The sequence below is a fragment of the Arachis ipaensis genome, chromosome B5 (genome assembly GCF_059453495.1).
Source record: "Arachis ipaensis isolate K30076 ecotype BB chromosome B5, ASM5945349v1, whole genome shotgun sequence".
In the NCBI taxonomy this organism is placed as follows: Eukaryota; Viridiplantae; Streptophyta; class Magnoliopsida; order Fabales; family Fabaceae; genus Arachis; species Arachis ipaensis.
Genome location: NC_142440.1, coordinates 119,229,018 through 119,301,106, shown reverse-complemented (window position 1 = coordinate 119,301,106; position 72,089 = coordinate 119,229,018). Strand labels below are relative to the sequence as shown.

The window sequence follows — 72,089 nt, the reverse complement described above, 5'->3', positions numbered from 1 at the left end:
GACAACTAAGGGTGGAACATCAAGAGCACTCCATCATGCTTCATGAAATAAGAGAAGATCAAAAAGCAATGAGGGAGGAGCAACAAAGACAAGGAAGAGACATAGAAGAGCTCAAGGACATCATTGGTTCCTCAAGAAGGAAACGCCACCATCACTAAGGTGGATTCATTCCTTGTTCTTCTTTCTTCTGTTTTTCGTTTTCTATGTTATGTGCTTATCTATGTTTGTGTCTTCATTACATGATCATTAGTAGTTAGTAACTTTGTCTTAAAGTTATGAATGTCCTATGAATCCATCACCTCTCTTAAATGAAAAATATTTTAAATCAAAAGAACAAGAAGTACATGAGTTTCGAATTTATCCTTGAACTTAGCTTAATTATATTGATGTGGTGACAATGCTTCTTGTTTTCTGAATGTATGCTTGAACAGTGCATATATCTTTTGAAGTTGTTGTTTAAGAATGTTAAATATGTTGGCTCTTGAAAGAATGATGACTAGGAGACATGTTATTTGATAATCTGAAAAATCATAAAAATGATTCTTAAAGCAAGAAAAAGCAGCAAAGAACAAAGCTTGCAGAAAAAGAAAAAAAAAGGGGCGAAAAAAAAATAAAAAAAAATAGAAAGAAAAAGAAAAAGCAAGCAGAAAAAGCCAATAACCCTTAAAACCAAAAGGCAAGGGCAAATAAAAAGGATCCCAAGGCTTTGAGCATCAGTGGATAGGAGGGCCTAAAGGAATAAAATCCTGGTCTAAGCGGCTAAACCAAGCTGTCCCTAACCATGTGCTTGTGGCGTGTAGGTGTCAAGTGAAAACTTGAGACTGAGCGGTTAAAGTCAAGGTCCAAAGCAAAAGAAGAGTGTGCTTAAGAACCCTGGACACCTCTAATTGGGGACTTTAGCAAAGCTGAGTCACAATCTGAAAAGGTTCACCCAATTATGTGTCTGTGGCATTTATGTATCCGGTGGTAATACTGGAAAACAAAGTGCTTAGGGCCACGGCCAAGACTCATAAAGAAGCTGTGTTCAAGAATCATCATACTGAACTAGGAGAGTCAATAACACTATTCGAAATCTGAAGTTCCTATAGATGCCAATCATTCTGAACCTTAATGGATAAAGTGAGATGCCAAAACTATTCAAGAGGCAAAAAGCTATAAGTCCCGCTCATATGATTGAAACTATGTTTCATTGATAGTTTGGAATTTATAGTATATTCTCTTCTTTTTATCCTATTTGATTTTTAGTTGCTTGGGGACAAGCAACAATTTAAGTTTGGTGTTGTGATGAGCGGATAATTTATACGCTTTTTGGCATTGTTTTTAGTATGTTTTTAGTAGGATCTAGTTACTTTTAGGGATGTTTTCATAAGTTTTTATGTTAAATTCACATTTCTGGACTTTACTATGAGTTTGTAATTTCAGGTATTTTCTGGCTGAAATTGAGGGACTTGAGCAGAAATCAGATTCAGAGGTTGAAAAAGGACTGCTGATGCTGTTGGATTCTGACCTCCCTGCACTCAAAGTGGATTTTCTGGAGCTACAGAACTCTAAATGGCGCGCTTCCAATTGCGTTGGAAAGTAGACATCCAGGGCTTTCCAGCAATATATAATAGTTCATACTTTGGCCAAGAATTGACGACGTAAACTGGCGTTCAACGCCAGCCTTCTACCCAAATCTGGCGTCCAGCGCCAGAAAAGGATCCAAAACCAGAGTTGAACGCCCAAACTGGCACAGAAACTGGCGTTCAACTCCACAAATGGCCTCTGCACGTGCAACATTCAGGCTCAGCCCAAACACACACCAAGTGGGCCCAGGAAGTGGATTTATGCATCAATTACTTACTCATGTAAACCCTAGTAGCTAGTTTATTATAAATAGGACCTTTTACTAGTCTTTTTGACCATCTTTGGTCTCAGCTTTTCATCTTAGGAGACTATTGATCTCGTTTAGGGGGCTGGCCATCTCGGCCATGCCTGGACCTTTCACTTATGTATTTTCAACGGTAGAGTTTCTACACTCCATAGATTAAGGTGTGGAGCTCTGCTGTTCCTCAAAGATTAATGCAAGTACTACTGTTTTCTATTCAATTCATCTTATTTCGCTTCTAAGAAATCCATTCGCACCCAAGAACGTGATGAAGGTGATGATTATGTGTGACGCTCATCACCATCTCCCCTATGAACACGTGCCTGACAAACACTTCCGTTCTACATGAAATAAGCTAGAAGGAATATCTCTTAGATCTCCTAACCAGAATCTTCGTGGCGTAAGCTAGAATGATGGCGGCATTCAAGAGAATCCGGAAGGTCTAAACCTTGTCTGTGGTATTCTGAGTAGGATTCAATGGTTGAATGACTGTGACGAGCTTCAAACTCGCGAGTGCTGGGCGTTAGTGACAGACGCAAAAGGAGGGTGAATCCTATTCCAACATGATCGAGAACCGACAGATGAATAGCCGTGCCGTGACAGGGTGCGTGAGCATATTATTCACTGAGAGGAGGGGATGTAGCCACTGACAACGGTGATGCCCTTGCATACAGCCAGCCATGGAAAGGAGTAAGACCGAGTGGATGAAGATAGCAGGAAAGCAGAGGTTCAGAGGAACGAAAGGCATCTCCATTCGCTTATCTGAAATTCCTACCAATGAATTACATAAGTATTTCTATCCCTATTTTATTATATTAAATTCGAAAACACCATTATCACTTTATATCTGCCTGACTGAGATTTACAAGGTGACCATAGCTTGCTTCATACCAACAATCTCCGTGGGATTCGACCCTTACTCACGTAAGGTATTACTTGGACGACCCAGTGCACTTGCTGGTTAGTTGTATCGAAGTTGTGACAATTATGAATTAAGATCAGAGCACCAAGCTTTGGAGCCATTACCAGGATTTGTACGAGCCTGGAGATCACAATTTTGTGCACCACTTTTCTTACTAACTATTTTAATCATGCAAAATTTAATTCATGGCAAACCATATGTGACTAAACCCTAATTCCTTAGACCTTTTTAGTCTTCTCTAACTCTCATCAACTGCCAATTCCTTGGTCAATTAATTCCAATTAGAGGTGAAGTTCAATTCTAGTTATATGCCACAGAAATCCTAATTACCCAAATATAAGAGGATTATATGTCATGTATCCCGTTAAATGCAGATAATTAGAAATTTAGGAGAATATGTTTTCAAGTTGTTGTTCAAGTAAAGAGCTTTTCCAAGTTATACAAGAACTCAATTAGAAAGAGGGTCATACTTCCGTTCCACCCAATTTCATAAAATAAAGAACGAAAACAATTCTTGAATTATATGAATCAATACATGAATTAAAATAGAAAAATAATACAATCAATCCATACAATAGACAGAGCTCCTAACCTTAACAGTGGAAGTTTAGTTGCTCATGGTTCAGAGTGGAAACTAGGATTCTCTCTTAAACTGTAAATTTGGAATGAGGTAGAATAATCCCTAGAAGAGAAGTTTCTTTTCTCTTTTATATCTAATCCTAATTAATGTAAATTATATTTTCTAAAACTAAAATAATATCTTTTCCTATTTTTAAATAAAAAATAAAGTTTAAATCAAAATTAATTAACAATCCATGCGAACCTTGTAAGCGTGGGGACTACTTGGCTTCACTAGGATCCACGCCTAACTTGGGGAATAGCTGTGCCTTACTTGAGGGATACAGGGAGTTTTGGCGTGTTGAACTCACATGGTGCGCCTTACTTGAAGATTATTGCGCCCTACTTGAGGAGTCAAGGCAATTGTTGCATGTTGTTGTTAATGTCTTGCGCCTAACTTGAGAAATCTCAAGTTAGGCGCAGCCTTGGCAGCCTCCAGGGAGTGTTGTTAGTGAAACTGGTGCCTAACTTGACAATTTGGGCGCCTAACTTGGAATGTGGCCTCTCCTTGTGCGTGCTTGTTAATGTCTTGTGCCTAACTTGAGAAATCTCAAGTTAGGCGCAGCCTTGGAAGAATTGATGGAGGAGAAGTATGAACTATTATATATCGTTGGAAAGCTATAGAAGTTGGCTTTTCAACGCCACTAGAATCACATCAATTGGACCTCTGTAGCTCGAGTTATTTAGGTTTAAGTGCAGAGAGGTCAGGGTTGACAGCATCATTTGCTTTCTTCTCTTTTTCTACAGAAACTCCATCAAATCCATCCGAATGCTACCTAAAATAAATAGAATTGCACACGACTCAAAGTAGCATCTATAGTAGCTAAAAGATAATTAATTCTTGATTAAACTCAATAAATTAAATGAAAATTCACTAAGAAAAGATAGGAAAGATGCTCACGCATCACAACACCAAACTTGAATTGTTGCTTGTCCTCAAGCAACCAAAACTAACATAAACTTAGGATGTGAATTTGCATGAGAGTGAGAGTTCAATTAAGCTCATGTCTCTTCTTGAAGTGGGGTTTACAACTGCAATCCTGAATAGTTTTGGCATCTCATTCTCCTTTGAATTAGAAGGATGTCATTGTCATTCAGAATTAGAATCTGGATAATATTATGAATTCTCTAATCTTTTGTACTTCAATTTAATCCTTGAACACAGCAAATTTCCTTTGATTCTCTTTTCTTTGGTGCTTTGCACCTTGAGCCTAGCCGTGACTTTAAATGGTTTGTCTCAAACTTCACTTGACACAAAAACACCACAAGCACTTAACTGGGAAACTCTCTGTAAGTTCTGAAAATTTTTTTTCTAGTTACTCCCAGACAGTGGTGCTCAAAGCCTTTGGCATACTCTATTAAATGCATTTGATCTCGACTCTTAGTGTTCTGTCTCAAGGATTACTTGACACAATCACACCACAAGCATATGACCAGGGAAACAACTCTTTGAGCTTTTAATCATGTCTGACCTCCCTAGTCATTGATGCTTAGAGCCTTAGACCTTGCTTTTATTTTTCTTTTGCTGTTTCTTCTGCTTCAAGGATTAAACTTTCACTTATTGCAGAGAATTCATAATAGTTCTCTAAATTCTTGTTCCTTGTACATCAACATTCTTTGATTCAAATTTAAATATGCACTGTTCATGTCATGCATTCAGAGTCACAGAAAATACCACCATATTTGGATAAATGATACTACTCTTAAAATTAAACTCAATTTCTCATGTATGTACTACATCTTTTCTTCTTTCTTTTTGATTTTAAGCTTAGTGGGCAATACATGAGACACCCTTCAAGAATTAAAAGCAAATAACATAATAAAAATAGCAAAATAAATTAGAACATAGGAATCGAAATAATAAAGGATCATGCAGAAACCAAGTAAAATAGCAGAAAATAAGAATATAACATAATAAGAACGGGAGGAAATATAGAATGAAAGGAAGCGAAGCGATTAAAATAAACAAAAAAGTCACAAGCGAAGCGACAACACCAAACTTAAAAGTTTGCTTGTCCTCAAGCAAAGAAAATCTGAAAAAGAGGAGAGACATAAAGAGTGTACAGAGGAGTAAGCAAAAATTATTATAGAAAAAGAAGAAAATAATAAAAGGACGAGAGAGGTTAAAATTAATTAAAAATAGATATAATTTTATATTTTTATATTTTATTTATTTTTTTTGTATTTTATATATATAGTTATTTATATGTATATATTGGGGGGAGGGGGATTGATTACGGTGAGGATAGGGGCATATATATATATATATATATATATATATATATATATATATATATAGGGAAAGGGGGTGGGTTCACGGTGGGGTCTTGATTAGGAGAATTATAGGATTGGAATCATATATATAGGCTGGGAATAAGATATGGGCAAAGGAAAGATATGTTTCTGGAATAGGGGGATTTGGTTTGGAAGTATAGAAAGCAATGAAGTTGGCGCCTAACTTGGTGCCAATGGCGCCTAACTTTGCTTGGAAATCTGTTCTGGCGCTTAACTTTATTGCTGGGAAGTTAGGCGTGAGCTGTCCCGAAATGGCATGCTCCTTCTGGCGCCTAACTTCAACTTTTGGTGCGCCTAACTTCAAGGCTTCCGAAAGGAATGCATTCTCAATGCCTCATGTGGCGCCTCAAGTTAGGCGTCACCTCTCCAAAAAAATTTCACTTTATATGCATCACTGGCTCCTAACTTTAAGGGTAAAGTTAGGCGCCACCCAATCCAAGCTCAGCTTCTCCAGGGTGTTCAAAACTCTGTCTTCAGGTACCTGTTTCTATTCCAATTACTCTGCATGATTAAAGCACACATAAAACAAAGGAAAAACAGTAAAACTCAACAAAAATCAAATAAATAATAAAACCGCTACTACGAAAAATAGACTAGGGATACGAAACCATCGGGTTGCCTCCCGACAAGTGCTTCTTTACCGTCACTAGCTTGACGGTCATCTCTTCTAAGGAGAAGGATCATAGGGACTTATCTCTTCGCCCTTCACAGTGAATCTTCTCCCTGTGTCCCCATAAAGTAGCTCAATATGCTCCAGAAAGAGGATTCTGTTTACTGTATAAGTGAACACTGGATTGCTAGTCAACACCACCTTCATTCCTAGGGAGAAGTCTTCAGTGGGAATCTTTTTGTTTCTCCATCTCCTGGCTACTTTTTTCTTTTTGGGAACCTTCGCCTTGGTGGATGATGCATTCCCGACACCAAACTTAGGTTTGATGTCAGGAAGAATTTTATTGGTTGTCACCAAAGGGGGTTTGAGCTGCAATTTCTGCTGTGCATCATCAGGAGGTTCTTGAAGGTTTGGATTAATAAGCTCAGTCTGCATGCACCTCTCTTCTTCACCAGCTGAATGTATATCTTTGAAGACATGAAAGACTAGTTGCTCATTATGAACTATAAGCACTAATTCACCTTCTTCCACATCAATTAGAGCTCTTCCAATGGCTAGGAATGGTCTTCCTAGACTTATAGAGGCATTCTCATCCTCTCCTGTGTCAAGAATCACAAAATCTGCTGGGAGGAAGAACTTACCCACTTTGACCAAGACATTGTCCACTAATCCGTATGCAGGCTTTATAGATTTATCTGCCATCTGTAATGCTATCCTTGTGGGTTGTGCTTCTTAGATTTTCAACTTCTTCATCACAGACAAGGGCATTAAATTTATGCTTGCCCCCAGATCACATAGGGCTTTCTCAAAGGTTGTGTTCCCAATGGTACATGGAATTTGAAAGCTCCCTGGATCCGGCATCTTCTTTGGTAAGTTATTCTGAATGATGGCACTACATTCCTTAGTCAGGACCACTATCTCATCTCCCTTTAAAGGCTTCTTCTTTGATAACAACTCCTTCATGAACTTGACATAGAGAGGCATTTGCTCCAAAACTTCAGCAAAAGGAATATTGATTTGCAACTTTCTGAAGACTTCCAAGAACTTTGAAAACTGCTTGTTCTTAGTCTCCTTTTGAAGTCTTTGAGGATATGACATTTTAGGTTTGTACTCAGGAGCCTTTGGCAATGTAGGATAAGTGTCAAGAGAGTCTGGGAATGGGTTGTCCGCACGCTTTGGAGGGACGTGCTCTACTTCTTCCTTCTTCTGGAGCATTTTTTCAACTGGCTCCTCATTAACTTGTGCTTCCGTACTTGCCACTTGTCCACTTATCAAGGTGATAGCCTTGCATTTCTCTCTTGAATTTGGAATTGTGTTACCAGGAAGGCTATTAGTGGTCCTCTGATCAATTTCATTAACTTTTGTGGCTAATTGACCCATCTGAATCTCTAAGTTCTAAAATGTACTTGCAGACCTTTCAGGTATTTGCTTGTTCAGCTGGCCCATTTGCACCTCCAAATTTCTAATGGAGGCTCTGGTTTCCTGCATAAAACTCCTCATCATCTCCCAATTAGAATCTAGTTGGGATTGAGAATTTGCTTGTGGAGGTGGTTGTTGTTGATGAGACTGAAATTGGCAGTTATTATGATTGTTCTGTTGGAAATCGTCCTGAGAATTATTGTTGAAATTCTGAGATCTCTGAGGTTGGTCCCTCCACCCAAGATTGTATGTCTTAGAGTATGGATCATTATTGGGGTTTCTAGGACTACTCCCCATATAATTTACATGTTCAGAAGAAGATTGAGTATAATCATAATTCTCATTTTGTATAAAATTACCTGTCATGTCATAAGGGACTTCTTGAAGTGGATTTTGGGTGTTGATAACTGAGACTTGCATTCCACCCATCTGTTGAGTGAGTAGATTTATTTGCTGAGACATAAGCTTGTTCTGAGTAAGAATAGCATTAAGAGCTTCTACTTCCATAACACCCTTCTTCTGAGGAGCCTTAGAGTTCACAGGATTTCTGTTAGATGAGTATAAATATTGGTTGCTAGCAACCAATTCAATCATCTCAATAGTCTCCTCCGGTGTCTTCTTCTTGTGCAATAAATCACCTGCAGAATTATCTAAGCACATCTTGGACATTTCATCTAAGCCTTCATAAAAGATATCTAGTTGGGTCCATTTGGAGAACATGTCCGGAGGGTATTGCCTAGTCAGTAGCTTGTATCTGTCCCAAGCTTCATAAAGAGTTTCACCATCCTTCTGCCTGAAAGTCTGAACCTCCACCCTAAGCTTAGTCAGCTCCTTTTGTGGGAAAAATTTAGTAAGAAACTCAGTAACAACCTTGTCCCAAGTATCCAAACTCTCCTTGGGTTGGGAATCTAGCCATAACTTTGCTCTATTCCTCAGAGCAAACGGGAAGAGCATGAGTTTGTACACCTCAGGGTTCACTCCATTTGTCTTCACAGTATCACAAATCTGCAGAAAATTAGAAATAAATTGATTTGGGTCTTCTTGGGGAAGACCATGATGCTGGTAGTTTTGTTGCACCAGGGTGACCAATTGTGGCTTTAACTCAAAGTTGTTCGCAGCTATAGGAGGCACCACAATGCTTTTTCCATAAAGATTTGTAGTAGGAGCAGAGTAAGATCCAAGCACTCTCCTAGGTTGCTCATTCCCATTCGGATTTGCCATGTTGGCATCAACAACATTATTATGATCCATAGTGGATTCTGTAGCCTTGTAAAGTCTTGCTTGTTGCAAACGCCGCTTGAAAGTCTTTTCAGGTTCAGGATCAAAGTCTAAAAGAGGTTCCTTGTCTCTGTTCCTGCACATAAATAGATAGAAGATAAGAAAAGATGGAACTCTCTACGTCAGAGTGCAGAGAATTCCCAGTGAGGAAACCTGTGTAAAGAGATAAAATAAAAAATACTGAATAAAATAAACACTAAAATTTGAAAATTACTATTAAAATTAAAAAAATTTCAAAATTATTGGTCAAATTAAATAAGAAAAATTAAAATAAGACTAACTAGGGAACACCAAACTTAATTTCGAAAATTAAGAAAAATATTAGCGCTATTTATTTATTTATTTATTTTATTTTTTTCGAAAATACTAAAGCAGAATTTAAATAAAATTAAAACTAAAACGCCTAATCTAATCAATCAAACAACTAATAGTTATTAACCACTATCAATCCCCGGCAACGGCGCCAAAAACTTGGTGCGGAATTTATAACCACAAACTAACCGGCAAGTGCACCGGGTCGTACCAAGTAATACCTTAGGTGAGTGAGGATCGATCCCACGAGAATTGATGGATCAAGCAACAATGATTGAGTGATTGGCTTAGTTAGACAAACAGAAAATTGTGTTTGAGAGTTCAAAAGCATTAAACAGTAGATTCAGAATATCAGAAGGCAGGCAATAAATAAGTTGAGAATAATATATGGAGAAACAGTTAAGGCTTCAAAGTTATCTATTTTCCTGATTGACTTTTCTTACTAACTATTTTAATCATGCAAGATTTAATTCATGGCAAACCATATGTGACTAAACTCTAATTCCTTATACCTTTTTAGTCTCCTCTAACTCTCATCAACTGCCAATTCCTTGGTCAATTAATTCCAATTAGAGGGTGAAGTTCAATTCTAGTTATATGCCACAGAAATCCTAATTACCCAAATATAAGAGGATTATATATCACGTATCCCGTTAAATATAGATAATTAGAAATTTAGGAGAATATGTTTTCAAGCTGTTGTTCAAGTAAAGAGCTTTTCCAAGTTATACAAGAACTCAATTAGAAAGAGGGTCATACTTTCGTTCCACCCAATTTCATAAAATAAAGAACGAAAACAATTCTTGAATTATATGAATCAATACATGAATTAAAATAGAAAAATAATAGAATCAATCCATACAATAGACAGAGCTCCTAATATTAACAGTGGAGGTTTAGTTGCTCATGGTTCAGAGTGGAAACTAGGATTCTCTCTTAAACTGTAAATTTGGAATGAGGTGGAATAATCCCCAGAAGAGAAGTTTCTTTTCTCTTTTATATCTAATCCTAATTAATGTAAATTATATTTTCTAAAACTAAAATAATATCTTTTCCTATTTTTAAATAAAAAATAAAGTTTAAATCAAAATTAATTAACAATCCATGCGAGCCTTGTAAGCATGGGGACCACTTGGCTTCACTAGGATCCACGTCTAACTTGGGGAATAGTTGTGCCTTACTTGAGGGATGCAGGGAGTTTTGGCGTGTTGAACTCACATGGTGCGCCTTACTTCAAGATTATTGCGCCTTACTTGAGGAGTCAAGGCAATTGTTGCATGTTGTTGTTAATGTCTTGCTCCTAACTTGAGAAATCTCAAGTTAGGCACAGCCTTGGCAGCCTCCAGGGAGTTTTGTTAGTGAAATTGGCGCCTAACTTGACAATTTGGGGGCCTAACTTGGAATGTGGCCTCTCCTTGTGCGTGCTTGTTAATGTCTTGCGCCTAACTTGAGAAATCTCAAGTTTGGCGCAGCCTTGGTAGAATTGATAGAAAAGAAGTATGGACTATTATATATCGTTGGAAAGTTCTGGAAGTTAGCTTTCCAACGCCACTAAAATCACGTCAATTAGACCTCTGTAGCTCGAGTTATTTAGGTTTAAGTGCAGAGAGGTCAGGGTTGATAGCATCATTCGCTTTCTTCTCTTTTTCTGCAGAAACTCCGTCAAATCCATCCGAATGCTACCTAAAATAAATAGAATTACATATGACTCAAAGTAGCATCCATAGTGGCTAAAAGATAATTAATTCTTGGTTAAACTCAACAAATTAAATAAAAATTCACTAAGAAAAGATAGGAAAGATGCTCACGCATCAACCATATGCATTGGCACCATTGTATATAATTCATCAAAAGAAAAAAAGAAAAATAAAAGAAAAAAATTTAGAGAAAGAAATAGAAAAATAAAAGAAACAAAATATATAGAAAAAAAAAGTAATAAAAAGGGGACAAAATGCCCCAAGGCGAAGCCACTAATAACCAATGCATATGAGTTGTGAATTAAAAGAGAATGAATGAGTGTGTGAAAAGTGAATAAATGGGTAGTTAGGTTGTGTATTAGAATTGTATAGGTTGTTATATGTGTTTGGTGAGAGCTTAGGTTAATCAAAGATGCAAATTTCAAGCTCACCCATCCATATATGCATCCTTACCCTTACCGTAGCCCCATTACAACCTAAAGATAATCCCTCATGATGAATGTATGCATGAACCAAGTAACTGTTGATTGTTAGATGAAAAATAAATCTTGGAAAGCATGATTAGAAGAGAATTGAGCGAATCAACCCTATACACTTGAGCAAATAGAGCGGATACACTTTCGGTGAGGGTTCGATGCTCAACTCATTGTTCCCTGCTTTCACAAGCTTTCTTCTTGCAAGTTGTTTACACTCCATTCTGATATTTGAATTAGTATAGTTCATGAATCATCTTATCACCTTAGCCCTACTCGTTCATGTGTATTCTTGGAAGTTGATTCACTTTTGACCAAGTAGATAGAAGTATTTGCATTAGATGCAACTATGTAGGTAAATTGCATTTCATAAACCTCATTCTCCTATGTTCTTTGGTCTTTTAATTTTTAGCATGAGGACATGCTTGGTTTAAGTGTGGGGAGGTCTGATAAACCCCAATTTTATGGTTTATCTTGTGTAGAATTTGGGGGATTTTATCAATATTTTTCACAGTTATTCATATAAATTGCATGGTTTTGTGTTTCCTTCCTAATTTTGCTTCATGGTTTAAAACATGCTTCTTTAACCTTAGAAATTCTATATTTTAATCCTCTTTTATTACTATTGGATGCCGTGATGTGTTTGTTAAGTGGATTCAGGATCTATAGGGCAGGAATGGGTTAGAAGATGGAAAGGAAGCATACAAAAGAGGAAGGAACATGAAGAATAAAGCTTTGGAGAAGTTGGCACCGACGCGCATGCATGGCTGACGCGTACGCGTGGATTGGTGCAGCAATGACCGACGCGCACGCATGCCTGACGCGTACGCGTGGCTTGTAGAATTCAGATGACACGCACACTGGCCGACGCGCAGGCATGACGCCCAGCACATGACATCATTAGTGAAATCGTGGCTGGCGATTTTTGAGAGGCTCCAGGCCCAAATCCAACTTGATTCTGCATGGAAAATACCTAAGGGACTAAGGGGGAAAGGAGGACTCACTCATTTTACACCATACACATAATTTTAGCTAGTTTTAGGTTCTTGTTTTCTAGAGAGAGAAACTCTTACTTCTCTCTAGATTTAGTTTGTTTTGATTTCCCTTTGTTAAATTTCTGAATTGGGTCTTGTTAATTTCTAGTTTCAATTACTTAATTTTAGTTCTCTAGTTCTAATTTTGTTTATATCTTGTGTTCGAATTGTGTTTTCTTGTCATTTTCCCCTTTTCTTCTCATTTTATGAACTTTGTTGATTTTGAATTTCTATTAGTGCATTGATGTTTTCTATGATTGATAGTGTTATTTAAGTTGTTTTCTATTGATAATTGTTAGTGGGTACTTGTAATTTTCAATTAATGTGCAATTTAAATATGTCTTTAGTTAGTGCATACCATGTGTTTGATGAAATGTTTCCTTTGATTATGGAGTAGTTTTCTTTACGCTTGGCCCAGGCTAAGGGAATTGGGTGAACTTGAGTCATTGGGTCTAACTGATTTGGTGATTTGAGAATTCTAGTGGTCAAATTGATACCTATTGACACCAATCTACTACTAAGCCAATTAGTAGTTGGATTGGGACTTATGAGTTGAAATTGATCAAGCCATTTGACGTACTTCACTTGTAGAAGTAGACTTAATGAGCTTGGTTCCTCATAATTGTCAATATATGGTTATTAGACAAGGATGGTGATCTCAATTCCTATGCCTAGCCAAGAGTTCCTTTTTATAATTCATATTTCAACCCAAAAATCCAAATTGCTTGATTCTTGTTATAGTTAGTTTTGTTGTTCACTTAGTCTTAGAATAGAAATAGCTTTACATGTTCTCTTGCTAGATTACATTTAATTGTTTTGATTTATTTTCTTGCACTTTAAGATTTCTTGCATGATAAATTTAGTAGTTTAAATTCTTGTTTATGACTCCCAACTCCGGAATTCTAACCAATATTGATGCACATATTTTTCCATTCTCTTGAGGATGATCCGAGACCAATACTCCCGATTACTTTTTATTGTGGTTGAACTTTGTGACAACCATATCAAAATTTGATCGATAGGGTTACACGTCGGTCTAGGACTATACTATGACAAGGACATTGATTTTCTATTGATGAAAATTCTAGACCGACCATAATCTTCTCATCACTTATGAATTTGAATTATTTGAGACACGAGTTCCCCTGGGTAGACGCAGTGGCTTGCCACCACTTGTCCTAGAGTTGAGACTTGATACTCTGTTGACCCTCTATCGCAAGATGTGACTGGGCACTTTAACTCCCCGGGTTTCCCCATAGGCATGCGTAAATATATGGAATATTATATTATTGAGCTTGGAGTTTGACTCCATGGAATATTATATTTAGACTTGGAGTTTGACTCCATAGAATATTATATTTGAGCTTGGAGTTTGACTCAATGGATATTATTTTTGAGCTTGGGGATGCGCGTATAGAGGGACTGTCCAATGGTTAACTACCAGGCCATGTCGGGTTGGCTATATAGCTGACAGATAAGACTCATCAACCATAGGACATGCATACATCATATGCATTTGTATATTTTGACTAAGTGTGCATTTGTTTTGGTTTGCCTAATTGCTTAGCCATGTTTATTTGCTATTTATTTTACTTGCTGTACCTGAATCCTACCTGTGATTTCTTTGTTTGCCTTGTATGTGTATGTATATTTGAGAGACCCTCTTAGAGGGAGGTCTGATGAGGTTAGTTTCTAATACGTGATGATGAAAGTTGAGGCAGGATGGAATAGGTGTTGCTTTATTATTCTAATTTATGAATTGGTTGGATAGGAGTGAGCGATTTAACTTGAGTAGGAAGCCCTTAGGCACGTCATTGGTCCTTTTTCATTTCTTTAACCTAGTCCTTAGACCCTAGTGAGAGTAATGACCCAATGGGGAGGAACTTGGGGGGGGGGATCATCCATCGCTCGCAACAGCCGTCAGTTTGCCATAGACAACGCCAATGTTAAGTCGTTACCTGAGAAAAGTCAATAAAGAGGGAAATCCAATAACTGCAAGTACGGAGGTGAAATGAGGTTGAAAACTTGAGCGAAAGAGGTGCTACCTGCAAAACCACTCTGATACTTAAGGCAATAGTATTCGTTGAGACTAAAAGAAATTAGCATAAATTTATACCTTTTGGAGAGGTTAGTTATCTCCCTTATATACCTGAGGTCTATATCAAGGGTCGGTCATGTCGTCAACCTAATGGGGATGATCCACTTACCCCTAGATTCGAAAAAAAATCTCGTAACTTTTTTCTTCCAGAAGCATCCATACCAGATGCTCAATAACTTTGCCATGTGATTTTGTGACTGGTGTGCTGGTGGCCTAACTTGTTCAAGTTTAAGGGCTAGCTCAAAATATATTATAATATAAAAATCAAATTCTAAATTTGATTTGAATATTTTATTAATCTTCACGTGATAATATTCCATTATAAATTTATTTGAGTTTCTTCACTTCTTTTATTAAGAAAAACCTTCATTTAACAAAAAAGAAAAAAATAAAAATACTTTTAGATTTAGATTATCTAAATGTAAGAAAAAAATAGACTCTCTTTTATTATTAATCTAATTTTTTATTAATATTTCTTTTAATATGTGAATAGTAATTAATATTGTTAAAATGACAGATTTTTTTTTAATTCAGTAAATAACCTTAAATTCAAAATTATAATGCCAGTACCTTTTCATTATATGTTTATTCGTATACCTTTTGATTATTTTAAGTTGAGTGAAAATTTAATTTCTAAAAGTTTTGACTTTAAATGAATTGAGTTTCTAGAGGCTTGGCACTGGCTTGAAAGGAGGATAGAGGAATTTCAATGCGATCCAGTGATGACTTTTTCATCCATTTTGATTGGTTAGACATTGCCAATTAAAAACGATGGGAAGTAATGGCAGTTCATTTACACTGTGACGAGAGCATTCGCTCATATCAGTATTAAAGAATCTTGGATATTAACAGGTTAGCAAGCCTTACTTTCTCGTGATAAGAGATTTTAATGCCATATTTGCTTATCATGAAAAGGAAGGGGGACACAGGAAATCAACTGTATCAATTGAAACTTTTAATAATTTTATTAATGATGGGGAGTTAGTGGATTTGGGATATGAAGGAAGGAAGTTCACCTGGAGTAATCGACAATTCGGGAAGAATCTGATTCTGGAAAGGATAGATAGATGCCTCTCTTCTCTCCAATTTCTATTAGATTACTTGAGAGCAGCAATTCTTCACCTAGAAGACTCTGGATCAACCATTGTCTGCTATTATTAATGGTAGATAGGGAGGTACATAAAACTAAGAGAAGGTTTCAATTCCAAGTAAGGTGGTGTGATAGTGAGAAGGTACGACATATCGTGGAAGAAGCATGACACTCATAATTTGAAGGCTCTCTAATGTTCAAATTCTTTTCAAAGTTGAAGAAATGTAGACATGAACTAGTGGAATGGTAAAAATCCATTTCTGGCAACTCTCAAAAGGAAATTTCAGAATTGAGAAGACAAGTAGAACAAGAGAAACTCAAAGGTATAGGAGCAGACAGAACAAAGATTCTTCAGTTAGAGGAGGAGTTATCCGAGGCCTATTTAAAAGAGGAGAGATATTGGAGAGAAAAATCCAGAATTCAATGGTTGAAATGGGGTGACCAAAATACCAAATTTTTCCATGCCAAGACTCAAACTCAGAACCAGAAAAATAAAATTTACAAGCTGCAAGATGGTGATGGAAATTTCAGATAAGATACCTGATGACAAGTCATCTTAGCCTAGTTTCACTAGCCTTTTTCTTTTGTTTTTAAGTGATTTATGCACTTTCTTGAGCCACAAGCAAGCCAATTGGGTAGATTTTTATGTTTCCTTTGATTTAATCAACTATAGATAAATTAATGTAATTTCATGAGGATTTATGCTATAATTGCCACATATTATGAAAGAATGACAATCTCATGATTTTGAGCATAGCTTTGATGTGTTTGGTTGATTGATGATAGGTGAAGAAAGCTTGGAGAAAGGTTGAAGCAAGAGGGAATGGCTAGGAGAAAGAGAGAACAAAAAGTTTGAGCAAAGGTTTGCCTCAAACTTTAGCTCAAACTTTCGGATAAGTGAAAACACACCAGAGAACAAAAAGCTTGAGCAAAAGTTTGCCTCAAACTTTAGCTCAAACTTTTTGGCAAACGTTGGCATCACAAATCAACACCCTGGAGAGAAAAAGTTTGCGCCAACGTTTGCCTCAAACTTTTTGGCAAACGTTGGCGCCATCAGCAACACACCCTAGGGACAAAAAGTTTGCGCCAACGTTTGCCTCAAACTTTTTGGCAAACGTTGGTGCCATGAGTGTGCATAAGGGGGCCAACGTTTGAGCAAAAGTTTGACCCCAAACTTTAGCTCAAACATCGGTAGCAGCAAGAATGGGGTTGCTGATGTAAAAAGTTTGAGTAAAAGTTTGCCTCAAACTTTTACTCAAACTTTTACTCAACCTTTTATAATTCCCAACCCGGTTCACTTCGGTTCTCTCTCCAACTCCAAGAGCAACCAACCAAGGCCTCTATCAACCCAATTCCATCAAAAGCAAAGGCCCAATTCAAGGCTTGAAGACCATTTGAAGAAAGTGTATAAATAGCTTAAGATTTAAGTTTTAGGGGAGCTTTCCTTTAGTTTTTGTAGGTAGTTTTCGGAGAGCTTTCTTTTCGGTTTTGATTGGGTAGTTTGTAGAGAGCTCACTTCTACATTTTTGGCATTGTTGTTTTAATTCAAGAGAATTTGGGGAGGAGAATTGATCTCTCTCCTTCCTTGTTCTTGCTTGAATACTCTTTACTTTTCTTGCTTCGGATCTTGGGTGGAGAATTGAAGAAATTCTGTTTCAATCTCACCTTGGAATCTTGTTTAATTTTTCGCATCATTGAATTTCAGTTTCTGTTAATTGCTTCTTCTTCTACTTTCTCTGCAATTTACATTTCTTCATTTCCTTTGCAATTGCTCTTGTTTGATCTAGGAAGGCATTGAGATCTAGACTTGGTTATCTAGTCTCTTGAGTCCTGAGATCTGGATTCCCATTCTCAATTTCTCTGTTTACTGCTTTTCAAGCTCTTTTATATTTCTGTTTTAGATCCGATTCAAACCAAGGCATCTTCTACTCTTCTGTGTGTTGAATTTAACTCTTTCTTGTTTAATTTCTGCAAATCCAATTCCCAATTCCCTTTACAATTCAAGCCATTTACATTTCTTGCACTTTAAGATTCTGCAATTTACATTTCTTGCATTCTAAGTTTCGGCCATTTAATTTCTTGCTCTTTAAGATTCAGCACTTTGAATTTCAGTTCTCTTTACTTTCTTGCAAATTGCCCATTCCCTTTACTTTCCATGCAATTTAAATTCTGCAAATCACAAATCTCTCAACCAAATCTTGATTCACTTGACTAAATCAACCACTAAACTAAAATTGATCAATCCTTCAATCCCTGTGGGATCGACCTCACTCCCGTGAGTTATTATTACTTGATGCGACCCGGTGCACTTGCCGGTGAGTTTTGTGTCGGATCATTTTCCGCACATCCAGTTTTTGGCGCCGTTGCCGGGGATTGATTTAGATTGACAATGATTAAGTGAGTGGTGATCTAGATCTAGCATTTTTATTTTCTGTTTCTCTAATTTTTGACTAACACACTAACTGTTTGAAGTTTTGTCTCAACTGACTACACTCAATTTTCAAGAATACCACTGTGTGTTCCGTTTGCTGATTTATATGTCACAGGAAAGAAGAGAGGCCAGAGGGAAGGATATCATTGAAGAAGGAGTTTCTGTGAAAGAAGAACCATTGTTCAAAGCATGGGAAAGATACAAGAAAGCAAGCGACAAAGCGGGTTTCCAAGCGTTCTATGAAGGATTAACCCTAGAAACAAGAAGAGCGGTGGATTACTTTTCAGATGGCCTACTCAACGCAACAGCAACCAGCCAAGGAACTGCAGAGTTCAATGACAAAAGAGCCAATAACCAACACTCATTTGAGACACCACAGAATGCAATTTCAGAAAAGGAAGTAATGAATCTTAAAGGAGTGAGGGAAATCATGAATCAAAACAAACAGCTATACCAGCAAACTCAGCAACAATTGGAGTCAATAGCTAGACAAATTGATTTTCTACATTCTGCCACAGTGAATGCACAATTTCCACCATGGAAGCCACATTCTTATCTAAGAATGATGGAATCTCAACGTCAGGAACAAAGGGACTTCAACTACAACAACCCCAATTTCCTAAACCTGCAAAAATGTCACCATACCAACAACAACTATTACGCACCACCACAACACCCACCATTCCAACCTCATCACACCTCACAATTTTCCCGAAACAACTTTCAACAACCATCTCATTTTATACAGCCACAACCAAATCTAGGCTCTTAAAGAATCTCTAGTCTAGAGGTAATGATGAAGAATTTCATGAAAATTCAAGAGATGGCAAGACAAGATCAGGAAGCAACAAGTAGAGAGCAAGAAGCCTCAATCAGAAAACTTGAGAGGCAAATGACACAACTGGCCAGGTACCTCGCAGAAATGGGTGAGAAAAGGGCTGAAGGAAAAGAATCAATCATCCAGGATGAGCATCACAAAGCAAAACTTCACTTAGGAGGAAACCAAAGGCAACAGAAGCCTCAACTTCCATGATCAGAGGATGAAGGATGTCAAGCTAATGACAATAAAAGAGCGCTTGTTAGGAGGCAACCCAACTTGAGGTAGTTTTCTTTTCATAGCTATTTTAATAAAAAGGTTAATTAGTTTTATCTATATTGCAAGAAGCTAAGTTTGGTATTGCACACCAAAACAATATAAGGAAGAATGAAGGATTCTAAGTTTGGTGTTCCACCAAAATCCTATCATAAAACACATTCTCACTTTCTGCATAATGCTAGCTTCAAGCATTTAGATAAACTGGTCAACTATGCTGCCGTTTCCTAAGTTTCCAGTTTTGTCAATTTTAAAAAAAAAAAGAAAAAGAGTTTTACACATGGTTAATCTGATGCACAAGGACCATTGGCAAGGTACTAAGTTTGGTGTTCCCACACCAAAGTAAGTTCAAAAGCCCACAAATAAATCATGCATGCTAACCATTTTTCAAGTGCTTTGGGAACAAGCAACTTTCAATATCATTGCAGAGTGTCATACAAGCTTTTGGAAGGATTAAGCATCATCACCCAAAGAAATGAAAGAGGAATGCTAAAACCAGCAATGAGGATGATGAGGAGGAGGACAGCAAGTAGATTCCAAAAGGTTGTATTGTTCAGTGATTGTTTTATATCAGATACTGCTACGATTGAAAGTGATATAATACCCCTGCTTGTCTGCATAGTATAGTTTTTCTGTAATTCAATAATTAAGATGCTTGATTATTCACAACACTACACTTTTCACACTTGTTTGCACTCAATACTTCAAAAATGCATCACATGAAAGTTCTTTGAAAAGAAGGATTGAGGAATTAAACAATTTTGAGGCAAGCAAAAGATTAGGAGAAGTGGCGGTTCTAGTTGTATGATAATGTATTGAGGTTGCATGCTTATGAAAACTTGCATGGGAGCTCATAGGCAGGACATGAAGTTTAAAGAAGTGTTGTGGAGATTCTCAAACATTTATTGATCCAAGAAGCAGCAAACAAAACAAAAGAAAATAAAGAAAATACAAAAATAAAAAGAACATGGCCCAAGGCTCTGAGCATCAATTACTAGGCAGAAAAGAAAAGAGAAACAAAAACTCAAAGAGTTGTTATCCTAGTAAATGCTTGTGGTTGAATTGTGTCAAATAAAGAGGCTTGAGCAAGTAAATCCTTAGGGGTGCTTTAACACCTAATACCTTAAAACCAACTAGTTTAGGAGTATTGATTAAAAGCTCATCTAAAGAGCCGCTTTGAGACATGACACTTAGAGTCAAGGCCAAAGCATAGAAACTATAAGCTGCTTCAAGGTGATTACATATAAAGAGATCTTCATGATATTATTTGGATGAAAGTTCTAAGACCTAAGACTCCCAAGATGTAGGGACTAGTAAGCACTGAAGCCCTTGCATGAGCATATAATTTAGAGTTCACCCCACTGTCACTTGATCACTTCACTCACAGGATAGTACATGTAATTTTTCAAATCCATTCTGATTGAAAGAACCTTTGAGCATAATTCCTTTCTTGTTTGGGGACAAGCAAGCTTTAAGTTTGGTGTTGTGATGACAAGTCATCTTAGCCTAGTTTCACTAGCCTTTTTCTTTTGTTTTCAAGTGATTTATGCACTTTCTTGAGCCACAAGCAAGCCAATTGGGTAGATTTTCATGTTTCCTTTGATTTAATCAACCATAGATAAATTAATGCAATTTCATGAGAATTTATGCTATAATTGCCACATATTATGAAAGAATGACAATCTCATGATTTTGAGCATAGCTTTGATGTGTTTGGTTGATTGATGATAGGTGAAGAAAGCTTGGAGAAAGGTTGAAGCAAGAGGGAATGGCTAGGAGAAAGAGAGAACAAAAAGTTTGAGCAAAAGTTTGCCTCAAACTTTAGCTCAAACTTTCGGATAAGTGAAAACACACCAGGGAACAAAAAGCTTGAGCAAAAGTTTGCCTCAAACTTTAGCTCAAACTTTTGGGAGAAAAGCTTGAGCCAACGTTTGCCTCAAACTTTTTGGCAAACGTTGGCATCACAAATCAACACCTTGGAGAGAAAAAGTTTGCGCCAACATTTGCCTCAAACTTTTTGGCAAACGTTGGCGCCATCAGCAACACACCCTGGGGACAAAAAGTTTGCGCCAACGTTTGCCTCAAACTTTTTGGCAAACGTTGGCGCCATGAGTGTGCATAAGGGGGCCAACGTTTGAGCAAAAGTTTGACCCCAAACTTTAGCTCAAACGTTGGTAGCAGCAAGAATGGGGTTGCTGATGTAAAAAGTTTGAGTAAAAGTTTGCCTCAAACTTTTACTCAAACTTTTACTCAAGCTTTTATAATTTCCAACCCGGTTCACTTCGGTTCTCTCTCCAACTCCAAGAGCAACCAACCAAGGCCTCTATCAACCCAATTCCATCAAAAGCAAAGGCCCAATTCAAGGCTTGAAGACCATTTGAAGAAAGTGTATAAATAGCTTAAGATTTAAGTTTTAGGGGAGCTTTCCTTTAGTTTTTGTAGGTAGTTTTCGGAGAGCTTTCTTTTCGGTTTTGATTGGGTAGTTTGTAGAGAGCTCACTTTTACATTTTTGGCATTGTTGTTTTAATTCAAGAGAATTTGGGGAGGAGAATTGATCTCTCTCCTTCCTTGTTCTTGCTTGAATACTCTTTACTTTTCTTGCTTCGGATCTTGGGTGGAGAATTGAAGAAATTCTGTTTCAATCTCACCTTGGAATCTTGTTTAATTTTCCGCATCATTGAATTTCAGTTTCTGTTAATTGCTTCTTCTTCTACTTTCTCTGCAATTTACATTTCTTCATTTCCTTTGCAATTGCTCTTGTTTGATCTAGGAAGGCATTGAGATCTAGACTTGGTTATCTAGTCTCTTGAGTCCTGAGATCTGGATTCCCATTCTCAATTTCTCTGTTTACTGCTTTTCAAGCTCTTTTATATTTCTGTTTTAGATCCGATTCAAACCAAGGCATCTTCTACTCTTCTGTGTGTTGAATTTAACTCTTTCTTGTTTAATTTCTGCAAATTCAATTCCCAATTCCCTTTACAATTCAAGCCATTTACATTTCTTGCACTTTAAGATTCTGCAATTTACATTTCTTGCGTTCTAAGTTTCGGCCATTTAATTTCTTGCTCTTTAAGATTCAGCACTTTGAATTTCAGTTCTCTTTACTTTCATGCAAATTGCCCATTCCCTTTACTTTCCATGCAATTTAAATTCTGCAAATCACAAATCTCTCAACCAAATCTTGATTCGCTTGACTAAATCAACCACTAAACTAAAATTGATCAATCCTTCAATCCCTGTGGGATCGACCTCACTCCCGTGAGTTATTATTACTTGATGCGACCCGGTGCACTTGCCGGTGAGTTTTGTGTCGGATCGTTTTCCGCACATCAATACCGCGGGTATAGCTCAAATTGCTATTGAGTACCTCCGAAATTTGTTCACATCTTCAAACCCCAGACCAGCCAAGGGAGAACTAGAGGACTTGGAGGCTAAGGTGGATGAAGAAACAAATCGAAGACTTACTAGACGAGTCACAGAGGATAAAATAAAAAAAATAACATTTTCTATCAATGCATTCTCAGCCCCAGGTGATGACGGATTCACTGCTAGATTTTACTAACACTTTTGGGAGATAATTAAAGATGATCTTAATGCTTCCATAAAGATTTTTTTCACAGGGGGAAGGATGCTACAAGAAATGAATCATACTTATATATGCCTAATCCCAAAGGTGCCAAATACAGAATCCATGATCCAGGTTCGTCCGATTAGCCTTAGCAGTGTTTTCTACAAAATTATTTCCAAGATTCTTGTTCATAGAATGCAAGGTATGTTGGATAAAGTTATTAGTGATAATCAGAGTACCTTTATTAAAGGGCACTTGATTAGTGATAACATCCTAATTGCCCATGAATTTATGTATTTTCTGAAAAATACAAATTATGGAGACTATGTGATAGCAGTAAAGCTTGATATGAGTAATGCTTATGACAGAATTGGTGGTCTTTTGTTTGGGAGATTATGAAGAAGCTTGATTTTTGCAATAAATAGCTAGGTGGACTGGATTAAGGAGTATGTTACCACGGTGTCTTACTCTGTTACTATGGATGGACAACCATATGGTTTTTCCAAACCATGTAGGGATTGCGATACGGTGATCCCCCTCTCTCCCTACCTTTTTCTACTTTGTGCAGAAGGACTTTTCCATCTGCTCCACAGAGGAGAACAGAGGAGAGAAATCTTAAGTTTAAGACTCAATGGTAGATGCCATATAGTTAGTCACTTATTCTTTGTAGATGATTCCATTCTCTTTTGTAAGGCAAATGAGGTAGAATGCCACAAGTTGATGGAGATCCTGGAGTGCTATGGTGATGTTAGTGGACAGACAATTAATTTCTTTAAGTCATTTATTTTCTATAGCAAGAACACTCCTAGTTCGACCAGAGAATTTTTGTCTCATTTACTTTAGATTCCGCACGTGAGCAGACGAAATAAGTATTTGGGACTGCCAGCAGTGATTAATAGATCAAAAACTCAGACCTTTAATTTTATAAAGGAGAAAGTTGACAAGAAACTGCAGGCTTGGAAGCGATCATTATTATCGGTCAGTGGGAGAGAGGTATTAATTAAAGCAGCGGCTACGACAGTGGAAGGAGGATATAATCAGAAATTATTTCATCCAGAAATTGCATCAGAAATCTTACAAACTACTATTATGGAAGTTGAAGAAGATCGGATTACCTGGGAAAGTGAAAGGGATGATAGGTTCACAATGGCTTTCGGCTATAAAATAGCTTTCCAAATGGTGCATTCTCCAATTAACCAATTATCCGAACTGTGTAAGGAAAAGAGACTCTGGAATTCGCTGTGGGAACTCCAATGTTCGCCGAAGATTAAGGTATTCCTGTGGAAAGCCCTTCATGACGGCATCCCAGTTTGTCGTCGACTTCAAGAAAAGCTGCCAGTAATCCCAGAAATCTGTCCTAGATGCAACAATTTGGGAGAAAACGTAAATCACTGCTTAATTGATTGCCCAAGGTCACAAGAAGTTTGGCAAAAGTCACACATGGGAGTTTACCTGGCGCAAAATAGTTCAGAGGAATTTTGGGTGGGATGGAGCCGGTTTATGGAAGGAGCACGACGAAGACATCATTAGAGAAAAAATTCAACACTGGTAGCAATTATTCTATGAAAAAGTTGGACCGCGAGAAATCTTCTTGTCTTTGAAAACAAAAGCACTTCACGAGATTTGATTATCACTTCAGCGCATGAAATTATGGAGGAGTTTCAGAAGAGAAATGAGACTTGATATGTGTGTTTACTGTTTAGTTATGTTTCGTTAAAGATATACTAATTGTTTAAAAAATCTTTTTTTACACTATTGTATGGTTGTTCAATGTGGACTTACAATTTTTGTTTATTTTCCTTTAATAAATAAATATCACTTTGCCTTTTAAAAAAATGAATTAATTTAAAAAAAATATTAATTAAGTTCTGGGATAATAAATAGTGAATAGATTATCATAGAAAATTTAATTAATATTTTTTAAAAATTAATTTATTCAAAATTAAAATCCTCGATACCCAATTATCACTCTCTTATTTTTCTAAAATAGCTACAAATTCTTTGTTCTGCAGAAAACTAGTGTCACACTACAACAGAGGGAGGTTGCGTTAAAACGCAGTGCGCAACTCCAATCTTCTTGATCGTGTGAGCTTCTTTCTTCACTGTTACCCACTCCTCTCTTCTACTAACATCTCTCTTCCTTTTTTTGTTCCTTTCCATTTTGTGTTCACCACACACATGTGGCTATTTAATGGGAATGGAACTGCTTATACAGTCATTATAAAATTGCAAATCCCCAATTGTAAATAGATGGAATGTTATATACAATTTAAAGGATAGGCTTCAATTATTTTGTTAATTTTCTGTGCTAGTTGTAGAACTCTTGCTGGTTTCATTGGTAGAAACTTTTTCGTTCTGAATTGTGAATTGTGCTTACCTACGTTGCTTTTGTTTTCTGCATCCTCTCTCTGAGTCACTCAATATAAAATGTTTATTTATTTTTTAAGACTGATTGTTTACTTAAAAATCTGTTTCTAGAAACTAACAAATTTGCATCGATTGGAGTGTTCTTGTGTCAGATGGACACATTTGGTGCATCGATTTCGGAGGCAAAAAACATTACAACAGGGAACCCTTATGACTGTTTGATCGAAATGGAGGGATTCAAGTGTCGTGTCGATGATATAATTTCCAAAGTTGATGAGGCAAGTATTGCTAGTGAGTGTTATTTCAACAATTAATAATACTCTTAATTATGTCAGTTTTCAAGATGCAATGTGAATTTTGTTTTGGGAAAATAAACTAAATATCTCACTTTTTGTACTCTATAGCAATTTTAGGGTATCAAATTACACATTTTGAAAGTTTAAGCCTTTAAGGTGTAAATTGCACATGGACCAGAGTTCAATAGGTTAACTGCTTATTCCCCTTTTATCTATCATATTTGTTTTGTTGAGTAATGCTACACAACTAGAAGAATTGTCTTAATATCTTAAAAATAATGGATATGGCATGAGTTTTGTTGAATATGCTTTCATGCGCTATGCATGTCTATGATATGTTTGCAAAGCTTTAGATGGAGGAAGCACTATTTCCTATTTTGAGACAGGAAGTTTAATGTGTTATGTTTTCTTCCTGCAGCTTGAGCAGAAAGTGAATGACATAGAAATTTTTTTCTCGAGCACGAATAAAAGACAAAAGAATATGGATAAAGGTAATTCGTCTACAAAGGATAAAGACAAGGAGAAACATGTTGCAAGTATTAAGAAGCAAAACAAGGTAGCATCACGTAGAGAAGCAGCAGCGGCAAAGAGAATGCAAGATCTTATGCGCCAGTTTGGCACAATATTACGCCAGGCAAGGAAACTATCTTTAATTTATGTCTAAAGTTTTTATAGACGACCCCTGGTAGTGAAACATGCATCTGTATGTTGATTGTTTATTTGTTTAGAGATGGTTCTTGTTTATTTTGGTTACATATGGGCTACGCTTTGCATCTGTATAAATTCGTGGTAATAGCAAGAATCAAGACACAAGTGTCAAATTATAACCTCTAGTTAACTTTTTTTTGGGTTAAAAATTGTATGCCTATCTGTGCTTTTGCTCTCTCTTTCCCTGCCCTTTAATCTCTGAGTGCAGAGAGCAATATAACACGATTATAGGTCAACTTTTGTGAATAGGGAAATAGGGAATTGATTCTTTTTTCATGATATGTAATACATTACCTCAATTTTATGTATAGTTATAGATGATCTTATTAAATTTCAATAGTTTAGGTAAATAGTTACATAGATGACTAAGTGCCATTTGACATGGTATCTAATACAACGATAAAAAGGGCTTTCAAGTATTATGAAGTTATAATTAGAGTTCAAGAAAATGATGAATGAGTCATAGGTCACAATGAGAGGCTTGTAATAGGACAGGTTTGACTACAGTCCTAGGATGTGACGGTGGATGATTCTAAAGTATCTACTTAGGGACTAATATGTTAAAGACTTAAATCCCAGTTTTGATAGATAATAATCTAATGTTTGCATAAAGGCTTTTAACTATTTAATTGTTTGTGAAGGTACACTAATTTTCTGCCACTAAGGTTCTGATTTACACATCGAATATGAAAATCAACATGCCTGAGTGGGGCTCTAGATTTTTGTTGATAAAAATGAAGATATTCATTTTATTTTGCCCACAACTTGAATCTTTTGTAAAGCCAACTATCTTATGTAATCTGATTTCTATTATCTTGCTTTATTTTCATTTTCAAATGTGACAGACGTGATTATTATCTGCACTCTGCTTCTTGATTTTACTGTAAATTTATTGTTTCATGTAATTTTTGGAACTTGAGCCCATGCCATGCAATTGAGTTGCGGTACATGATTTAGATAGTATATGCTGTCTTTCTCTTAGAACTACATATTAATTCGTAGCTGGTCTTTTTCCATCAGATCACCCAACACAAGTGGGCTTGGCCTTTTATGCAGCCTGTGGATGTCGAGGGCCTTGGTTTGCATGACTATTACGAGGTGAGGATGACATAGGGCCTTTTTTGGGAAGGATATTCCTTATTTGGAGACATTAGGACCCGTTTGGTTAGTGTCCATGTCTATCAAAGACATGGACACAGTTACACAGGTTACACACGTTCAATGTTTGTTTTGTAAGACATAAAAATGGAGAGACACGGTTACACACAGAGATACACAAAATACACGTATTTTGTGTCTCGCTGAAATGATAAGACACGGTGAGACACAATTTAAAACTTAATTTTGGACAAATTTATCCTTAATATTTTTTTAAAATTCTAATTTTATCCTCATTTATTTAACCTTTTTAGTCTCTTCTTCTTCTACACTGCCTCAGCATCCTTCTTCTTCTCCTTCACGCACTTTCATCTTCCATTGTAGTCATTTTTTTCTTCATCCTCCACTACAGCTACTTTCTTCTTCTGTTTCTGTTCCTCCCTTGACCCTCGAATCTGGCCACCAAACTTCTTCTTTTTCCTTGAGTCTGACCAGCAAAATTTCTCTTTCACGTCTGACCGTAAAACTCCTCTTGTCTTCGTGCCTCTTCTTTGCTAGTCATGGATGTCACCACGTCACCCCGTTCTCGCCATTGCAGATCGTCGTTGACACGGGTCTCATTGCGTCACTGCCATGGATCTCATTGCTTCACCACCACCATGTTTCAGATCTATTCCAGCTCCCTCTGTTTTCTTTTTTTTTTTTTGCTAGATCTGCAGTTTCTCATCACCTTCTTTGCTTCTGTCACTTTTCTCAACCCTCATCACATTCTTCTCACTTTTATTTCTGTTTATATTTTAATTGCCGATCAGTTTTTAATTTGAATTGTTAAACTAATAATTAAGTTTTTTGATGATATTGATTTGGATTGAGGTTGAAAAATTAGCATTGGTGTTAGAAACAAGTGATAATAATAGTAGCAGTGATGGTTATGTTTAGGATAAAATAGACATTTGAATTAGATATTGTGTCTTGTGTATCATCACCAAACATAATAATAAAATTTGATTTGTGTCTATGTCTACTTGTGTATTTGTGTTTATGTCTTTGTATCTAAAAGACACTAACCAAACACAGCCTTAGGGTGCGTTTGATACGTGTCCCAGGACACTGGACAGGGATATAGAGACAGTAGGGATGGAGACACAAATGTTATGTCTCTGAATTGTGTTTGGTTATAGTAGATAGAACTGAAAAAATGTCTTTGTCTAACAATTGGTCAAAATGAACAAAACTCAGAGACACGTATAAAATACCAAAACTACCCTTTCTAATTAAAAATTAAAAATTACTCCAACCTACACTTCTTCTCTTCCTCCCAGCAGCAACAACACTCACACACCCCCCATCAGATCCCAACCTCTTGTGTCTCCTCCATAATCTTTCTTTCTGCTGCCACCACACACCTCCACTAATCTCTCCTCCCTCTACCTTTATCCTTCTCTTTCCCAAAACCAAACCAAAACCACTCTTCCATTCCCTTTCCACCACCTTCAAATTTGTCACTCTTAAATCATGCCTTTTATTCTTATAACCTCCATTTCCGTTGTTCCCTTCAAATGTAAGAGAGAAAGAAGGAGAGGCAGAGGAGGAGGAGGGTTAGAGGAAGGGTAAAGTGACAGAGAGGTAGAGGAAGAATGTTAGGCTGTAGAAAACCAACAAGACAGAAAACTTAACATTGTAGAAATGGGGTGTTACGTTCGATAAGTGGACAGTAAAAGAATAGGGATAAATGTATTAGAGAGAGAATTGTGATAGCGCATACTACGGAAACGGTGGTAGAACCTTGCCTTAGATGGTTTTGGCATATGCAAAGAAAGCCTATAAAAGCCCTGAAAATATTAGATGGAGGGTACGCCGGTAGCTAGGGTGTAGAGAAAGATGAAAATTTATATGTGAAACTATTTAAATAGATCCAGTTTTTAATATGCTTGCATGTAAACATAATTTATAACGAGACCCTAGAATTGCTTGATCCTTCTTGGCAACTTCATCAAATTGGACAAGACTTGGTTGTTAATTTAACTTTTCTCTTTCATAAATATATTTTATTATGAAAAGAAATTTCATTTTTTTTAATATGTGACATATAGTTGTCGTTTTGGATCAATAGGCTTTTAATTAAGTTAAGGATCTTTCATTCGATACTGCATATTTCAGGAATCTGATGCTCCACAGAAATTTCTTATGAATTTGGTTAATCTGTTGGGTGTGGTGCATATTAGGTCATTGACAAGCCAATGGATTTTAGTACCATTAAGAATCAAACGGAAGCTAAAGATGGTACAGGATATAAGAATGTTCGGGAGATATGTGTTGACGTGAGGTTAGTTTTCACGAATGCCATGAAGTATAATGACGAAAAAAGTGATGTCCATGTGATGGCAAAAACTTTGCTGGAAAAGTTTGAGGAGAAATGGTTGCAATTTCTGCCAAAAGTTACTGAAGAGGTAAAGTCCTTTTTCTCTTAATTATTATTATTATTATTATTAGAACCTCTGATGGAATAAGCTTAATTCTTGTGAATTGTTTTCCCTGATATTAATGATTGTACTTGAAATACACGAATGAAGTGAGAGAAAGATTGTGTTTTGGATGAATTCCTTGAGAGAATCATCTCTCAGCGTCAATATATATATATATATATATACATAGGTACAGAAATAAAATTCCTTAATACTAGGAGATACAACAGAATCAGATATCTAAAAACGGAAACTATATCAAAACAGAATAACTTATATAAAGCCTATATCTCTCAAAATAACTTATATACAGCCTATATCTCTAATCTGATATTCAACACTCCCCCTCAAGCTGGAGCATATAAATCATATGCACCAAGCTTGTTACATATGTATTGTATCCGAGGACCCCGGAGAGCTCTGGTGAAAATATCTGCAAGTTGATCGTTGGAGTTGATAAAGGCTGTTACTATTTCCCCACTTTGCAACTTCTCCCTTATGAAATGGCAATCAATCTCTATGTGCTTGGTCCGTTCATGAAACACAGGGTTGGAAGCAATATGTAAGGCAGCTTGATTATCGCACACCAGTTCCATCTTACTCGGCTCACAAAACTTAAGTTCCTTAACTAATTGCTTCAACCATACAAGTTCACATGTGGCAAGTGCCATAGCTCTATATTTAGCTTCCACACTAGATCTTGCTACAGCATTTTGCTTCTTACTCTTCCAAGATATCAAGTTTCCACCAATAAAAACACAATAACCAGATGTAGAACGTCTATCAGATGGAGATCCTGCCCAATCTGCATCAGTATACCCAACAATCTGGTTATGTCCTTTATCTTCATACAACAAACTTTTTCCTGGAGCACCTTTGATATATCTAAGGACTCTAACAGCTGCGTCCCAATGACTATCGCATGGGGAGTCAAGAAACTGACTTAGGATACTTGTGGCATATGAAATATCTGGCCGAGTGACTGTCAAATAATTCAATCGGCCAATTAATCTGCGATATCTACCAGGATCTGCAAGAGGTTCTCCTTGATCTGGACTAAGTTTTGTGTTGGGATCCATTGGTGTATCTACAGGTCTAGAATCCAACATTCCAGTTTCTTCAAGAATATCCAGAGCATATTTTCTCTGTGAGATACAGATCCCAGCATTAGATTGTGCCACTTCAATTCCTAGGAAGTATTTTAACTTCCCCATATCTTTAGTCTGAAAGTGATCAAACAAGTGCTGTTTTAACTGAGTGATTCCCTCATGATCATCTCCAGTAATGACAATATCATCCACATAAACAACTAGATATATGGAGGTCGTGGAGGAAGAATGACGGGAGAAAATTGAATGATCTGCTTCACTCTGAATCATGCCAAATTTAGAAATAACAGCACTAAAGCGACTAAACCAAGCTCGAGGGGATTGTTTCAAGCCATATAAAGATCGGCGTAAATGACTTACTAAGCCGGAAGACTCCCCCTGAGCAACAAACCCGGGAGGTTGCTCCATGTATACTTCCTCCTCGAGATCACCATGTAAGAAAGCATTTTTAATATCAAGTTGATGAAGAGGCCAATGGCGAATGGCAGCCATAGAAAGAAAAAGACGAACAGAGGCTATCTTCGCAACATGAGAGAAGGTATCACCATAGTCCAAACCAAAGATTTGAGTGTGGCCCTTAGCCACAAGGCGGGCTTTTAATCGATCAATGGTTCCGTCTGAGCCGACCTTAATAGTATAGATCCAACAACAACCCACAGTAGATTTGCCCGGTGGCAATGGAACAAGATCCCAAGTACCAGTAGAATGTAAGGCAGACATCTCCTCAATCATAGCCTGGCGCCACCCTGGATGTGAAAGAGCTTCTGCTGTTGTTTTGGGTATAGAAACAGAAGACAAAGAGGAGGTAAAAGCATAGTGCGAAGATGATAAACGATGGTAACTAAGAAAATTATAAATAGGATTAGGATTACGGGTGGAACGAGCACCTTGTCTGAGAGCAATAGGAGGACTACTGCTAACTCCCGAAGAAGGATCCAAGGACAGTTCAACCACGGGTTCAGGAGATGAGTTATCTTGGACTGCAGGCAGTGGGCGGCGATGATAAACCTGGAGAGGCTTTGTGGGAATAGGAGGCCCATCTAAGTAAGGAACAGGAAGCACCTCCGTAATGGAAGGTGAAGTGAGGTCGGGTGCAGAGAAAAAAGGGGTATTCTCAAGAAAAGTGACATCTGCAGACACGAAGAAATGATTAAGAGCTGGAGAATAACAACGATAACCCTTTTGAAATCGAGTCTACCCTAAGAAAACACATTTGATAGAGCGAGCAGTTAACTTGTCTTTGCCTGGGATAAGATCATGGATGAAACAAGTACAACCAAAGACTTGTAGTGGAAGAGAAAAAATGTGCTCATGAGGAAATAAAATGGAATGAGGAACTTGATTTTGCAAAACAGAAGAAGGCATACGATTAATTAAATAACATGCAGTCAGAACAGCCTCACCCCAAAACTTAAGGGGAACATGAGTATGGAGAAGAAGAGTGCGAGCAGTTTCAATCAAGTGACGATGTTTACGCTCAGCCACACCATTCTGTTGAGGGGTACGAGGACAAGACAACTGATGTAGAATGCCTTGGGAGGACAAGTAAGACGAAAAGGGTGCTGAAAAATACTCACGAGCATTATCACTTTGTAAAATTTTAATTGAAGTTTTGAATTGGTTTTGAATTTCATAACAGAAAGACTTGAAATGTGCAAATAATTCAGATCTGTCCTTCATTAAATATAACCAAGTGCAACGAGAAAAGTCATCAATAAAGGTGACAAAATAACGAAAACCAAAATGAGAAGTAACACGACTAGGTCTCCATACATCAAAATGAATAACAGAAAAAGGAGACGCAGCTCGTGGATTGACACAACTTGAAAAAGAACTACGAACATGTTTACCTAAATGACAAGTTTGACACTCTAAAGTAGTAAGACGAGATAAACTCGGGACCATAGCTTGTAACTTCGAGAGGCTGGGATGTCCCAGGCGACAATGGACCACGTCCGAAGACTTGACAGTAGCAACAGAAGACACAGTAGTAGTGGGTAAGGCAAGCCGATATAGTCCTTGAGACTCTCATCCTGTACCAATCGTCTGTCCCGTCCCTCGATCCTGCACAATGACGGAGTCAGCAAAAAAGGTAACAGAACAATTAAGAGAACGAGTAAGTTGGCTAATAGAAATCAAATTGAAAGGACAATTGGGCATGTAAAGAACAGATTTCAAAAGTAATGTAGGAAGAGGAGTAGCTTGACCTATTCCCTTAGCACCAATTTTAGAACCATCAGCCAAAGTGATAGAAGGAAGAAATGCAGGGTGTTCAAGTTTAGAGAGGACAGAAGAAGTACCAAAAATGTGATCAAAAGCACCTGAGTCGAGGACCCATGGTCCAAGAGAAGAGGAATGAGAGATACAAGCAACAGAATTACCAGAGTGGGCCAACGAAGCAACGGGAGTAGATGCCTGCTTTGAAGCCTGGTACTTGAGAAACTCATCATAATCATTGCCAGAGACAAATATCCCTTGTGGTTGTGCGGCTGAGTGAACGTCAGATGGGTCATTAGTTTGGACAACATTAGCTACCTTGGTAGGACGACCATGGAGAGCATAACATTTATCCTGAGTATGACCAATCTTATGGCAATAGGTACAACTAAGGCGAGTACGATTACCACGACCATTACCACGACTCCCACGGCCGCCGCGAGTGGGCACTTGAAAGGACACTTGAGAAGAAGATTGGGATGCCAATGCAGTTTGGTCGAAAGTATGGGTCTTAAGAGAGGGGCCGGATTGCAAGAGCCGTGCAAATACGTCCTCAAGGGAAGGAATGGGTGAGGTGCCCAATATTTGTTGCCGAAGAGATTCAAGTTCAGCTGGCAACCCAAGTAACGTAAGTACCAAAAACAGCTTTCCCTGTTGAGCATGATGGTCATTAGCATTAGACACATAGGGAAGGAGAGTCGAAAACTCTTCCTTGACAACTTCCACAGCTCCAACATAAGATTCCATATTAGTTCCTTGAAGCTGCAAACTACACAGCTTCTTAGCAACATGGTAAAGTCTTGCAATGTCATTAGTGTATAAAGCTTTAGCACGGTCCCACACCTTTTTACAAGTTTTGTAAGCTCGAAACATAGTCAGCTTTGGTGGATTAATGGTCTGCCACATAAGGTTACATAGCTGGGCATCAATCTTCTTCCAAGTGGTTTTGTCAGCGGTGCGAACATCATCAACAGATTTAGTAAGGTGGTCTTCATAGCCTTGGCCCATGAACCAAAGTTCCACAGAATCAGTCCAAGAAAGGTAATTTTTGGCACCCATCAATTTTTCAGAGGTCATTGTAGCGGTTCCAGAAACAACAGATGTTAGAACAGCCGGTTTGCCACCATTGGAGTTGGTGTCGGGGGTTACCTCGGAAGACATGATGGCAGACACTCAGAAACGGCCGGAAAACACCTGCAGAAGGGAAACGAGGGCCGGAAAAAGCCTGGGCAGCGGAGCGTGACGTTCACGCGCGTCTGGAGCGGAGGCGCGTGAGGACCACGCGCAGGAAAAGGGGCGGCGTGTGTCGGCGCGTGCGGCGGTTGACACCGGTGAAATTTTGGGGACAGGCCGAACTTGGCTTTCCGGTTCTGATTCTGGGGTTGCTTCGGAGTGGGTCTGATGTTTGACAAGGTTTTGGCCGGAAAAACAGTTTCTGACGAAGAGACACAGCTGATAGTGTCAGCTGGTGGGAAAAGGGAACACGGCTGAGAGATTGCAGCCGGAAAAGAAGAAAAAAAAAAATAGAAACCAGAGCCGGGTCGGAACCCGCTCTGATACCAACTTGAAATACACGAATCAAGTGAGACAAAGATTGCGTTTTGGATGAATTCCTTGAGAGAATCATCTCTCAGCGTCAATATATATATATACATAGGTACAGAAATAAAATCCCTTAATACTAGGAGATACAACAGAATCAGATATCTAAAAACGGAAACTATACCAACACAGAATAACTTATATAAAGTTTATATCTCTCAAAATAACTTATATACAGCCTATATCTCTAATATGATATTCAACAATTGTGAAGGATGGAATTTTCCAAATTCAGTTTTGTTGTGCATTTTCATTAGGTACCTACCTAGATTTTGTCCCCCCTTCTGATGATAATACCTCAATTCTTCTAATCATTTGGGATTATTAAATTTTAGGAAACAAGACGAGAACAAGAAGAAGCTGAAGCACAGTTAAGCATGCAGCTTGCTCAAGAAGCCGCTCATGCCAGGATGGCTAGAGACTTAAGTAACGAGGTATTTGTAAAAGTTCTATGATCTTATTGTTTAGTTTTCATATGGGGGGCGACAGGAAATTTAACACAATGAAGTACAATCTCTTGCAAGCATTTTAAAGATACTTCTTATACATGTCTTGAACTTGCTCAAGAGATTGAACCTTTTATCTTTTCAGCTGTATGATGTTGATGTGCATTTAGAAGAGCTACGGGAGATGGCTGTTAAAAAATTCAGGTTAGCTTTGATACGTCATGTTTTTCCTATGTATTTTGTATTTTTCTAGCTATGAAGTTGTGTGCATGTTTTGTTTGAATTGGAGAAAATGGTTTCAAAGTTACCTTAGTTACTTTATGGTGTAGCTTATTCCCCTTTGTGACACCTTAGGAATGGTGAAATTCATTCTTAATACATCTCAATTTTATGTCAGTTTCTGGGATACATGGGAGTATATTGTAGAATTCACTCTGAAAATGATGAACATTATGCAAGCTAAATTTGATATGGTCTATTGAATTGGATATGAGGTTGGAATAGATAAGCCTTAAAAGCATTTTTGGGTTTCAAAATCAGTTAGATATACTTTTCATGCTTTGAATACAATTTTAAAGTAGACAAGTTAAAGCAAAGTTAATATTTCCTTTGCCTAACTGTTGAACACTTGAACTGCTATAAAAAAGCCAGATTATATAACCTTTTTTATATTTGGAGTTGGAGATGTACATGGCATCACGATGGTCCTTGGACTTAAAACAATTCCATTAATTTGTTAATCCTTTTAAGTTTGAATTCTATTCCTTGATTATCTTTAAATGAAAATATAATTGAAGATGAACCGTACTCAATCATCCCTATTCTCCGTGCCGCCCTTGCCTCGTGTTTTAGTGACTTATTTCTTGTTATATCTTTCTCTGTCTTCAAAAGAGACATGACTTTGTTTTATCACCCCCATATGGCTAAGTTTGACAATATTGGTTGCAGGAAAATGACAACAGATGAAAAGAGAAAGTTAGGCGCGGCTCTTGCTCGGTTGTCACCTGAAGATCTAAGTAAAGCATTGGAAATCGTCGCCCAAAATAATCCGAGCTTCCAAGCAACTGCAGAAGAGGTGGATCTCGACATCGATGCTCAGGTAATTTATCTATATACTTCATTCCAAGTGTCACAATTTCATCCATTTGTTTCCCTTCATAAATCTTAAATAAAAAGATAATAAGAAACAAATGGATCTGTTTTCTGTTTTTCTTGCTTTCGGTTCATGCAGTTGGGGGGATATTATATTATGAGTATTTTAACGATTTATGCATTGTTTAAGCAGAGCCAGTCGACCTTATGGAAGTTGAAATACTTTATAGAGGAGGCTTTAGAAAAACAGAGCAAGAATTCAGGAAGCACCAGTGGCAATGAAAATCATAACAACAAAAACAAACGTAAACAAGAGTTATGTGATGCTGTTGCCAAAGCTTCTAAGAACAAGAAGCCCACTTGAAAGGTTATTTGGAGAAAGGGTTTTGCGTTATGTTATCTCCAACGAGTTATAATCAGCCCCAAAAATGAAAAAAGGATAAAACATAAAAAGAAAAAAGAAATTGAGTTGTAATGCACATGGAGTCGAAAGCAAGCCGATAGTATAAAGGTTCAGAAGGCTTTCAAGTATTCCAGAATCATTAGCCATTGATCGTGATAATATATATATATAGATATATATATATATATATATATATATCAGCAGTCCTTAGTGTCAACGATAGCCATTTTAAATTCAACCTTTTGGGTACAGAAGAAATTTGTCCTTTGAAGGCATTGTTGGTTCTTCGTTATTTTTGGTGGTGGTTTGTCACATATAAGAATAAGATGGATCCGTATTCCATGTACCCCAGCTAAGTAGTAGAAGCAAGCAAAGGAGTTCTTAATTTTGATATTGGGTTTATAGTAGTGTTTTTTAATAATAATGTGTAAAATTTGGTGTGGTTTTTTTTTTTTTTTTTTTATGTGGAGATCACAAATTTGACTTTTCAATTTGTGAAGTTTAATTTTTTTTTTAATTTTTAAAACAACCTAGCCTCCTATTTATGAAGTGATAGAAAACCTACCCTTCGATTTGTAAATAGACACAAAACTTACCATTTGATTTGTGAAGTAACACAAAATCTACCTTTTGATTTGTGAATTTTAATTTTTAAAAATTTTTAAAACACAAAATCTACTCTCGATTTGTGTTTTAGCATTGAAAAATTTTTTAAATGTGCAAATTGGACATTTCGATTTGTGATTATCTCTATATTAAATTAAAACACATTACTTGATAACCGAGAATAACACAACAATAATTTTCATATAAAAAAAACTACCGCAAGCAAAATGTCTATTGATATCATAGTTGTTAGAACTGAATCGATGATTGAATTGGTCAAGTTACTGGTTCATTGGTTTATTAGTTCAATTGATAAATTATTGGTTGAACCGGTAAAATCGGTGTCACGTAAATAAAAAATATAAAATAGTTAAAAGTTTAAAATTAAAATTTAAAATACATAACTTCACTAACATTTTATGAAAGAATTAAGTCTCAAATTCTAAAAATAACCAATAAAAAAAAACATATAATTTTTCAGTAAGACTGCAATAGTATCTTAATTTGACACAATAAAAGTAATAATTAATTCACAAATTTTATCATCTAACTATAATATCAGTAGATTTTAACACTAACATCAAAATAAATAACCTTAATCACAATACTAGCATTAAAATAAATCAAGCAGATTAATAAAGTTTTAGTAAAATTTATATTTATATTGATAATGGTATATAATTAAAATATAATTAATTTAAAAAATAGAGAATACAAATTTAAATTAAATTAGATATCTATAAAATTATGTAATTGAATGTATACTATATAATTAATATTTGTCATTTATAATAGTAAGAAGCTTCATGGTTGATTGGCAAGTGTGCATCGTTGCACCTTGAAGGTTATAAGTTCCAAACCTGGTGGAGACATTTTGAATAATTTTTCAAACAGACCGGTTCGGTTTGCACCCATTTTTACCGATTTTGACCGATTTGTTCCGATTCTTATCGGTTCATAGCGGTTTTTTTTCTTAAACGGTTCAAGAAGTAAATCGAACCGGTTTAGAATCTGATTCATTGGTTTTCTGGTTGAACCGGCCAGTCCGGTTCAGTCTTTACAACTATGATTGATATATACCAAAAATAGACATTCAGATTTGAATTTTCTTTTATTTAAACAAGGCTAAAAAGCCCAAAGAAGATTTCAAAACGGAAACTATATGGGGTAAAAAAACTCCCCCAAACATCTATGACCGAAAAAAAAATACTCCCCTAACATCATCAGCAACTATAGTTTTTAGATATACTTGAGGTGTATTCACAAAGTGATAAGCCTGATGGAGACGTTGGGGTCGGTCCATGGATTTTCTTTTCTTTTATCGCATTTTCTTCAAAAGATTGAAGGGAGATAGTGCATCAAGCTGTTCGCAAAGGCCAACTTGTTCCTCTTCTCCCAGGACCCCAAATGAGAAAATCCTAGGAGAACCGCCGACTCCAACTACTGTCCATGTACGATCTTACTAGATCTTACCAACTACCCATCCCGCCTTCTCTTTTCTGTAAACTTTCTTTAGCCGTTAATCAGTTACTTTGTTACCCTCTCTATAAATATGGATGAGGTTGATATCCCAATTTGAGCACAACTCTCCCCAATGCCATGGATAAGAGAATCTGGGTGTTCCTTCCGGTACTCCTTTTTGGAGATAACGTTCAGGACTGCTTTTGAATCCATTTCCACCACTATTTGACATTTATCGGTGATACTAATACAAATTTTTTTTGTAATTAATTCTAACCAAGTTGGTTTAGTTATTGATTAGACTAACAAAAATTACATACACAATCTAATGCATGATATGCCAACGAGCTATAACTCAAACGACATAATCTCTCCATCTTCATCTAGAAGTCTCGAGTTTGAGTCTCACTCCTAGCTTTGACAAAAAAAAAATCTAATGCATGATATCAGACCCTAACAAACTTTTCTTGAATTCAGTTTCTGATTTTAACGTTGTAGAATATTACAAGAGTAAAACAGTTGTATAAATCAAAAGCAACCCAATATTACATGAATCACCCAAAACAAAAAACGTTACTTGGATGTCTTCATGTATATATTTATGTAAATCCAATGTACTGAATTTGATTTACACATTTTAGTAGTAAATCAAATTACATAGAGCACTTTATTTAAACATAAATCGAATTCATATAATTCGAATGATATGAATTCGATTTATGTTTAAATGTAATGCTCCATGTAATTCGATATACATTAATTCGATTTACTATTAAAAGGTGTAAATCGAATTTAGTAATTTCGATTTACGTAAATATATGCATGAAAACATTTAAATAATGTTTTTCGTTTTGAGTGATTTACGTAATATTGGATTATTGGATTGCTTTTAATTTAAATAAGTGTTTTACCCTAATTACAAATTTCTTGGTTCATATATTCACAATCTTTATATATTGCTTTAGTTTCTGTCTTTTACCAAGTTGTTTGTTTTGTATAAAGTGATTCAGATTTTATGTGAATGGACTTTTTATGCTAAGATATAAAAATTTGGGTAAACTATTAAAAATGACATCCGATTTTGGAGATGCTAACAAAAATAACCCTCAATTTTGATAACGATAATATCTTTAAAATATTATAAAATGCGATAAAAATAATTAAAAATAATATTTTTTATTAGTGACAAATGTCTTTTGTATTTAGCAACTATCTTATGCATTTGATTTAAAATTTTGTAGAAATATTTGCATAAATACTTAAAAAGTACATACAACAAATTGAATAAAAATTTGATCTCTAGATTTTTCTTTATTTTTTAATAGTATACTTGGTCATTGATAAAAAAATCGCAAAAAATATAAAATCAACAAATTTTAAGGATAAAATTGTTTCATTTGTCTGATCATATTTGTAAAAAAGTGCATTAAAATTCACTCTTTTAAATACTTTTTGAGAATATATATTTAACGTTGGTATTTTTTCATGTTTCAAAATACTTTTAGAATATTTTTGTTATTAACAAAAGTGGGGTGTTTTCGTCCGTGCTTTTGAAAATCGAGAGAGATTTTGGTAGTTTATTCCAAAAATTTTCTGTTTTGTTAGTAATTTTTGTGTTGTTAGCGGTTTGTGTGTTTTATTATCAATTGGTTTATGTTCACTTAATATTTTCTATGTTTAACAAAAGTAACTTTTATGTTTTATTGAACTAATCGATTTCCGTGTTTGCTGGAAGCAAATTTATGTGTGTTTGTAAAAATTTGTTTGGTTTTGATTATTGTGTTTAAGGCACTAAATTTTTACTTAAAATTATTTTGTTAGTTTTTATAGATTTATTAAATTTTTAATTAAGTTATTATACTTTTTTTTTTAATTAGATCTCTATATTATTTTTAATTTTATAATTAGGTTTTTGCTAATATAAAATGTATTAGCTAGAATTAACAGAATATTTTTTGTAAATTAAAAGTAATCTATAATTAAAAACTTGATTAGATATTTGACCACATATTTTTAAAAAAATATTCAGTTAATTTTAATGTTTTTGACACAAAAATAACTTAATTACAAAATTAAAATAGTATAAAAAACTAATTAAAAGATAAAAAAGTATAATGACCTAATTATAAATTTAGTGAAACTATTATTACGCGAGTCAATAATCCAGCTAGTTAGTCATTGTGTTTCTTAGTTAACTCCGGCTGTAATTGGTTAGGAGCTGAGGTGGCATGATTAATTATTGGTGTAAGGGTCTTGGCACAGTGAAGTTAGTTAGCTTTCTAAAATTAAGAGTTAGTTACAAATCACTATAAGAAAAATGTTGAGTACTGTTGGATTTATCAACAAAAAAATAAAAAAAAAATTGTCAATATTATGTTTATCGGTGAATTTTCAGTCTGACCAAATTTGACGGTATAAACTTCACTGGAAAATATTTATCATCAAATTTTGATGTCTGTCGGTAACTTGTAGCGAATTTAGCGTCGGAATATGATGGTCCATGTGCAAAAAATCTAATGAACGTTATCGGTAGAAAAAATCCGACGGTAATATTGGCGCCATAAGTTGAGCCTTCGCACCTCTTTACCATCAGAAACATTTGACGGAAAATAATTTTATTTTTTTTTTATGAAAAAAGATGAATGGTCGCTACCATTGGAATTTTCCGTCAGTAAATCCCTGGTTGTGTGGATATTTTTTTAACAATGAATAAATTGGTATTTTATCTGAAAACAATGATTTATATATGACGTAAAATATCAAATATACAGAATGTAAACACGAAATGAAAGTTTGATAATGAAATATATAGGATAGAATTATATTGATATTAATCTTATTCAGATTCATCATCTTCTTCCTCTAGTTTATCATCCTCCTCTTCTGAGGTAATTTCCTGATCATTGAACTCTTCTTCTTCTTCTTCTTCTTCTTCTTCTTCTTCTTCTTCTTCTTCTTCTTCTTCTTCTTCTTCTTCTTCTCCATCAACCCCGTCTTCTTCTCGAAGATCATCGTCGTCCAGTGGTAGTGTGTCGTCATCTTTCCTAAGGTCAATGATGTCATCATCCATAACCACTAAAAAAAAACACGCTGAATACCGTTGGATTTACGGTTGGATTTAGCGGCGACTATTATCGTCGGATTTAGTAGCGTTTTTTATGTTGGATATAGGCAAGATTTAGTTCCTCGATTTATTTACCGTTGGATTTTATGTTCTGACACTAAATTCGACAGTAATCGTTTGCGCGAAATTTTATTTCAGTAGCGCCAACTTTACCTGCGGGTCTTTCGTTGGATTCGGCTGCCGGTATATCGGTTTAGTGAAATACTGCATTTAGGCAACTTACAATTGGAAATTTCTGCCGTAAATCCGACAGTAAAATTAGGGTAAAATTCAAATGCAAACCCTTTCCTCCTCACTTCTGCGAACTCACTCTCTCTCTTCTCTTTCTCCTCTTGTCTTCTCTCTTCGGCCTTGAAGCTGCCGGCATATTCACTGCCAGCTAGAGCCTCCGCCGCCACCGCCGCTGCACCTTGTCGCCGTTGGAGCTGTCGGTCACTGCTAGAGCCATCGGGAACGCCGCCGCTGTTCGCGTTCATGGTCACTGCCGTCGGTGATGGTGATGTTGTCACCGTCATTGCCGACTCCTGTCACCACCATGCCTCCATTTTCCCGCAGCCACTATCAGAGGTAATTTTGGCATAAACTTTTTTTAAGATTGTTTTGTGAGTTTAATGTTTTGTTAAGTAGTTTATGAAATTATTGATTAAATTAGTGTAATGAAGTTTGTGATTAGAATTTGGTATAGTTTTTTTATTATTTTTAGATTTTTTGTTGAGTTTAGGAATTTGTTAGGTATTTAATCAAATTATTGATTAAATTAGTGTAATGAAGTTTGTGATTAGGATTTTCTATGTTAATTTAATATGAATACAAATTAAATTAAGTTAAGGTAGGTTAAATAGGGTGAGATTAAGAATGCCAGAAACTAGTGGAAGACTTTGTTTAGTTTGTTGAATTAGTTTCACCTTGTGACCTTAATAAGTTTTCTTTTTAATTAGGACGATGCTATTTCTCTGAGATCAATTGGAGTTCGCTTCTTCCGTATTCTGTGCATTCATGTTCCAGGTAGGTTTTCTATCTCTAAATATAATTCATTGTTTAAGTTTTATGCCGGACTTACGTTTTGTAGGATAGCATCTTAGGACGGAAGTTGGAGAAAGTCGTGTAGAGGCGCCTTCTCGAAACCCTTGTTTGTTGGAAAATTGTGGAGTTATAAGGGGTTGTGAACTAGAACGGTTAGGATTTGATGTGTTATTAAATTCGTATTTGTTCTAATTTATGTTTGTAGTTGTTTTTTCTATGAAAACTGTTAAATTTATTTGGTGGATGTCTCTGAATTAAGGAAAAATTTTGCTAAAATTCTGTTTAAATTGTTTAAAATATGTTTGGTTTGTGAAAAAAAATGATAATCAGATTTGGTTGGAGATTCTAATTCTCGGAGACCCCTGCTGAATTTTCTAAAAATTTTAATAAGTTGTGTTGTTGGATAAATTCTAGGGTGTTTGTTGCAAGATGATTCCAAGTCATCAACTGTCGATATATGATAGGGACAACAGTGGACGAGGAGGGTTTAAAACCTGAATTCTTTGAGGGGGTTGAAGCATTTGTTGCGTATGTCTTTAACATAGAACCATTTAGATCTCAATGAATATATAGGTATCCGTACTATAAGTGTCGGCTGACTAAGTGGTTAGGACCTTCAGATATAACACTTCACCTCTACCGTAATAGGTTCAACGATGGGTATTGGATGTGGACAGAACACAAAGAAGTGGATGAGCAGAGAATTAACCAGTTGATGAGCAAAAAGTATAGCTCACGGATACCGGCAAATGCACCGGATCGCTCAAGTAATACTACGGTGAGTGGATATCGTTTCCACGAGGATTAACGGATTGAGCACACAAATATCGAGTTAAACAACTAATTAGATTAATAAAATTTGGAATTGATGAATGTTGAAACTTGCTGAAAATTTGAAAGGCTTGAATGCTGGATTGCTTGAGAGCAGTGAATGTCTGGTTGATTGAAAGAAAATATATAATAGAGAAGTCAAGGGTTTCGGAGATGCTTAAGTCTTTGGAAAAATCAAACTTTGTTTACCTATTCTAAAGCATGCAGAGATCTTTTCACAACAAATCTTAATTAACTGATTTCTAATGTCTTGGCTCCTCAGTTTCTCTTCAATCAACCAACCGCCAATGTCTTAGTCAATCAATTAATCGAAGAGGTTAAGCAAAAAATCCGATTTAGTTTGTCATAAGATTCAAAAGTAGTCCTTATGTCAGATTATATGTCACGTATCCAAGCTAGAATCTTATGAGAAAACACAATTTTCAAAAGTTATCTTAATCTGAATTATATGTCATGTATTCAAAACTAGGGTGATTAAAAATCATGTATTGTGTCGCACATTTTAAAAACAATTATGTCTAGTCAATTCAAAAAGACATGTGAAAGAGTTTTCAAGCATAATTCGGATGTTAGTTTTGTCAAAGAAATAAACTCATTCAAAACCGGATTAGCACGCTTGTCGACACTACTAATTCTTTAGGGATGAAGAACGAAACACTCAATCATAAAACAGATCAATTCAATACTTTAAGACGAAAGAAAGCTTAGATTAATAATTCATAGAAACAAAAACAGAACTCCTAACTCTTGGACTAAAGAATTAGTTGCTCATAGTGGATGGAAAAACAACAATGAAATTGTGCTGCAGAAACTAGGTGTTTTCTCTGTGAATGTAATTCATTTATTTATACCTAGGATTTTCTTCTAATTCAAATTCAGAAACTAAATCTTATCTTAATCAGAATAATTAAGATAGCTCCTAATAATTTAAATTCTAGAATTAAAATATAATCAAATCAGATTCAAATCTAATTATTACAGAATTTCTTTAATCTTCAATTCAGAATCACATCTTTCAGGTTAGGCTTTGTTGGGATCATTATTGGCATCGCACAGGGCTTCTCTGGCGTGTAAGTAAGCTGGCTTCCTTGGGCTACACATTGTAAGAACCGAAATAAACGCTTTAATAAAATAATAATTTATCTGCCCAAAATAGGTTCGAAAATATAGAAATGATATTTTGAAAATAAAAGGTGAAATTTGAATTCAATGAATTTTTCTAAGTGGGAAAATGTATCTTTTACAGAGAATTTTTATAAAAATGCGTACCGGCTCTAGTCTAACCGGAATCGCGTGTTGAGAAAAATAAGATTTTGAAAATTGAATTTATTGTTTTGAAAGGACAAAAATAATTGAGAATAAAAAACCGAGCGCTAATTTTAAAGGTTTCAGCCCAAAGTTGGCTAAACGGGCTAAAAACGCTAAAAGATTGGACCGGACCCAAGTTAGGTCCAAGCCCAACATATATATTCAGATTTAAGTGGCCAACCTAGCCACTTTCAGCACAAACAAGAGAGGGGAAGCGCTGGTAAGGGAAGATAGGAGAAGAGGGATTGCTACTATTCATCTCCTCTTTCTTTTGGCAATAACTTGAGCTACGAATCTCCGATTGACGAGCCATTTGCGGCCACGCGAAGCTATTTTCAAGCCCGTCATTTCTAACTAAGGTTTGTAGGTAAGAACTCAAAACTCATGCTCCATTTTGCTGCCATAACATTTTCGTATTTTTATGTTTGGTTTTTGAGTAGATTTTGTGATTTTGTTTGTTTAAGGGTGATCTAGCATTACAATATTGTTTGGTTTTGCCCCTAATCTTATTGGGTAAGGTAAGTCTCTTCAAACTCTTGTGGTTTGATATTTTGGGTTAGCCCTAGTGATATTTTTGTATGTTATATGATGTTAGATTGAGGTTTGGTGTTTGTTGGAGTGAGCTTGGTGATTTTGGACATTTGAGTTTGAGCTTGGTGTTTTGAGTTGCGTGGGAATCGGCCAAGGTATGGTTTCGGTTTTCTTTATTTAATATGTAATATTTCTGGATACTTAGGCTGGTGGACCTTAGGATAGGATTGGATTGGTTGTTGAAAATTGTGGATTGATGATGTATGATGATTTTGATGAATGTGATAATTTTGATGATATTATGATGTTATTGTTAATAAATGATATTGAAGATTGATAATGGTGTTGAATGATATAATTTATGAGGATTGAAGATGTCATAGGATGAATGAGGTTTATGAGTGGTTGGATTGTGCAAATTGGTTAATGTTGATATTTTGATTTGGAAGTTGTGTATTATGTTGGATTTGTGGTGGGAAGAGTTGGAAGAGAATGAGTGGGATAGGTGTTGAAATTAATGAAAATGATATGAAATGGTAAGTTGTTGTGTGTGGTGGTGTTTTATAATGATTGGGTATGTTTTGGTTATGGAATTTGGAAAGTAGAGAACTTTGATGTTTTTGTGTAAAACTTGATTTTTGGTAAACTTTGGCGGATCATAACTTGAGCCTCAATTTTTGAAATTAGTTGAAAGTTACTTCAAATTAAAGATGATTCAAACAGCTTCAAATTGATATAAAGTTTGAGAAAAAAATGGAGTTTTGTATAGGAAGTTATGAACGTTTAAAGTTTGGGGTCTAAAACTGAAATTTTTGCAACTTAACTTTTCTGGAGTTTGATATACATGTGTACGTGGACCCATGCCTCATACGCGGATGGTGGTTTTTGTCCAGCACTCCTGTGTACGTGGCCTAGGTATGAATACGTCAAATGGTCCAATTTTCTTGTATGCATACGCGGACGTACATTTTTCAACGTGTGCGTATGCGGCCCCTGTTTTGCTGAAAAATAATTTTTTTCTTCATTTTTAAGGGTTCGCTAGCTTTCCAAACTTCTTTATCTACTCTTTAAGATTTTTAACTATTAATTAGGCCTTAATATTATTAGAGATGGGTTAGCAAATTAAATTGGTAATTTTCCGTATGAGTTTAGAAGACGGAGACTTAGGTTTCTGAAGTTGTGAGGGAATAGGCAGAGTACTATATTGGTGATGGTTTGAGAGCTTGGGGGTGATGATAACTTGTGAAATTAAGAACTGATGATGGTTATGATGAGTGTGGGTCCCGGAGATAAATGATGAACTTGTTGGTTATTGAAAGAGTGTGCAGGGCACTATATCCCTGGCGTAGCAGATTCTCTACTACATGAGTGTGCAGGGCCTATATCCCTGGCGTGGCAGATTTTTCTGCTGCAAGATTGTACCTGGCACTATATCCCTGGAATGTTGAGACTTGAGAGCTGAGAAAAATTTGAGATGAGAATATGGTGAAGATTGATAACCCTCTTTGCTGTATGAGTGTGCAGGGCCTATATCCCTGGCGTGGTAGATTCTCTGCTGTATGAGTGTACAGAGCCTATATTCCTGGAGTGGTAGAAAGGCTACATTCGAAAGGATGTGTCGGGTTGGCACTATAACCAACATGTGATATCACAGCCAATAGGACAGACATTCATCATGTGCATTTTCTATATGCTTGCTTGCTTTGATTACTTGAGTTATGCCGATTTGAATGACATGCCTAAATGCTAGTTGATTTACCTGCTATATATGTATACTAATTATGTTTTACTTGCTTGCATTACCTGTGATTTTGTCTGGCGTTGAGGAGGATCGGAAGGCGGTGGTGATGAAATCACACGGAGGTTAGGTTGGTGAAGGTTGTGGGATACAGCGGTGTGATTGGTATTAGTTAGAAATCCCCTAAGTTTAGATAACCCTATTTATTTACTGTTTATGGTTTAAATTATTTATTTATGTTAAGCTTGAATATCTGTATCGATGTGAAGTTCTAGGATTGTCTTTGGCATCCAGGAACCTTACATCTTATATATTTGGGCACTGTTACCATATTGAGAACCTCTGGTTCTCATACCATATTCTGTTGTTATTTTTCAGATGCAGGTCGTAACCCACCTCGGTGAGTTAAGAGATGGTAACGGAGCGGAGGATCTTTTATCACTTTTTGTAGTTTGATATATTTGATGTAGTTACTCTCTCATCCTTTGTATTTTTATAACTTTGCTGCCTTAGAGGCTTTATTTCTGAAAACTTTGAGAGATAGGTTGTTGCTGTTTTAAAACTTCAAAACTCTATTGTATTCAGTTTGACTAGCCAGCCTAAACTCCGCAGGCTGTAACTAGTCCTCCTTTCGTATATCATAATTATATATATATATATATATATATATATATATATATATATATATATATCTTGTTTTCTTTAATTATTACCTTGTGTATCCTGGAGCTATCGACAAGATTTTATATTTATTATGTCTTGTTCTGTCCGTGCCTACGCGTTTAGTATTGTGTGTGAACGTTTCGCGTATTGTAATTTCGCTTTATGCAAATTTGAGCTTTATTCCTTCATCGGGCTTCTAGTTATATAAATTCTTGGACATATATTATATATTTTAAGCCTTAGAATTGTTGTGGCACTTTGTTATCCTTTGCTTTATGGCTAAAGTTAAATCTTAGGGTATCGGGTTTTTACACGCATGGTACATCCACTAGCAGCATGACTCGCCCTCTTTGGGTTAAGCCTAAGGCGTGGCACGCCTCCTTGCTGCATTGCACGCTGGGCTGGCCTCTTCATGGGATGTGGCACGCCAGCTTCCTCATGTGGCACACCATGCTTTACTTTTTTCATGGATGTGGCACGCCTTATTCTAGGTGTTACACGCCCTGCTTGATTTGGCTCCAGGGCGTGGCACGCCCTCCCCAGCATTGCATGCCTCTGCTTCTTCTCCCCAGGACGTGGCACACCCTGCTCCATGCATTGCACACCTTGTTCAACTCTTCTCTATGTCGTGGCATGGCCATGCCTCTACTCCCTTGCATGGCTTGGATCCTCACGTACATTGCTTGTAATGCTTGCTCTTTTATCATCCTCTCTTTGCTACTTGATTTTCATCTCTTTAATCCTGTATTTCTTTAAAAACACTTTGAAAATACTTATTAGAAATGATACTAAAAAGTAATGAGATTAGAAGAAGATTATACAATTAAACATACAGAAGAAAGAGAAAAACATAAGAAAAATATAATATGAACTACTAAAGATGCGAACGCATCACCAGTCTGCCTCGAATTTCAATATGGCGGGGGGTCGATCAACGAGGGTTCAGGTGGTTAGAGAACCAAACATGTAAGAAATGAATTGGGAAGGTAACCAAGAGAGATACAACAAGATGGTATTTGATACAATAGGTGTTATTGATATGGAAGATGCTGAACAAGAGCCTAACCCAAAGGCAAAGAGCTTTTATCATCTATTAAAATCTGTCGTGAAACTGGTGCACGAAATCGTGATCTTCAACAATGGCGCCAATGGCTTGGTGCTCTCAAACGTGAGTCACACTTTGTCACAATTTCACACAACTAACCAGCAAGTGCACTGGGTCGTCCAAGTAATAAACCTTACGTGAGTTAGGGTCAATCCCACGGAGATTGTCGGCTTGAAGCAAGCTATGGTCACCTTGTAAATCTCAGTCAGGCGGATTCAGATAGTTATGGAGATTTGATAATTAAAACATAATTGAAATATAAACTAGGATAGATATACTTATGTAATTCATTGGTGAGAATTTCAGATAAGCGTATAGAGATGCCTTTCATTCCTCTGAACCTCTGCTTTCCTGCTGTCTTCATCCAATCATTCCTACTCCTTTCCATGGCAAGCTTTATGTAGGGCATCACCGTTGTCAATGGCTACATCCCATCCTCTCTGTGAAAATGGTCCAATACGCTGTCACTGCATGGCTAATCATCTGTCGGTTCTCGATCATACTGGAATAGGATTTACTATCCTTTTGCGTCTGTCACTATGCCCAGCACTCGCGAGTTTGAAGCTCGTCACAGCCATCCCTTCCCAGATCCTACTCGGAATACCACAGATAAGGTTTAGGCTTTCTGGATCTCAAGAATGGCCGTCATGGGTTCTAACTTATACCACGAAGATTCTAATATCTCGGACTCGGTCCTCTGTATTAGATATCTAAGAGATACTCATTCTAGCTTGTTTGCATGTAGAACGGAAGTGTTTGTCAAGCACGCGTTCATAAGTGAGAATGATGATGAGCGTCACATAATCATCACATTCATCATGTTCTTGGGTGCGAATGGATATCTTAGAATAGGAATAAGCTTGAATTGAATAGAAAAACAATAGTACTTTGCATTAATTCATGAGGAACAGCAGAGCTCCACACCTTAATCTATGGTGTGTAGAAACTCTACCGTTGAAAATATATAAGTGATGAAGGTTCAGGAATGGCCGAATGGCCAGCCCCCATGATCTAAGAACTAAACGTCCCAAGATGTCTAATATAATAGTAAAAAGTCCTATTTATGCTAAACTAGTTACTAGGGTTTACAGAGATAAGTAAATAATGCAGAAATCCACTTCTGGGGCCCACTTGGTGTGTGCTTGGGCTGAGCATTGAGATTTACACGTGTAGAGGCTTCTCTTGAAGTTGAATGCCAGTTTGTAACCTGTTTCTGGCGTTTAACTCCACTTTGCAACCTGTTTCTGGCGTTTAACTCGAGAATGCATCATGGAACTGGCGTTGAATGCCAGTTTGTGTCATATAAACTCGGGCAAAGTATGGACTATTATATATTGCTGGAAAGCCCTGAATGTCTACTTTCCAACGCAATTGAGAGAGCGCCATTTGAAGTTCTGTATCCCCAGAAAATCCACTTTGAGTGCAGGAAGGTCAGAATCCAACAGCATCTGCAGTCATTCTTCAACCTCTAAATCTGATTTTTGCTCAGGTCCCTCAATTTCAGCCAGAAAATACCTGAAATTACAGAAAAATACACAAACTCATATTAAAGTCCAGAAATGTGAATTTTATTTAAAAACTAATAAAAATATACTAAAAACTAACTAAATCATACTAAAAACTATGTAAAAACAATGCCAAAAAGCGTATAAATTATCCGCTCATCACAACACCAAACTTAAATTGTTGGTTGTCCCCAAGCAACTGAAAATCAAATAGGATAAAAAGAAGAAAATATACTATAAATTCCAAAATATCAATGAAACTTAGCTCCAATCAGATGAGCGGGACTTGTAGCTTTTTGCCTCTTAAATAGTTTTGGCATCTCACTTTATCCATTGAAGTTCAGAATGATTGGCATCTATAGGAACTTAGAATTCAGATAGTGTTATTGATTCTCCTAGTTCAGTATGTTGAATCTTGAACACAGCTACTTTATGAGTCTTGGCCGTGTCCCTAAGCACTTTGTTTTCCAGTATTACCACCGGATACATAAATGCCACAGACACATAACTGGGTGAACCTTTTTAGATTGTGACTCAGCTTTGCTAAAGTCCCCAATTAGAGGTGTCCAGGGTTCTTAAGCACACTTTTTTTTTGCTTTGGACCTTGACTTTAACCACTCAGTCTCAAGTTTTCACTTGACACCTTCACGCCACAAGCACATGGTTAGGGACAGCTTGGTTTAGCCACTTAGGCCAGGATTTTATTCCTTTAGGCCCTCCGATCCACTGATGCTCAAAGCCTTGGATCCTTTTTTATTACCCTTGCCTTTTGGTTTTAAGGGCTATTGACTTTTTGCTCTTGCCTTTTGGTTTAAAGAGCTTTTGGCTTTTTCTGCTTGCTTTTTCTTTTTCTTTTTCTTTTATTTTTGCCATTTTTTTTCTGCAAGCTTTTGTATTCACTGCTTTTTCTTGCTTCAAGAATCATTTTTATGATTTTTTAGATTATCAAATAACATTTCTCCTTTTTTCTTATTCTTCAAGAGCCAACATATTTAACATTCATAAACAACAACTTCAAAAGACATATGCACTGTTCAAGCATTCATTCAGAAAACAAAAAGTATTGCCACCACATCAAAATAATTAAACTAGTTTCAAGGATGAATTCGAAACCATGTACTTCTTGTTCTTTTGTAATTAAAATATTTTTCATTTAAGAGAGGTGATGGATTCATATTCATAACTTTAAGGCATAGACACTTAGACACTAATGATTATGTAATAAAACACAAACATAAATAAAACATAATGCTCAAAACCGAAAAACAGGAAAAATAAATAAACAAGGAGATTAAAGAATGAGTCCACCTTAGTGAGGGTGGCGTCTTCCTCTTCTTGAAGAACCAATGGTGCTCTTGAGATCCTCTATGTCTCTTCCTTGTCTTTGTTGCTCCTCCCTTATAGCTCTTTGATCTTCTCTAATTTCATGGAGGATGATGGAGTGCTCTTGGTGCTCCACCCTTAGTTGTCCCATGTTGGAACTTAATTTTCCTAGGGAGGTGTTGATTTGCTCCCAATAATTCTGTGGAGAAAAGTGCAACCCTTGAGGCATCTCAGGGATTTCATGATGAGGAATCTCCTCATGCTCTTGTTGAGGTCCATGATCTCTTGTTTGCTCCATCCTTTTCTTAGTGATGGGCTTGTCCTCTTCAATGAGGATGTCTCTGGCCTTAGGTGCCCTAGATGGTTATGAAAAACAAAAAGCAATGCTTTTACCACACCAAACTTAGAAGGTTTGCTCGTTCTCGAGCAAAAGAAGAAAGAAGTGAGTAGAAGAAGAAGAAAATGGAGGAGATGGAGGTGTGTGAATGGTTCGGTCAAGGGGGTTTTAGGTGGTTATGATGTGTAAAAAGGAAGGAGTGATGGTTTGAATTTAAGTGGGTGGGTGTAGGTGGGTTGTATGATGGTTTTGGAGGAGTAATGGAGGTGATTGGTGGAGGTTAATTGAGGAAAAATGTTATGAAAAGGTGTGAAGAGGAGAGAAGAAGTGGTACGGATCCTGTGGGGTCCACAGATCAAGTGGGGTCAAGGACTTAACATCCCTGCTTCAATTAGGCGTGTAAAACGCCCTTGCTGTGCAATCCTGGCGTTTAACGCCAGACTACTGCCTGTTTTTGGCGTTAAACGCCCAAATGTAGCTTGTTTCTGGCGTTTAACGCCAGGTAGATGCTTGTTTCTGGCGTTAAACGCCAGCTTGGTGCCTGTTTCTGGCGTTAAACACCAGACAGATGCATGTTTCTGGCGTTTAAACGCCAGACTGTTCTCCTCCAGGGTGTGCTATTTTTCATTCTATTTTTCATTCTGTTTTTGATTTTTCAGTAGTTTTTGTGACTTCACATGATCATCAACCTAAAGAACAAATAAAATAACATTGGAAAATAAATAAATATAATTAGATAACATTGGGTTGTCTTCCAACAAGCGCTTCTTTAATGTCAATAGCTTGACAGTGAGCTCTCATGGAGCCTCACAGATGTTCAGAGCATTGTTGGAGCCTCCCAACACCAAACTTAGAGTTTGAATGTGGGGGTTCAACACCAAACTTAGAGTTTGGTTGTGGCCTCCCAACACCAAACTTAGAGTTTGACTTTGGGGGCTTTAGTTGACTCTGCAGTGAGAGAAGCTTTTCATGCTTCCTCTCCATGGTTACAGAAGGAGATCCTTGAGTTTTAAACACAAGGTTGTCCTCATTCAGTTGAAGGATCAATTCTCCTCTGTCCATATCAATCACAGCTCTTGCTGTGGCTAGGAAGGGTCTTCCAAGGATGATGGATTCATCCTCATTCTTCCCAGTATCCAGGATTATGAAATCAGCAGGGATGTAAAGGCCTTCAACCTTTACTAGCACGTCCTCTACTTGTCCATAAGCCTGTTTTCTTGAGTTGTCTGCCATCTCTAATGAGATTCTGGCAGCTTGCACCTCAAAGATTCCCAGTTTCTCCATTACAGAGAGTGGCATGAGGTTTATCCCTGACCCAAGGTCACATAGAGCCTTCTCAAAGGTCATGGTGCCTATGGTACAAGGTATTAAGAACTTTCCAGGATCCTGTTTCTTCTGAGGTAATGTCAGTTGATCCAGATCACTTAGTTCATTGATGAGTAAGGGAGGTTCATCTTCCCAAGTCTTATTACCAAATAATTTGGCATTCAGCTTCATGATTGCACCAAGGTACTTGGCAACTTGCTCTTCAGTGACATCTTCATTCTCTTCAGAAGAAGAATACTCATCAGAACTCATGAATGGCATAAGGAGGTTCAAAGGAATCTCTATGGTCTCTAGATGAGCCTCAGATTCCTTTGGTTCCTCAAAGGAAAACTCCTTGTTGATCACTGGACGTCTCAGGAGGTCTTCCTCACTGGGATTCACGTCCTCTCCCTCCCTTGTAGGTTCAGCCATGATGGTTAAATCAATGGCCTTGCACTCTCTTTTTGGATTCTCTTCTGTATTGCTTGGGAGAGTACTAGGAGGAGTTTCAGTGACTCTTTTACTCAGCTGGCCCACTTGTGCCTCCAAATTCCTAATGGAGGACCGTGTTTCATTCATAAAACTTACAGTGGCCTTAGATAGATCAGAGACTATATTTGCTAAGCTAGATAGATTCTACTCAGAACTTTCTGTCTGTTGCTGAGTGGATGATGGAAAAGGCTTGCTATTGCTAAATCTGCTTCTTCCACCATTATTAAAGCCTTGTTGAGGCTTTTGTTGATCCTTCCAAGAGAAATTTGGATGATTTCTCCATGAGGAATTATAGGTGTTTCCATAGGGTTCACCCATGTAATTCACCTCTGCTATTGCAGGATTCTTAGGATCATAAGCTTCTTCTTCAGAAGATGCCTCTTTAGTATTGTTGGATGATTCCTTCAATCCATTCAGACTCTGAGAGATCATATTGACTTGCTGAGTCAATATTTTATTCTGAGCCAATATGGCATTCAGAGTATCAATTTCAAGAACTCCCTTCCTCATAGGCGTCCCATTATTCACAGGATTCCTTTCAGAAGTGTACATGAACTGGTTATTTGCAACCATGTCAATGAGTTCTTGAGCTTCTGCAGCCATTTTCTTTAGGTGAATGGATCCACCTGCAGAATGGTCCAGTGACATCTTTGATAGCTCAGACAGACCATCAAAGAATATATCCAGGATGGTCCATTCTGAAAGCATGTCAGAAGGACACTTTTTGGTCAGTTCCTTGTATCTCTCCCAAGCTTCATAGAGGGATTCACCTTCTTTCTGTCTGAAGGTTTGAACATCCACTCTAAGCTTGCTAAGCTTTTGAGGAGGAAAGAACTTGTCTAAGAAAGTCGTGACCAACTTATCCCAAGAGTTCAGGCTGTCTTTAGGTTGAGAGTCCAACCAAATTCTAGCTCTGTCTCTTATAGCAAATGGGAAAAGCATAAGCCTGTAGACCTCGGGATCAACCCCATTGGTCTTAACAGTATCACAGATCTGCAAGAATTCAGTTAAGAACTGAAAAGGATCTTCAGATGGAAGTCCATGAAACTTGCAGTTCTGTTGCATCAGAGAAACTAATTGAGGTTTAAGCTCAAAGTTGTTTGCTCCAATGGCAGGAATTTAGATGCTTCTTCCATGTAAATTGGAATTTGGTGCAGTAAAGTCACCAAACATCTTCCTTGCATTATTATTATTTTCGGCCATATTTTCTTCTTTTTCAAAAATTTATGTCAGATTTTCTCCAGAGAGTTGTGCTTTGGCTTCCCTTAGCTTCCTCTTCAGAGTCCTTTCAGGTTCAGGATCAGCTTCAACAAGAATGTTCTTATCCTTGTTCCTGCTCATATGAAAAAGAAGAAAACAGAAAAGAAAATATGGAATCCTCTATGTCACAGTATAGAGATTCCTGTATGTGAGTATAAGAATAGAAGAATAGAAGAAGAGAAATTCGAACACCAAGAGGAAGAGAGGGTTCGAATTTTGAGATGAAGAGAAGTGTTAGTAAATAAATAAATAATTAGAAGGAGATGAGAGAGAGGGAATTTTGAAAATTAATTAAATTAAAAATAAAATTAAAGTTAAATTTTGAAAATTAAAATTGAAATCAAATTAAATTAGAAATTAAAATAATTAGTTAATAAAAAAAAGAAATTTGAAAAAGGGGGAAGGGATTTTCGAAAATTAGAGAGAGAATTAGTTAGGTAGTTTTGAAAAAGATAAGAATCAATTAAAAAGTCAAGTGGTTAATTGAAAAAGATTTGAAAATCAAATTTAAAAAGATAAGAAGTTAGATAAGATTTTGAAATTGATTTTGAAAAAGATTTGAAAAAGAAATTAAAAAAAGATTTGATTTTGAAAATTAAAGTTGATTACTTGACTAAGAAACAAAAAGATTTGATTTTAAAATTTAAAGATTAAACCTTTCTTATTAGGCAAGTAACAAACTTAATATTTTTGAATCAATTACATTAATTGTTAGCATTGAATTTGAAAATATGGAATAAAAATAAGAAAAATATTTTGAAAATTAATTTGAAATTTTCGAAAATTTGAAAGAAAAATTGAAAAAGATTTGATTTTTGAAAAAGATTTGAAAAAGATAGAATTTTTTTTAAATTGAAAATTTGATTTGACTCATAAGAAACAACTAGATTTTAAAAATTTTTGAAAAAGTCAACTCAAATTTTCGAATTTTATGAGTGAAAAAGGGAAAGATATTTTTTTATTTTTGAATTTTTAATGATGAAAGAGAAAAACATCAAAAGGACTCAATGCATGAAAATTTTGGATCAAAACATGTGATGCATGCAAGAACACTATGAATGTCAAGATGAACACCAAGAACACTTTGAATATCAAGATGAACATCAAGAACTTATTTTTGAAAAATTTTCAAGAAAAGAAAACATGCAAGACACCAAACTTAAAAATTTTTATTCTTTAGACATTAATGATTCAAGAATGCGTATGAAAAACAAGAAAAGATACAAAACAAGAAAATATGAAGATCAAACAAGAAGACTGGCCAAGAAAAACTTGAAGATCATGAAGAATGTAATGCATGAAATTTTTGAAAATAATTTTTTTGAAAATTCAAAAGATGCAATTGACACCAAACTTAAAACTTGACTCTAGACTCAAATAAGAAACACAAAAAATTTTTTTGGTTTTATGATTTTATTAATTTTTTTGATTTTTTCGAAAATTAATTGGGAAAAACGAAAAAGAAGAAATTATTTTTTTTTTGGATTTTCGAAAATTTATTTTTAGAAAAACGAAAACAAGGAAAAAATCTTTGAAAAATTTTTGAAAACAAAATAAAAGTTGGAACAAGAAGAAAATTACCTAATCTGAGCAACAAGATGAACCGTCAGTTGTCCAAACTCGAACAATCCCCGGCAACGGCGCCAAAAACTTGGTGCATGAAATCGTGATCTTCAACAATGGCGCCAATGGCTTGGTGCTCTCAAACGTGAGTCACACTTTGTCACAATTCCGCACAACTAACCAGCAAGTGCACTGGGTCGTCCAAGTAATAAACCTTACGAGAGTAAGGGTCGATCCCACGGAGATTGTCGGCTTGAAGCAAGCTATGGTCACCTTGTAAATCTCAGTCAGGCGGATTCAGATAGTTATGGAGATTTGATAATTAAAACATAATTGAAATATAAACTAGGATAGAGATACTTATGTAATTCATTGGTGAGAATTTCAGATAAGCGTATAGAAATGCCTTTCATTCCTCTGAACCTCTACTTTCCTGCTGTCTTCATCCAATCATTCCTACTCCTTTCCATGGCAAGCTTTATGTAGGGCATCACCGTTGTCAATGGCTACATCCCATCCTCTCTGTGAAAATGGTCCAATGCGCTGTCACTGCATGGCTAATCATCTGTCGGTTCTCGATCATACTGGAATAGGATTTACTATCCTTTTGCGTCTGTCACTACGCCCAGCACTCGCGAGTTTGAAGCTCGTCACAGCCATCCCTTCCCAGATCCTACCCGGAATACCACAGACAAGGTTTAGATTTTCTGGATCTCAAGAATGGCCGTCCATGGGTTCTAACTTATACCACGAAGATTCTAATATCTCGGACTCGGTCCTCTATATTAGATATCTAAGAGATACTCATTCTAGCTTGTTTGCATGTAGAACGGAAGTGTTTGTCAGGCACGCGTTCATAAGTGAGAATGATGATGAGCGTCACATAATCATCACATTCATCATGTTCTTGGGTGTGAATGGATATCTTAGAATAGGAATAAGCTCGAATTGAATAGAAAAATAATAGTAATTTGCATTAATTCATGAGGAACAGCAGAGCTCCACACCTTAATCTATGGTGTGTAGAAACTCTACCGTTGAAAATACATAAGTGATGAAGGTTCAGGAATGGCCGAATGGCCAGCCCCATGATCTAAGAACTAAACGTCCCAAGATGTCTAATACAATAGTAAAAAGTCCTATTTATGCTAAACTAGTTACTAGGGTTTACAGAGATAAGTAAATGATGCAGAAATCCACTTCTGGGGCCCACTTGGTGTGTGCTTGGGCTGATCATTGAGTTTTACATGTGTAGAGGCTTCTCTTGGAGTTGAACGCCAGTTTGTAACCTGTTTCTGGTGTTTAACTCCACTTTGCAACCTGTTTTTGGCGTTTAACTCTAGAATGTAACATGGAACTGGCGTTGAATGCCAGTTTGTGTCATTTAAACTCGAGAAAAGTACAAACTATTATATATTGCTGGAAATCCCTGGATGTCTACTTTCCAACGCAATTAAGAGCGTGCCATTTGGAGTTCTGTAGCTCCAGAAAATCCACTTTGAGTGCAGGGAGGTCAGAATCCAACAGCATCTGCAGTCCTTCTTCAACCTCTAAATCTGATTTTTGCTCAGGTCCCTCAATTTCAGCCAGAAAATACCTGAAATCACAGAAAAATACACAAACTCATAGTAAAGTCCAGAAATGTGAATTTTATTTAAAAACTAATAAAAATATACTAAAAACTAACTAAATCATACTAAAAACTATGTAAAAATAATGCCAAAAAGCGTATAAATTGTCTGCTCATCAGAAACCCTTGTACGAGGGGTCTAATCATAAAAAATTGTCTGCATGTATTAGAATGATGAGTATTAAGTCTAAGTCCAATCATATCCAAGAGTCTTTTGATAAGTGGGACACCCTTTGCAACGACTTAGTACCTGTTGAACTAGTGGCATCCCCGGAGGCATTATGAAGCAAGAGGTTTGTTTCAAAATTGGGTCTAAATTCTGTGAAAATTGATTGTTGCTTGAATGGTTGTATGTTGTATTACAAGGGGATGTAGATCTAACTGTTTGGAGATTTTGTGATGCATCAAGATTTCAAGTCGAGAGAGAACGGATTGGTAAAGTTAGTTAACGAGAATTCTAAACAAACAGATGCACTACTTGCCTTTAATCCATAGGCTTAAACGGTTGTATGCATCGATGAGTTCAGCCCCTCACATGACCTAACATACTAACAAGAAGAGAGATGATGGTCTGATGACACACCGGTCACATGGAGATGCTTGGAAACACGTTGATAGGCTCCACCCTATATTTGCGAGCGAGCCTAGAAATGTTAGAATAGCTTTGTGTTTTGACAGGTTTGCACCAAATTCTAATTTTGGTAACGCGTACTCTTGTTGGCCTGTAATGGTGACTCCTTATAACCTACCTCCCGAAATGTGCATGAAGGACCCATACATGTTCCTAAATTGTATTATACCTAGTCCAAGCAATCTAAAAGCAAAAATAGATATCTTTTTGCAACCCTTGGTGGATGAGTTGATGGAGTTGTGGGTTCATGGTGTAGAAACATATGATATTTCAACCAAGACAAACTTCCAACTTCATGCTGTGTTGGTGTGGACCATTAGCGACTTTTCTGTGTACGGGATATTATTAGATTGGTCCACTCAAGGTAAAATCTCGTGTTCTATTTGTATGAAAGATACAAAGGTATTTTGGCTGACAAATGGGGATAAGAATTCATTGTTTGATTATTATCGAAGGTTCCTCAATATTGATCATCCTTTTTGGTGCAACAAAGAATCATTTAGAAAGAATAGAACTGAACAAGAAGATGCACCCATGAGATTGAGTGATTTGAAAGTTTTGCATTGTGTCAGTAGAATCCCAAGGATCGTCGATAACAGGGTAGGTGTGAGACCTCTGGGATATAGTAAGGAGCATAATTGGACAAAGCAGAGTATATTTTGGGACTTTCCTTATTGGAAAGACAATTTGGTTTGACATTGTCTTGACGTAATGCACATTAAAAAGAATGTATTTGATAATATCGTGCACACAATAATGGACTATGAGAGGACAAAGGATAACGATAAGGAAAGGTTAGGTTTGATAGACATTTGCAGACGACCAGATATGATCTTAACAAGAATTGATAACGGCCGGTGGGCTAAACCAAAGGTGGTGTTCGCTCTAGCGAAGGACCAGAGGCAAAATGTTTGTAGATGGATTAGAGGACTGAGGTTTTTCGATGGTTACGCTTCTAACTTGGGTATGTGTCAAACGTCTCACATGGTAGGTTTTTGGGTTGAAGAGTCATGATTGTCATGTCTTTATAAAGTCATTACTTCCTGTTGCGTTCCGAGAACTTTCTACCAATATTTGGAAATCCCTTAGAGAAATTAGTGAGTTTTTCAGGAATTTATGTGCTATGAAACTTAACGTAAGTGATCTCACAATCATGGAGAAGAACATTCCGATCATACTTTGTAAGTTAGAGAGGATATTCCCTCCTGGATTTTTTGACGTCATGGAACACTTAGCAATCCACCTGCTGATGAGCAAAAAGTGAAGTTCACAGATATTGGCAAGTGCACCGGATTGTTCAAGTAATACCATGGTGAGTGGATATCGCTCACACGATGATTAAAGGATTGATCATGCAAATATCAAGTTAAACAACTAATTAGATCAATAAAACCTAGAACCAATGAATATTGAAGCTTGCTGGAAACTTGAAAGACTTGAATGTTGAATTGCTTGAAGACAGTGAACGTGTAATTGATTGAAAGAGAATATATAATGGAGAAGTCAAGGGTTTCGGAGACGTTTAAGTCCTTAAAAAAATCAAACTTTGTTTCTCTATTCTAAAGTAAGAAAAGATCTTTTCACGACGAATCTTATTTAACCGATTTCCAATGTCTTGGCTTCTCAGTTTCTCTTCAATTAACCAACCGCCAATGTCTTGGTCAATCAATTAATCGAAAAGCTTAAGCGCAAAAATCGATTCAGTTCTTCATAAGATTCAAAAGTAATCCTCAGGTCGGATTATATGTCACGTATCCAATCTAGTCCTGTCCGATTGAATCTTATGAGAAAACATAATTTTTAAAAGTTGTCCTAATCCGAATTATATACCACGTATTCAAAACTAGGGTGATTGAAAATCATATATTGTGTTGCACACTTTAAAAACCACTATGTCTAGTCGATTCAAAAAGTCATGTGAAAGAGTTTTCAAACATAATTTGGATATCAGTTTTGTCGACGCAATAAACAAATTCAAAACGGGATTAACATGCATGTCGACACTACTAATCCTTTAGGGATGAAGAACGAAACACTCAATTATAAAATAGATCAATGCAATACTTTAAAATAGAAGAAAACTTAGATTAATACTTCATAGAAACATAAACAGAGCTCCTAACCCTTTAACAAAGAGATTAGTGACTCACGGTGAATTGAAAAACAAAGCAAAAGAAAAGAAGAAGAAGAGAGACACATGAGGGATCCGAAGATCCTCCCCCTGGCTGTCTTTTCTTGTGAATAATGTTCACTTATTTATATCCTAGGTTTACCTAAAGTTCAAATTCAAAAACTAAATCTATATATTATATTTTAGGAAGAATAAGATAACTAATAATAATAATTCAAATCCTAAATAAAAAAATTCAAATCAAATCCTATCTTATAGATTCTTCCACAATCTTAACCAAACTTACATCTTCTAGAGTAGAATGGGGTTCAATTGGCGTGTAGGATGGGTCTTGGGCATGTAATTGGGCTACTGGGCGTGTAACTGGGTGTTTAGGCATGTAACGCAGCCTCTAGGATTGTAATAGGGTGCTTGGGCGTGTAATGCAACCTCTGGGTATGGCACTTGGTGTCAGGGCATGCTACTTGCTTCTTGGGCATGTAACGCAACCTCTGGGCACTCTTCAAAGGCGTTACACTCCCATTTTGGGCGTTACAAGCAATGCCCATTTTTGATGATTTTACAAGCTGAAAGGTGAAAGTTGTTCGTGGCACAAACTAAACGTCCACCATAAAAATATGTATATCTTTTTAAGCTCTCGATGTTAGCTTTCTAACACCACTAGAATTATCTCTTTTGGACCTCTGTAGCTCAAGTTATGATCACTTGAGTATGAAAAGATCAGGATTGACATCATTTATGAATTTGCTCATAGGGGCTTTCTTGTCTTCAAGGCGTTACACGCCTACTTCCATGCGTGGCACGCTAGCTCCAACTTGCATGTAGGGCATTGCACGCCCTGTGTATGATGTTGCACGCCCCCTACTTCTCCTCCAGGGTGTGGCACGCCCTCCCTGCTCCTCTCCAGGGTGTTGCACACTAACTATGCTGCATGGCTTGCATGGCTTTGATCCTTACTTGCTCTGGCTCTTCATGCATTGATTTCCCTTTGATTATCCTCTCTTTTTGCTACTTTATTGTCATCTTTTTTATCCTATACTTCCTTAAAAACACTTCGAAAGTACTTAGTAGCAAGGGATACTTAAAAGTAATGAGTTTGACAGAAGATTATGCAATTAAACCTAAGGAAACAATAGAAAAACACAAGAAAAATATAATATAAACTACTAAAGATACGAACGCATCACCTGCCGTAAGAAGCAAGAGTATGTGGGCTAGTCCAATTTAGGTGGATGTACCCATTTGAGAGCATGATTGGATCATTCAAGTGCACCGTCAAGAACAGAGCTCGGATTGAGGGTAGTATCTGCGAAGCATTCCTAGTTAAAGAGACATCCGCATTTTTCTCCTTCTATTTTGAGCCTCATGCTGAGTCATGTAGAACAAGAATAGGAAAAAATGATGAGAGGAAAAAATCCTCATCAGGAGTACTAACGTATCCAATATTTGTTCTGGAAGGAGTTGCAATGGGCGCAGGTACTGAATATTGGTTAGAGAAAAAAAAATTGATGCCACACATCTGCATGTGTTGCTTAACTGTGACCAAGTTTCACCCTACCTGATGTGAATTTTTAAGCCTTCGTAACTATTGCATTTAGTAAGATACTATCTTCGTCATCTAATCAAAACTTCATTACACTAAAATTTTTTTATTTATCCTATTGTATCACAGGTTATTCCATGAAACAAATTCTGATACATCACTAAACAATTTTTTCAATTGGTTCAGAGAATACGTCAGAGTGCATCTAACTGATACAATAGATTTGAAACTAGTTATAATTAGTTGGGGTCCAATGAACAAGGACACAAACTACCCGATATACAATATTATTGGATATTAGTTCTATTTTTTTACAATAATTGGTTGGAAAGAAAACAGATAACACCGGGGTCTAGGTTCGTGGGGATTCAGGCGGTGGTCATTCTGACTGGTACGGTGTGTTGCACAATATAATTCAATTAGAATATTTTGGTCGCACTACGTACAAGGTGTTAATGTTTAAATATCAATGGTATAATCCAAGTTCACGACAAGGAACACGAAAGCACAAGGACTACAATATCACTGAAGTAAATGTGACCAGAAAATATAAACACTATGATCCTTTTATTCTACCTCAAAATACACAACAGGTATACTATTTGTCTTATTCGGGGTCATGCAAGTGTAGTTGGGTGGTTGTGGTTAAGACTAAGCCAAGAGGTCGCATCGAGTCTGATGGGACAGAGAGTCAATAACCTTTCCAAATTGATGACCCAACTCCTTCGAAAATGATGGTTGATACTGGTGATGATCTGATCATTCTTAGGTTGACTGTTATGGATGATGACATCATTGACCTTAGGGTAGATGATGACACACTACCACTAGACAACGACGATCTTCAAAAAGAAGACGGGGTTAATGGAGACGAAGAAGACGAGTTCGATAATAAGAAAATTACCTCGGAAGAGGAGGATGATGAACCAGAAGAAGAAGATAATGAATCTGAATAAGATTAATGTCAATATATTTCTATCCTATGTATTTCATTATCAAACTTTCACTTCGTGTTTACATTCTATATATTTTATAAATTTTTTTGTTTTTTGCCGGTAAATCTGACGATACTTTGCATTTTTCTTGTAGTGAACAACCGACCTAAGGGTGATCAGATCACTAGGATCAACCACCATTTTCGAAGGAGTTAGGTGATGAATTTGGAAAGGTTTCTGACCCTCTGTCTCATCAGACTCAATGCGACCTCTTGGCTTAGTCTTAACCACAACCTCCTAACTAGACTTGCATGACCTCGGATGAGGCAAATAATATACCTGTCGTGTATTTTGAGATAGATAAAAGGATCGTAGTGCCTATATTTTTTGGTCACATTTACTTCAGTGATATTGTAGTCCTTGTGCTTTCGTGTTCTTTGTCACCAACTTAGATCATACCATTGACATTTAAACAAACACCTTGTACGTAGTGCGACCAAAATACTCTAATTGAATTATATTATGCAACAGACCATACCAAGAAAGGGTTTCGAGAAGGCCCCTCTATGCGACCTTCTCCCACTTTCTTCCTAAAACGCTATTCTAGGAAAAGTAAGTCTGGCATAAAACCTAAATAATTGATTATATTTAGAGATAGAAAATCTACTTGAAACCCGGATATGCATAATATGGAAGAATCAAACTCCAATTGATGTCAGAGAAATAGCACCATCCTAATAAAAAAGAAAACTCATTAAATTCACAAGGTTAAACTAATTCAACAAACTAAAAAAAATTCTTCCAACAACATGAGCACTCTCAATCTCATCCTACTTAACCTATCTTAACTTAATTTAATTTCTATTTATATTAAATTAATATAAAAATCCTAATCACAAACTTCATTACATTAATTTAATCAATAATTTGAAAATACCTAACAAAATCCTAAACTCAAAAAAATCTGAAAAAAAAAAGTAAACCAAACTCTAATCACAAACTTTATTACACTAATATAATTAATAATTTGATAAAATACCTAACAAAATCCTAAACTCACCAAAAAATCTGAAAATAATAAAAAAAACTATACTAAATCTTGATCATAAATTTTATTACATTAATTTAATAAATAATTTCATAAACTACTTAATAAAACTCTAAACTCACAAAAATCTTAAAAAAATAAAAAAAGTATGGCAAAATTACTTGTGATGGTGGTTGCAGGATGGTAGAGGCATGATGGTGACTGGAGGCGGCAGTAACGGTGACAACGTCACCATCACCAATCGCAGTGACCACGAACATGAATAATAGTGGCGTTCCCGAGGCTCCAGTAGTGACCAACAACTCTAGCAGCGACAAGGTGCAGCAGCAGCAACAGCAGAGGCTCTAGCTGGTGGTGGCAAGCCGAAAATTTCATAAGTGAGGGGGAGGGGGTTCATGTTTAAATTTTACCCCAATTTCACACTCAAATATACCGGCAAAAATTTCCAACGGTAAATTGCCTAAATGCAGCGTTTTACTAAACTGATATACTGGTGGCCGAATCCGACGGAAGATCCGCGGTTAAAGTTGGCGCTACTGAAATAAGATTTCGTGACAACGATTACCGTCAGATTTAATGCTGGAACATAAAATCCAATGGTAACTAAATCAGGGAACTAAATCTTGCTTGTATTCAATGCAAAAAAGCTGGTAAATCTGACGGTAATAGTCACTGCTAAATCCGACGGTAAATTTGACGGTATTCATGGTGTTTCTTATAGTGAAAAAATATATTTATAGCACACTTTGTATATCTTAATTGACATAAGATTCATCATAATGAAGTTGATTGACTAGAAGCCAGTTTTTTCTGTCACAACCTTCTCCCATTTGCTACGCTTCATGAAGCTCTTCACTATCAACTCCTCTCATCTCATCGAGTTTTACATGGTGCAGTGAGCGTAGAAAAGGAAGTTGATGAAGAATTGAGCTTCGAAAGAAGATCTGAGATGCAAATTGATGAATCTTGTTCGGAAATCACCAAAATGATTTTAGAATTTCCTGTTCTATCGTCTTTGACCCTGTCTTGATTCTAGGTTTGTTTTAGTTTGATCTCTTTCTTCTCATCCTTTCTTTCCTTCTCTCTTCAACTCATTCAAGATAGAGATTAATGAGAATCAAATTGCTTCTCTGAAATTTCACAATCTAGAGGGAGTAGCGATTCTAATCAATAAGTCTTAGAGAGAAAGATCTGAATCTACAACAGTTTCCAAATTTATTGATAGAACGATTGTGATGGCTTCAGTGATAGATTCACAGTTTTCTTCCATCAATATCAAGCCTTTGCATAACTAGTGAATCAGATAAACATGATGCAAGCCAACACTGCACGAGCTTAGACAAATCCAGCCTTAGATCCAACAAGTGCCTACTTTTTTCACCCTGGAGAGAATCCAAGAGTGAACCTAATTTCAATGACTCTAGACATAGGAAACCTCCAATCATGGAAAAGAGTAATATGGAGAGCTCTAATGTCCAAAAACAAGAATAAATCTGTTGATGGATCAATCAAGAAACGAAATGAGGATGATCCACTATTCATGGAAGAGATGCAATACTTCCATCAGACACAAAGTTCAGACATAGCTCAGACTGTGGTTTGGATTAATTTAGTTGAAGAGTTATGGAAAAAAAATTGCCTCAACCTACTAACAGAGTATGGACTGTTAGAAGCTAAAGTCGTTTAACCCCTTATGGATTATACTTCAAAGTTAGCCAAAGATTCAGGGACACTAGTTACATGAGGTTCAGAGTATAAAAGACTAGTTGGAAAGTTACTTTACTTAATTGATACAAGACCCAAAATTGGGTATGTTGTAGGCAAATTGAGTCAATTTTTAGATTGTGCAAGAGATAGACACTTTGAGGCTGTCCTTAGAGTATTGAGATATCTTAAGGGTGAACCAGCATTGGGACTCATGTTCTCTTCACAAACTAACTTGGAACCATTAGGATACTCAGACAATGACTAGGGAACTTGCTCGGATACAAGAAGATCGATTTTAGGATATTGTTTTTTCTATAGGAACCTCGATTGTGTTGTGGAAGAGTAAGAAACAAGAAACTGTAGCTCTTGCAATGGTAACTAGAAAAGCCCAATGAATTGCTTATGTGTTGGGACATTTCCAGATTAAGCTAAAGAAATCAATGAATGTTTATTGTGATAGTCAATAAGCTGTTCATGTGACAGCTAATCCAATGTTTCATGAAAGGACAAAACAAATAGAGATGGATTGTCATATCGTAAAGGATAAATGGCAAGAACAAGTGATCAAGTTATTGATGCCAGGGCATCATAGCCTGTTTTTCTATGCTTTTTCACCTTTAATTTTCACTAATCATGCTTAATTATTGAGTATTTTTGTACTTAAATCATAAATTACTTTCATCTCCTTGAGTTGATCTATTTTGTAGAAATTGGTGAAAAAAGGAAGTAAAAAATGCACAAAACAAGCATCAAAGAAAAGAGCTAGAAAGAGAAGAATAGAAAGGGTGAGAAAGAAGTAGAGGAAGCAACGTTGGTGGCCAAAGTTGGCTCACCAACGTTGCTAGGCAACGTTCCAAGGCTCAGGCACAACATTGTATAAAGAAGAGGTGCAAATATTGGAAGGAACGTTGGTGAACCAACGTTACCCCCAACGTTCTCGATACATCTCAAAAATTGGAAGCCGGAAGAATCACCATGTGTGCGTACGCACAGAGCCGTGTGCGTACGCACAAGAAGAGAATTGGCATGTGTGCGTATGCACAAGTGAGTGTGCGTACGCACAAGTAGAATGTTAGCCCACCAACGCTGCCTCCAACGCTCACAACAAACGCTAGCATTGTACATTTTTGCTAGTGTGCGTACGCACAAGTGAGTGTGCGTACGCACAAGAGGAAATTTTGCCAGTGTGCGTACGCACACTGCCTTGTGCATGCGCACACGAGGAAGAGCGTTGGAGTGAACATTTGCATGCCAACGTTGATTCAAACGCTGAAGAGGGCCTGGGAGCAATTTTCAACATTCGTAACACCACTAAAAGGCCTGATCATTCATTTACCCTTCAAGCAAGCAGAGCCCATTATCATCACTCAATCAAGGCATAAGAAGCATCTAGATTAGAAATTTTTATTTGTAATTTGTATTTTCATCTTTTAGTTTGTAAGCCTATATATAGGCATTAGCTGGATTGGAGGAAATATTCTGGATTAGAAGGGAGTCTAAAATCACGCACACACATCCCCTGGCACACACCACTGGGAGTGGGTCTTCGGACCCCTCCCCTCATACACTTTTCTTCCTTTTCTTTTCTTTTCTTCCTTAGTAGTAGTTTAATTTCAGTTGTAATTTTCATTTATAAATTTTGAAGTTTCAATTTCAGTTTTTAATTCTTAATCTTCATCTTTATTTTTCTGCACTTTCTTTCTTTTCTGTTTGATAGAGCAATGAACAACCAACTCTTTTCATTGGGTTAGAGAGCTTTATTGTTATTTAATGGATCAATACTAGTTTTCATTCTTCTTTTTCTGTCTTTTCTCTTGATTTTTCTAGAAATCTTTCAATCTTCATTCAATTGAACAATTATCTCGACGGAGAAATTGTTCATACTTGGATTTTCTCGGAACCTTGAGAGAGGAATGAGGAAATCATGCTAGAAATGCTTTCTCACATTGGATTAGGTTGGGGGTTGGATAGATATAGTGACATGTAATCCTACCAATACTTTGATCTATGAAGGTGTGTGGTATAATCAGTGATCAAACTTTATCTCTTCCCATGAGCAATTAAATCAAGACATTGGGTAAGTGTGCAAGCTTAGAGAGATTGGATTGCCAAGACATTGGGATCCAATCACTTAAGATTGCCAAGAAGATCAATGAATGCATTGATTGAGGAAGAGATGAGAATGAACTTGATCCGGAGAATGCAATATTTCTTGATCCCAATGCTTCTTTTATCTTTTATTTACTTTATAGTTGTTTACACTTTCTACACTTTACACTTTTGTCATTTTGTCTTTCTGACTTTATTGCTTTCTGTTAATTTACATTTCCTGTTACTTATTACTCCAATATGAACAATCTAACTAGGCTAATTAATTAACCATTGATTGCTTAATCCGTTAATCCTTGTGGGATCGACCTCACTCTTTTGTGAGTTTTATTACTTGATACGACCTGGTGCACTTGCCGGTAGTTATTACGGGAAATTAATTTTTTTGTATCAAGTTTTTTGGCACCGTTGCCAGGGATTAATTGTGATTGAAAATATACCGGTTGGTTGATTACCTAGATTATACATTTCTTTTATTTTTGGCTTGTTCATTTAATTGCTTTTGTTCTTTATTTTTTTTATGCTCTTTGACTTTTTGTGTTAATGTCTCACCAAGAAGCCCCTGTTCGTGACATCTTTGGCTCTTGGTAATGGTGTTATTAATATAACAGTTTGTTTTACTTAGCTTTCTTTCAAATAAAATGGGCATATGATTACATCCTAAGTTTGGTGTTGCCTTGCAACAATCTGTTTTCAATCTTTCTGGATACTTGCCTCAATTTCAAGAGAAAGTGTCATACTAAGTTTGGGGGTGCCACTTATTTTTCTATGCAATGTATCCAGCAACACCACTTGTGAATGCAATCACATTGTCTCTGTTTTTATTTCTTGTGCCTTTGTTGTATCCTTAATTGTGCTTGCTTAAGCACATGCATTACTCACATTTCATTGTGTAAGACATTCATGATCTATCATAGACCCCATCACCACTATTTTATTTGCTTCTTGAAGATAAGCAATCAGTCTAAATTGGTATGGGAAGGGAGAAAAGTAGGAGGAAAATGACAACAACAATGAAGATGAACTACAAGGTGGTAAAGTTCCTTTTCCTCTTATTTATTTCCAGTATTTTCAATTGCATGATTGTCTCTTATTCTTTTGTATACATGTGTGTTGTGAATAAGCATAGCTTGATTGCTAAATTGTAACATGTTGCTATGAGATCATGATTGCCATCTTGAATTTGTGAGTCCAAAGCAATTTAGTTTCATGATCATAAACAAACAAGGTCATTAAAGAAGAACTCAGCATGGGCATATAAGTATTGGAAGGCTAGCATGATTATTGTTGCTCAATTGCATTTGAATTTATTTAATTGAAGTTTTCATCTAGGACATTTTATGAAATTTTTGAAATCATAAAAACCTTGAAGAAGCAAATGAAATTAAGGCAAGAAAAGAAAAAGGGAAAGAATGAGAAAGCTGAAGGCTCTGAGTACTAATGACAATTCAATTGTTAAGTACTTGTGGTGTTTATGTATCAAGCAAAAAGCTTGAAAACAAAACACTTAGAGTCAAGGCTAGGCTCAAGTGCAAAGGCACTTCCTCAAAACTCAAGGCTCTGAGCATCAATGATTAGAGAGTCAAGAAAAGAAACAAATGAGCATAAAGAAGTTCTCTAATTAAATGCTTGTGGTGCTTATGTATCAAGTGGTAGTACTTGAAAACAAAGCATTTAGAGTCGTAGCTTTCAACTCATGGTGCAAAGCACCCAAAAAAAAAAAAATAAGCCATAAAGAGAATGAAAAGCTTGTTCAAGGAAGAAACATAAAGAAAAGATTTCATAAAGTTAGCTAGATAGAAGCATCAATCATTTGAATTTCTTTTGTGATTGTTGCATGCATAGAAAATTAGCTAACCATGAATATTACACTGCTATTCTTCTTACCTTGGTTTGTTAAACTTTATTGCATGATTCTCTTCTTGCATAGAGACAAACAAGATTTAAGTTTGGTGTTGTGATGCCAGGGCATCACGGCCTATTTTTCTATGCTTTTTCACCTTTAATTTTCACTAATCATGCTTAATTATTGAGTATTTTTGTGCTTAAATCATAGATTACTTTCATCTCCTTGAGTTGATCTATTTTGCAGAAATTGGTGAAAAAAGGAAGTAAAAAAAGCACAAAACAAGCATGAAAGAAAACAGCTAGAAAGAGAAGCAGAGGAAGGGTGAGAAAGAAGTAGAGGAAGCAACGTTGGTGGCCAAAGTTAGCTCACCAACGTTGCTAGGAAATATTCCAAGGCTCAGGCACAACATTGTATAAAGAAGAGGTGCAAACGTTGGAGGGAACGTTGGTGAACCAACGTTACCCCCAACATTCTCGATACATCTCAAAAATTAGAAGCCGAAAGAATCACCATGTGTGTATATGCACAAGAAGAGAATTGGCATGTGTGCGTACGCACAAGTGAGTGTGCGTACGCACAAGTGGAATGTTAGCCCACCAACGCTGCCTCCAACACTCACAACAAACGCTAGCATTGGACATTTTTGCTAGTGTGCGTACGCACAAGAGCAATGAACAACTAACTCTTTTCATTGTGTTAGAGAGCTGTTGTTATTTAATGGATCAATACTAATTTTCATTCTTCTTCTTCTGTCTTTTCTCTTGATTTTGCTAGAAAGCTTTCAATCTTCATTCAATTGAACAATTATCTCGACGGATAAATTGTTCATACTTGGATTTTCTCGGAATCTTGAGAGAGGAATGAGGAAATCATGCTAGAAATACTTTCTCACATTGGATTAGGTTGGGGGTTGGATGGATATAGTGACATGTAATCCTAGCAATACTTTGATCTATGAAGGTGTGTGGTATAATTAATGACCAAACTTCATCTCTTCCCATGAGCAATTAAATCAAGACATTGGGCAATTGTTCAAGCTTAGAGAGATTGGATTGCCAAGACATTGGAATCCAATCACTTAAAATTGCCAAGAAGATCAATGAATGCATTGATAGGAAGAGATGAGAATGAACTTGATTCGGAGAATGCAATATCTCTTGATCCCAATGCTTCTTTTATCTTTTATTTACTTTATAGTTGTTTACACTTTCTGCACTTTACATTTTTGTCATTTTATCTTTCTGCACTTTATTACTTTCCGTTAATTTACATTTCCTGTTGCTTATTACTCCAATATGAACTGTCTAACTAGGCTAATTAATTAACCATTGATTGCTTAATCCGTTAATTCTCGTGGGATTGACCTCATTCTTTTGTGAGTTTTATTACTTGATACGATCCGTTGCACTTGCCGGTAGTTATTACGGGAAATTAATTTTTCCGTATCTGTTGTTGCCAATTACAACAAGTTAGATAACGGATATTCTAACCAAGGCATTGGCTCCATCATTTTTTTAGAAGTGTCATGACAAGCTTAGAATAGTGAAAGGGTTTTAAGTGAGTTAATACCCCAACTGGTTAGTCATTATTTATTAGTTAACTGTTGCTGTAATTAGTTAGGAGCTGATGTGGTAAGATTAGTTATTGGTGTAAGGTCTCAGCACAATAAAGTTAGTTAGCTTTCTGCGATTAGGAGTTAGTTACCAATAACACTATTTATAAC

At 36.5% G+C, this 72,089-nt stretch overlaps 2 protein-coding genes and 1 non-coding gene across 11 annotated transcripts; 2 read left to right on the top strand and 1 right to left on the bottom strand.

The window, feature by feature from the left end:
- Positions 1–24,790: 24,790 nt before the first annotated feature.
- LOC107643783 (transcription factor GTE6) lies at positions 24,791–37,216 on the top strand. Of its 9 annotated transcripts, none has more exons than XM_088487678.1 (9): positions 24,791–24,890; positions 25,325–25,450; positions 25,887–26,102; positions 27,197–27,274; positions 29,500–29,724; positions 35,003–35,101; positions 35,259–35,317; positions 36,062–36,212; positions 36,399–37,216. In XM_088487678.1, exons 2-9 carry the CDS (start codon positions 25,325–25,327, stop codon positions 36,567–36,569), a joined length of 1,125 nt encoding a protein of 374 aa, XP_088343804.1. In that variant the 5' UTR covers positions 24,791–24,890; the 3' UTR covers positions 36,570–37,216. The 9 variants fall into 9 exon arrangements, with proteins under 9 accessions (XP_088343804.1, XP_020979891.1, XP_088343805.1 ...); XM_021124232.2 differs by having other exon boundaries at positions 35,202–35,317; positions 36,399–37,001; XM_088487679.1 differs by having other exon boundaries at positions 24,794–24,890; positions 25,311–25,450.
- On the bottom strand, positions 30,569–34,583 carry LOC148565558 (uncharacterized). Its single transcript, XM_088487677.1, has one exon. The coding sequence runs from the start codon at positions 34,224–34,226 to the stop codon at positions 32,877–32,879; it is 1,350 nt and encodes a 449-aa protein (XP_088343803.1). The 5' UTR covers positions 34,227–34,583; the 3' UTR covers positions 30,569–32,876.
- Positions 37,217–54,662: 17,446 nt separating the features above from the next.
- On the top strand, positions 54,663–54,770 carry LOC148565557 (small nucleolar RNA R71). The gene has a single exon (XR_015885293.1). It is a non-coding gene; the product is annotated as a small nucleolar RNA R71 (small nucleolar RNA).
- The last annotated feature ends 17,319 nt before the right edge of the window (positions 54,771–72,089 follow it).

Excerpts from the sequence above, each read along its gene's own strand:
- LOC107643783 (XM_021124232.2), top strand. The coding sequence starts at position 25,325 with ATGGACACATTTGGTGCATCGATTTCGGAGGCAAAAAACATTACAACA. Across the intron at positions 25,451-25,886 it reads TAATTTCCAAAGTTGATGAG|CTTGAGCAGAAAGTGAATGA; the intron begins GCAAGTATTGCT and ends TTCTTCCTGCAG. Across the intron at positions 35,102-35,201 it reads CTAGAGACTTAAGTAACGAG|ATACTTCTTATACATGTCTT; the intron begins GTATTTGTAAAA and ends AGCATTTTAAAG.
- LOC148565558 (XM_088487677.1), bottom strand. The coding sequence starts at position 34,226 with ATGTCTTCCGAGGTAACCCCCGACACCAACTCCAATGGTGGCAAACCG.